The 72,089-nt window shown below is 39.4% G+C and overlaps 2 protein-coding genes and 1 long non-coding RNA gene across 3 annotated transcripts; 2 read left to right on the top strand and 1 right to left on the bottom strand.

Moving 5' to 3' along the window:
• Positions 1-28,478: 28,478 nt before the first annotated feature.
• On the bottom strand, positions 28,479-39,361 carry LOC129016568 (uncharacterized). Its single transcript, XR_008494888.1, has 3 exons — positions 38,713-39,361; positions 34,377-34,478; positions 28,479-28,852 (listed from the first exon to the last, which is right to left on the bottom strand). It is a non-coding gene; the product is annotated as an uncharacterized LOC129016568 (long non-coding RNA).
• Positions 39,362-45,683: 6,322 nt separating this feature from the next.
• APCS (amyloid P component, serum) lies at positions 45,684-46,732 on the top strand. Its single transcript, XM_054494428.2, has 2 exons — positions 45,684-45,852; positions 45,968-46,732. Exons 1-2 carry the CDS (start codon positions 45,789-45,791, stop codon positions 46,573-46,575), a joined length of 672 nt encoding a protein of 223 aa, XP_054350403.1. The 5' UTR covers positions 45,684-45,788; the 3' UTR covers positions 46,576-46,732.
• Positions 46,733-47,901: 1,169 nt separating this feature from the next.
• Positions 47,902-57,822, top strand: LOC129039409 (putative olfactory receptor 10J6). Its single transcript, XM_054493185.1, is given in 4 exon segments — positions 47,902-48,035; positions 56,935-57,002; positions 57,005-57,189; positions 57,191-57,822. Coding segments are annotated over 4 exon segments (951 nt in total). The 3' UTR covers positions 57,755-57,822.
• The last annotated feature ends 14,267 nt before the right edge of the window (positions 57,823-72,089 follow it).

The raw sequence follows: 72,089 nt of genomic DNA, 5'->3' as shown, positions 1-72,089 counted from the left end.
GAGCATTTTTTCATGTGTCTTTTGGCTGCATAAATGTCTTCTTTTGAGAAGTGTCTGTTCATATCCGTTGCCCACTTTTTGATGGGGTTGTTTGTTTTTTTCTTGTAAATTTGTTGGAGTTCATTGTAGATTCTGGATATGAGCCCTTTGTCAGATGAGTAGATTGCAAAAATTTTCTCCCACTTTGGAGGTCTCCTGCTCACTCTGATGGTAGTTTCTTTTGCTGTGCAGAAGCTCTTGAGTTTAATTAGATCCCATTTGTCAATTTTGGCTTTTGTTGCCATTGCTTTTGGTGTTTTAGACATGAAGTCCTTGCCCATGCCTATGTCCTGAATGGTAATGCCTAGGTTTTCTTCTAGGGTTTTTATGGTTTTAGGTCAAACATTTAAGTCTTTAATCCATCTTGAATTAATTTTTGTGTAAGGTGTAAGGAAGATATCCAGTTTCACCTTTCTACATATGGCTAGCCAGTTTTCCCAGCACCATTTATTAAATAGGGAATCCTTTCCCCATTTCTTGTTTTTCTCAGGTTTGTCAAAGATCAGATAGTTGTACATATGTGGTGTTATTTCTGAGGGCTCTGTTCTGTTCCATTGATCTATATCTCTGTTTTGGTACCAGTACCATGCTGTTTTGGTTACTGTAGCCTTGTAGTATAGTTTGAAGTCAGGTAGCGTGATGCCTCCAGCTTTGTTCTTTTGGCTTAGGATTGACTTGGCAATGTGGACTCTTTTTTGGTTCCATATGAATTTTAAGGTAGTTATTTCCAATTCTGTGAAGAAAGTCATTGGTAGCTTGATGGGGATGGCATTGAATCTATAAATTACCTTGGGCAGTATGGCCATTTTCATGATATTGATTCTTCCTACCCATGAGCATGGAATGTTCTTCCATTTCTTTGTATCCTCTTTTATTTCCTTGAGCAGTGGTTTGTAGTTCTCCTTGAAGAGGTCCTTCACATCCCTTGTGAGTTGGATTCCTAGGTATTTTATTCTCTTTGAAGCAATTGTGAATGGGAGTTCACTCATGATTTGGCTCTCTGTTTGTCTGTTATTGGTGTATAAGAATGCTTGTGATTTTTGCACATTGATTTTGTATCCTGAGACTTTGCTGAAGTTGCTTATCAGCTTAAGGAGATTTTGGGCTGAGACAATGGGGTTTTCTAGATATACAATCATGTCATCTGCAAACAGGGACAATTTGACTTCCTCTTTTCCTAATTGAATACACTTTATTTCCTTCTCCTGCCTAATTGCCCTGGCCAGAACTTCCAACACTATGTTGAATAGGAGTGGTGAGAGAGTGCATACCTGTCTTGTGCCACCGAGACTAGGAAGAAACTGCATCAACTAACAAGCAAAATAAACAGTTAACATCATAATGACAGGATCAAATTCATACATAACAATATTAACTTTAAATGTAAATGGACTAAATGCTCCAATTAAAAGACACAGACTGGCAAATTGGATAAAGACTCAAGACCCATCAGTGTGCTGTATTCAGGAAACCCATCTCATGTGCAGAGACACACGTAGGCTCAAAATAAAAGGATGGAGGAAGATCTACCAAGCAAATGGAAAACAAAAAAAGGCAAGGGTTGCAATCCTAGTCTCTGATAAAACAGACTTTAAACCGACAAAGATCAAAAGAGACAAAAAAGGCCATTACATAATGGTAAAGGGATCAATTCAACAAGAAGATGTAACTATCCTAAATATATATGCACCCAATACAGGAGCACCCAGATTCATAAAGCAAGTCTTGAGTGACCTACAAAGAGATTTAGACTCCCACACAATAATAATGGGAGACTTTAACACCCCACTGTCAACATTAGACAGATCAACAAGACAGAAGGTTAACAAGGATACCCAGGAATTGAACTCAGCTCTGCACCAAGTGGACCTAATAGACATCTACAGAACTCTCCTGTCTGTACAATTTCTGAATTCACAATGACCTACTTAAGACTAGGGTACCAAATCTTCTAGCCAGAATAATAAAACATATTCCCATTCTAAAATTTATATGAATTTGCGGAAGACCAAGAATGCTAAAACAATTTTAGGAAAGAAATACAAAGTTAAAGAACTTACACTATTTCATTTGAAGACTATGGTAATCAACATAGTATGGTATTGATGCAAGAGCAGGCAATAGAAAAAAATGGAGAGTCCAAAAGTAGACCCACATATATATAGCCATAGATTTTTGAAAAAGTGCTAAGGTATCTCAGTGACAGTATTTTCAACAAATGTTGCTAGAAAAAATGAAGGTCCATGTGGGAAAAATAAACCTCAAACCTTATGTCATGTCACACATACACACACACACACACACACACAAATTCAGAATGAATCATAGGTATGTATATAAAAGATAAAGCTATACAAATTCCAGACAAAAATAAGAAATAAAATCTTCAATACCTTGAAATGAGCAAAGATTTCCTAGATGTAAAACAAAAAGCAGCGGTTGGAGCCATGATGACCAAATAGGAACACCTCCAGTCTACAGCTCCCAGCATGAGTGATGCAGAAGACGAATGATTTCTGCATTTTCAACTGAGGTATTGGGTTCATCTCACTGGGGATTGTCGGACAGTGAGTTCAGGACAATGGGTGCAGTGCACTGAGCGTGAGCTTAAGCAGGGTGAGGCAAAGTGCAAGAGGTCAGGGAATTCCCTTTCCTAGCCAAGGAAAAGGGTGACAGACAGCACCGGGAAAATTGGGTGACTCCCACCATAACACCGCGCTTTTCCGACAGTCTTAGCAAATGGCACACCAGGAGATTATATCCTGCGCCTGGCTCAGAGGGTCCTACACCCACAGAGCCTTGCTCATTGCTAGCACAGCAGTCTGAGATCAAACTGCAAGGCGGCAGCGAGGCTAGGGGAGGGTCGCCTGCCATTGCTGAGGCTTGAGTAGATAAACAAAGCAGCCTGGAAGCTCGAACTGGGTGGAGCCCACCGCGGCTCAAGGAGGCCTGCCTGCCTCTGTAGACTCCACCTCTGGGTGCAGGGCATAGCCAAACAAAAGGCAGCAGAAACCTCTTCAGACTTAGATGTACCTGTCTGACAGCTTTGAAGAGAGTAGTGGTTCTCCCAGCATGCAGCTGGAGATCTGAGAATGGACAGACTGCCTCCTTAAGTGGGTCCCTGACCCCTGAGTAGCCTAACTGGGAGGCACCCCTCAGTAGGGGCAAACTGACACCTCACAGGGCCAGGTACTCCTCTGAGAGAAAACTTCCAGAGGAACGATCAGGCAGCAACTTTTACTGTTCACAAATATTCACTGTTCTGCAGCCTCCACTGCTGATACCCAGGCAAACAGGGTCTGGAGTGGACCTCCAGCAAACTCCAACAGACCTGCAGCTGAGGGTCCTGTCTGTTAGAAGAAAAACTAACAAACAGAAAAGACATCCACACCAAAACTCCATCTGTAAATCACCATCATCAAAGACCAAAGGTAGATAAAACCACAAAGATGGGGAAAAAACAGAGCAGAAAAACTGAAAATTCTAAAAATCAGAGCACCTCTTCTCCTCCAAAGGAACACAGCTCCTCACCAGCAACGGAACAAAGCTGGATGGAGAATGACTTTGACGAGCTGAGAGAAGAAGGCTTCAGATGATCAAACTTCTCCGAGCTAAAGGAGGAAGTTCGAACAAATGGCAAAGAAGTTAAAAACCTTGAAAAAAGATTAGACGAATGGCTAACTAGAATAACCAATGCAGAGAAGTCCTTAAAGGACCTGATGGAGTGGAAAACCATGGCACAAGAACTATGTGACAAATGCACAAGCCTCAGTAGCTGATTCGATCAACTGGAAGAAAGGGTATCAGTGATAGAAGATCAAATGAATGAAATGAAGCGGGAAGAGAAGTTTAGAGAAAAAAGAATGAAAAGAAATGAACAAAGCCTCCAAGAAATGTGGGACTATGTGAAAAGACCAAATCTACATATGATTGGTGTACCTGAAAGTGACAGGGAGAATGGAATCAAGTTGGAAAACACTCTACAGGATATTATCTAGGAGAACTTCCCCAATCTAGCAAGGCAGGTGAACATTCAAATTCAGGAAATACAGAGAACGCCACAAAGATACTCCTCAAGAAGAGCAACTCCAAGACACATAATTGTCAGATTCACCAAAGGTGAAATGAAGGAAAAAATGTTAAGGGCAGCCAGAGAGAAAGGTCAGGTGACTCATAAAGAGAAGCCCATCAGACTAAAAGCTGATCTCTCAGCAGAAACTCTACAAGCCAGAAGAGAGTGGGGGCCAATATTCAACATTCTTAAAGAAAAGACTTTTCAACCCAGAATTTCATATCCAGCCAAACTAAGCTTCATAAGTGAAGGAGAAATAAAATACTTTACAGACAAGAAAATGCTGAGAGACTTTGTCACCACCAGGCCTGCCCTAACAGAGCTCCTGCAGGAAGCACTAAACATGGAAAGGAACAACCAGTACCAGCCACTGCAAAAACATGCCAAATTGTAAAGACCGTCAAGGCTAGGAAGAAACTTCATCAACTAACGAGCAAAATAGCCAGCTGACATTATAATGACAGGATCAAATTCACACATAACGATATTAACTTTGAATGTAAATGGGCTAAATCCTCCAATTAAAAGACACAGACTGGCAAATTGGATAAAGAGTCAAGACCCATCAGTGTGCTGTATTCAGGAAACCCATGTCACATGCAGAGACACACATAGTCTCATAATAAAGGAATGGAGGAAGATCTACCAAGCAAATGGAAAACAGAAAAAGGCAGGGGTTGCAATCCTAGTCTCTGATAAAACAGACTTTAAACTAACAAAGATCAAAAGAGACAAAGAAGGCCATTATGTAATGGTAAAGGGATTAATTCAACAAGAAGAGCTAACTATCCGAAATATATATGCACCCAATACAGGAGCACCCAGATTCATAAAGCAAGTCCTGAGTGACCTACAAAGAGACTTAGACTCCCACACAATAATAATGGGAGACTTTAACACCCCACTGTCAACATTACACAGATCAATGAGACGGAAAGTTAACAAGGATACCCAGGAATTGAACTCAGCTGTGCACCAAGCGGACCTAATAGACATCTATAGAACTCTCCACCCCAAATCAACAGAATATACATTCTTTTCAGCACCACACCACACCTATTCCAAAATTGACCACATAGTTGGAAGTAAAGCACTCCTCAGCAAACGTAAAACAACAGAAATGATAACAAACTGTCTCTCAGACCACAGTGCAATCAAACTAGAACTCAGGATTAAGAAACTCACTCAAAACTACATGGAAACTGAACAACCTGCTCCTGAATGACTACTGGGTACACAATGAAATGAAGGCAGAAATAAAGATGTTCTTTGAAACCAACGAGAACAAAGACATACATACCAGAATTTCTGGGACACATTCAAAGCAGTGTGTAGAGGGAAATTTATAGCACTAAATGCCCACAAGAGAAAGCAGGAAAAATCTCAAATTGACACCCTAATATCACAATTAAAAGAACTAGAGAAGCAAGAGCAAACACATTCAAAAGCTAGCAGAAGGCAAGAAATAACTAAGATCAGAGCAGAACTGAAGGAAATACAGACACAAAAAAACCTTCAAAATATCAATGAATCCAGAGTTGGGTTTTTTGAAAAGATCAACAAAATTGATAGACCGCTAGCAGACTAATAAAGAAGGAAAGAGAGAAGAATCAAATAGACGCAATAAAAAATGATAAAGGGGATATCACCACCGATCCCACAGAAATACAAACTACCATCAGAGAATACTATAAACACATCTACGCAAATAAAATAGAAAATCTGGAAGAAATGGATAAATTCCTCAACACATACACCCTCCCAAGACCAAACCAGGAAGAAGTTGAATCTCCGAATAGACCAATAACAGGAGCTGAAATTGTGGCAATAATCAATAGCTTACCAACCAAAAAGAGTCCAGGACCAGATGGATTCACAGCCAAATTCTACCAGAGGCACAAGGAGGAGCTGGTACCAATCCTTCTGAAACTATTCCAATCAACAGAAAAAGAGAGAATCCTCCCTAACTCATTTTATGAGGCCAGCATCATCCTGATACCAAAGCCTGGCAGAGACACAACAAAAAGAATTTTAGACCAATATCCCTGATGAACATCAATGCAAAAATCCCCAGTAAAATACTGGCAAACTGAATCAAGCAGCACATCAAAAAGCTTATCCACCATGATCAAGTGGGCTTCATCCCTTGGATGCAAGGCTGGTTCAACATACGAAAATCAATAAACGTAATCCAGCATATAAACAAAACAAAAAGACAAAAACCACATGATTACCTCAATAGATGCAGAAAAAGGCCTTTGACAAAACTCAACAACCTTCATGCTAAAAACTCTCAATAAATTAGGTATTGATGGGACAAATCTCAAAATAATAAGAGCTATCTATGACAAATCCACAGCCAATATACTGAATGGGCAAACACTGGAAGCATTCCCTTTGAAAACTGGCACAGGACAGGGATGCCCTCTCTCACCACTCCTATTCAACATAGTGTTGGAAGTTCTGGCCAGGGCAACTAGGCAGGAGAAGGAAATCAAGGGTATTCAATTAGGAAAAGAAGAAGTCAAATTGTCCCTGTTTGCAGATGACATGATTGTATATCTAGAAAACCCCATTGTCTCAGCCCAAAATTTCCTTAAGCTGATAAGCAACTTCAGCAAAGTCTCAGGATACAAAATCAATGTGCAAAAATCACAAGCATTCTTATACACAAATAACAGACAAACAGAGAGCCAAATCATGAGTGAACTCCCATTCACAATTGCTTCAAAGAGAATAAAATACCTAGGAATCCAACTCACAAGGGATGTGAAGGACCTCTTCAAGGAGAACTACAAACCACTGCTCAAGGAAATAAAAGAGGATACAAAGAAATGGAAGAACATTCCATGCTCATGGGTAGGAAGAATCAATATCATGAAAATGGCCATACTGCCCAAGGTAATTTATAGATTCAATGCCATCCCCATCAAACTACCAATGACTTTCTTCACAGAATTGGAAAAAACTACTTTAAAGTTCATATGGAACCAAAAAAGAGCCCGCATCGCCAAGTCAATCCTAAGCCAAAAGAACAAAGCTGGAGGCATCATGCCACATGACTTCAAACTGTACTACAAGGCTACGGTAACCAAAACAGCATGGTACTGGTATCAATACAGACATATAGACCAATGGAACAGAACAGAGCCCTCAGAAATAATGCCACATATCTACAACTATCTGATCTTTGACAAACCTGAGAAAAACAAGAAATGGGGAAAGGATTCCCTATTTAATAAATGGTGCTGGGAAAACTGGCTAGCCATATGTAGAAAGCTGAAACTGGATCCCTTCCTTACACCTTATACAAAAATGAATTCAAGATGGATTAAAGACTTAAATGTTAGACCTAAAGCCATAAAAACCCTAGAAGAAAACCTAGGCAATACCGTTCAGGACATAGGCATGCGCAAGGACTTCATGTCCAAAACACCAAAAGCAATGGCAACAAAAGCCAAAATTGACAAATGGGATCTAAGTAAACTAAAGAGCTTCTGGATAGCAAAAGAAACTACCATCAGAGTGAACAGGCAACCTACAGAATGGGAGAAAATTTTTGCAATCTACTCATCTGACAAAGGGCTAATATCCAGAATCTACAATGAACTCAAACAAATTTACAAGAAAAAAACAAACAACCCCATCAAAAAGTGGGCAAAGGACATGAACAGACCCTCCTTAAAAGAAGACATTTATGCAGCCAAAATCACATGAAAAAATGCTCATCATCACTGGCCATCAGAGAAATGCAAATCAAAACCACAATGAGATACCATCTCACACCAGTTAGAATGGCAATCATTAAAAAGTCAGAAAACAACAGGTGCTGGAGAGGATGTGCAGAAATAGGAACACTTTGACACTGTTGGTGGGACTGTAAACTAGTTCAACCATTGTGGAAGTCAGTGTGGCGATTCCTCAGGGATCTAGAACTAGAAATACCATTTGACCCAGCCATCCCATTACTGGGTATATACCCAAAGGACTATAAATCATGCTGCTATAAAGACACATGCACACATATGTTTATTGCGGCACTATTCACAACAGCAAAGACTTGGAACCAACCCAAATGTCCAACAATGATAGACTGGATTAAAAAATGTGGCACATATACACCATGGAATACTATGCAGCCATAAAAAATGAAGAGTTCATATCCTTTGTAGGGACATGGATGAAGTTGGAAACCATCATTCTTAGCAAACTATCGCAAGGACCAAAAAACCAAACACCGCATGTTCTCACTCATAGGTGGGAATTGAACGATGAGAACACATGGACACAGAAAGGGGACCATCACACACTGGAGCCTGTTGTGGGGTGCAGGTAGGGGTGAGGGATAGCATTTGGAGATATACCTAATGTTAAACAACGAGTTAATCGGTGCAGCACACCAATATGGCACATGTATACATATGTAACAAACCTGCACATTGTGCACATGTACCCTAAAACTTAAAGTATAGTAAAAAAAAAAAAAAAAACCATAACCCATAAAAGAACAAAATCACAAATCAAAATCTTCTAACCTTCAAAAGACATCGTTAGAAAAATTGAAAGGCTTGGGCAGGTGCAGTGGCTCATACCTGTAATCCCAGCACTTTGGGAGGCCAAGACAATCTAACCACTTGAGGCCATGAGTTCGACACCAGCCTGGGCAACATGGCAAAACCTCATCTCTACTAAAAATACAAAAATTAGCTCATCTGGTGGCACACACCTGTAATCCCAGCTACTCAGGAGGCTGAGGTATGAGAATCACTTGAACCTAGGAGGTGGACGTTGCAGTGAGCCAAGATTGTGCCACTGCACTCCAGCCTGGGTGACAAAGTGAGACCATATCAAAAAGAAAAAAGAAAAGAAAGAAAGAAAAATAAATGAAAAGGAAAACCACAAGTAGGAGTAAATATTTACAATACATATGCCTAAAATTGTAACCAGCATATATAAAGAATTATTATAATTCAATAATAAGACACTTTTTTCATGGACAAAATATTTGAAGAGACATTTCACAAAAATAAGATATACAAATGTTCAGTAAGCACAAGAAAGAATGCTCAACATCATTAGCCATTAAAAACTTGTAAAATAAAACCACAATGAGATACCACTGCATGCCCATTTGAATGGATGACATTTAAAAGCCTAACAACAAAGAAATTTGGCAAGTAAGTAAAGAAGTTGAAGCTTAAACATTGCTGGTGGAAATGTAAAATAGAATCACCAAGTTGGAGAAAAATTTGGCAGTTTTTTATAAAGTTAAATATGTATTTGCTCGTGACTCAGTTAATTTTTTCTACATGTTGACACAATAGGAATGAAAACATGTGTCCACATAGAGACAGGTATGTGTAAATGGCCCTATCAGCTTTCTTCCTAAATGTCAAAAAACTGCGAATAACCCAAATGTCCAAGAAATAATGCATCCATATAATGAAAAACTGCTCAGCAATAAGAGGAACAAATTTCTAATACTAACAGCAACATGGCTGAATCTTTAAAACAGTATGCTGAATCAAGTCAGAAACAAAAGAGTTAATACTGTATGATTCTATTTATATGATACTCTAGAAATACAAATCTAATTTATACTGACAAAAAAAGTGGTTGCCAGAATTGCTGGGGAATTGCCAAAAAAAGAACACAAGGGAACTTATTGGGGTAAAAGAAATGTTATTGATTGTGAAGGTGGTAATACAGGTGCATAAAATTGTCAAAACTCACAAAAATGTATACCAAAAACATTGGTAAACTTTGTTATGTTATGTTTTAATTGTATTGCATTGTATTATATTATGTCATGTAATATTATTATATTGTATCATACTGCATTATACTTCATCAAAGTTAATTCATTTGGGCATGAATAAGATTTTATCCCTAGGAATCTGTTGCTACTAGACTTACCATCCTTTCGGTGGGCTTATTATGATGGAAGAAACATTGGTATTGACTGGGACTTGGGAAATCTGGAACACGATCTGGAGTCTGTCAATGTCAAAACATGTGGTCTGGGGCAAATATGTCTCCATGGCCTCAAATGCAAAATAAGGAGCTTAAACAAGATTGTCTCTAAGTTCTAATATACTAATCATATATCATTTCTCTGGTCTGGTAAGTACACCTCTGCTGGGCTGATAAGGCCCTGCACTATCAGACTATTCTTACACAGCCAATCTGCCATCTTCACCATCTCCTCCACTGCAAAAAAAAAGCCAACCTTCCCAGGGTCTAGGAACATTCCAATACTCATTGTCAAAGCTGTGCCTGTGTTCATATTTTTCTTCTTGCCTGGGCTGACCTCCACTCCCTGTTGCCCACCCAGATTCCAAGTCCTCTGTGCTTGGAAGCACATCCTCATCACTCCCAGTACATTCTTAACATAAAACCCTCAAATTAAATTATATTCTTATTCTTTGCTTAAATACAGAATTTTTAAACGACCAAATTAGATCTATTTTTAATGTTTAAAAATTGTTTCTTAGGAGTATTTCAAGACTCAGCTCATTGCCTAGCATCTTCATGAAATCATCTCACAACAACCCTGCTTTTCACTTCTCTTTCTTTCATAAAGCCTATCCCCAATGGTGTGCTGGAGGAAGCTTGCACCAGCTCACCAGGGAAGATTGCTAACATTCTTTCTCAGCTCCATATTCTGTAGTATCATCTGGCTAGATTAAGATCTGCTATAGAGAAATAGTGGTAACTCAGAAATGGACAATCAGTATCAGGACTATTATTTTTCCTGGAAAGCTGATTGTTAAATATCTACCAACACACCACTGCTTTCATCCTTGTACGATATGCTGTGGCCCAGTCCATGTTATCTTGCGTTGTTGTCTGTTTTCTCCCATGTGTCAGTCTACCCAAATTAGATTGTAAACACTTTGAAAGAATGTGCCAGGGCTGTTAAATCTTCTCAGTCCTTCACACAATTCACTCAGAGAATCCTTCAATACGTACTAGGTGATTGAAGAGTATGAAGAATCTAGAATTATTATTGCATTATAATTGGAGCTCAATTTGCCAAAGAGACAGCATTAGCTACCCATGAAAATAGTGAGACTCAAACAATAAGGGATGCTTTTGTGTAGCATCTTGGCATAAATCTCAGTGTTTTTCTTCTAATACTTCTTCACATTTTCCCACATGGAATCAGATGATAATGAAAAACTAGAGCAACCATGGGAAGAGACAAAAAAATGTTGCATGGGAAAGAGAAGGGTCAGTTTTGACTTATTGGCCAGTGATGTTAGAGCCTAGGAGGGATGAGTTTCTGAGTTGTCAATAGGTGTCAAGTCTTTATTAGTTGACCTTGCCACCTCCTTATCTCTGCTAGTTGGTGAATGTGTCCACCATCCACGTTGAGAGATTAGAGTAAGGAATAGTGTTAACAAAGTATCCCTATGCACCAACATTACCACCATTCCTGGATCCTTTCTTTTTCTTATTATTGTGTAAATTTAAAGTTCATTAATTCTTGAATCAATCCCCAGCTCTACCACCTAACTATGAAGACTTGAGCAACTTGTTAGCCTCCCCAACCCTCATTCTCATCTGTAAATAGGGTAACAAAAGTACTGACCTCAGAGTAATATTGTGAGAATTAAATTATACAATTCGTTCAAAGTCCTTAGCACAAGGTAGATGTTCAACAGTTGATATCTCTTAAAATTATCTTTGGTATCGCTCTGTAATAGGAAGAAGGTATTCAAGAACTTTTAAAAAATCAACAAAAACAAAGAGAACAAAACAGTATGAGACAATAAAAGACGAGAGCATGAGAAAGACAAGGAGAGATTGTTGTGTAGATGATCCTCTTGGGAAAATAAGAGCACTGCAATAGACTGATAAAATAGCACAGCAAATGTTTTAGTCATGAAGATTATATGCCAAATAAAAAAGAAAAGAGGGACTAGAAAATTCTGAAGATGTGATAAGATAGAAAGAAGCTGTTACAGAATTCACTGATACCTATAAAAAGGTATGTGTCTTTTATTTAAATCTGAATGAACCTATGAGAGAAAAGAATTTAAAATCTTCCATTTATTTCCTGGAAATTGATGTTTCATGTAAACAACTACTAAAGAAAACAAACAAATAAACAAAACCCTATGGCTTCTTCTCCAGACACCTTGAAATACAAGCAAATTATAAGATGCCAGGCATGGATAAAGTGACCTCTTTAAACATCTGTGATTATAATAGCTATTTGAAGAAACCAAAGGAATAAAAATCCTTGTTCATAAGATGAATGTGAGAAAGACTCTGTAAGGCTGTGCTTTTAGAACTTGAGTCCAGTTGGCATATATGTGATATTTTCCACCCAGAATTCTAGATCCTAGCCCAGGATGGGTACAGGAACAAGTAGGACTGGAACCTGCTCGAGCTAAGAAGGACACAAAGGTATCCCCATCACCTCTCAAATCTGTTCTGAGTGTCTATAAAAAATAAACAAATAATAAAGCAAAAAACCTAGTTCCTCTTCAGAGATATATACTCTTACAATTACTTACTCCTCCAAATAGATTGTAGCTTAGAGAAAGAATGGCATGTGACATTTCATGGATCTCCCAGGCTCTGAAAGCTATGTCTATAGGAGGAGAAAAAGAAGTTCCTATAAACTCAGAGATCAGGAGGAAAATCTCAGAGGAAAAGCCATGTTGTCTACACCTTCTCTCCTGGGTCTCTTTTTCTCAATACTTTCTGAGTACCTCAACGGAAGCAATAGAATTAGACTCCAGACAGATACCAAGGAGACTTATTAAAAATGGGAATTTTTAATTTTCCCAGTAGTTGGTACTTTGAGATTTCTGGAGCAATTCTCTTAGACGGTTTATCTTCCCCTATTTTTGACTACATCGAGGGAGATTTTATACATATGGTGCAAGAATTTTTGTCTTCAAACATTGATGGACTCCTGTTTGACAGAGCATTGGAAGTTCTGGCCAGGGCAATCAGGCAAAAGCAAGAAATAAAGGTATTCAAATAGGAAAAGAGGAACTCAAACTGCCTCTGTTTGCAGATGACATGATCCTATATCTAGAAAACCCTTTATCTCAGCCCAAAAGCTACTTAAGCTGATAAGCAACTTCAACAAAGTCTCAGGATGCAAAATCAATGTGCAAAAATCACAAGCATTCCTATACACCAAAAATAGACAAGCATAAAGCCAAATAATGAATGAACTCCCATTCACAATTACTAGAAAGAGAATAAAATACCTAGGAATACAGCTAACAAGGGAAGTGAAGGACCTCTTCAAGGAGAACTACAAACCACTGTTCAATGAAATCAGAGAGGACACAAACAGATGGAAAAACATTCCATGCTCCTGAATAGGAAGAATAAATATCGTAAAAATGGCCATACTGCCCAAAGTAATTTATAGATTCAATACTATCCCCATTAAACTACCATTGACGTTCTTCACAGAACTAGAAAAAACTGCTTTAAAATTCATATGGAGGCCGGGAGCGGTGGCTCACACCTGTAATCCCAGCACTTTGGGAGGCCAAGGCGGGTGGATCACGAGGTCAGGAGATCGAGACTATCCTAGCTAACACGGTGAAACCCCGTCTCTACTAAAAATACAAAAAAAAAAAAAATTAGCTGGGCATGGTGGTGGGCACCTGTAGTCTCAGCTACTTGGGAGGCTGAGGCAGAAGAATGGCGTGAACCTGGGAGGCAGAGCTTGCAGTGAGCTGAGACCACGCCACTTCACTCCAGCCTGGGAAACAGAGTGAGACTCCGTCTCAAACAAACAAAAATTCATATGGAACCAAAAAAAGAGCTTGTATAACCAAGACAATCCTAAGCAAAAGAACAAAGCTGGAGGCACCACACTACCTGGCTTCAAACTACACTACAAGGCTACAGTAACAAAAACAGCATGGTACTGGTACAAAAACAGACACATAGACCAATGGAACAGAATAGAGATTTCAGAAACAAGACTGAACATCTACAACCATCTGATCTTTGACAAACCTGACAAAAACAAGCAATGGGGAAAGCGTTCCCTATTTAATAAATGGTGCTGGGAAAACTGGCTAGCCATATGTAGAAAATTGAAACTAGACTCCTTCCTTACACCTTATACAAAAATTAACTCAAGGTGGATTAAAGACTTAAATGTAAAACCCAAAACTATAAAAACCCTAGAAGAAAAGTTAGGTGATACCATTCAACACACAGGCACAGGCAAAGATTTTATGACAAAAATGCTAAAAGCAATTGCAACAAAAGCAAAAATTGACAAATGGGATCTAATTAAACTAAAGAGCTTCTGCACAGCAAAAGAAACTATCATCAGAGTGAACAGACAACCTACAGAATGGGAAAAAAATTTTGAAATCTATCCATATGACCAAGGTCTAATATCCAGAATCTACAGGGAACTTAAACAAATTTACAAGAAAAAAAAGAAAAACAAACAATCCCATTAAAAAGGGGACAAAGGATATGAACAGACACTTCTTAAAAGAAGACATTAATGCAGCCAGCAAACATACGAAAAAAAGCTCAACATCACTGATCACTAGAGAAATGCAAATCAAAACCACAATGACCTACCATCTCATGCCAGTCAGGATGGTGATTATTAAAAAGTCAAGAAACAACAGAAGCTGGTGAGGTTGTGGAGAATTAGAAACACTTTTACACTGATGGTGGGAATGTGAATTAGTTCAACCATTATGGAAAATGGTGTGGTGATTCCTCAAAGACCTAGAACCAGAAATACCATTTGACCCAGCAATCCCATTACTGGGTATATACCCAAAGGAATATACCTCATACTGAAGAAATATAAGTCAAATGAAAGAGATGTTCATTGCAGGTATGTTTATTGCAGCACTATTCACAATAGTAAAGACATGAGATCAGCCCAAATGCCCATTAATGATAGACTGGATAAAGAAAGTGTGGCACATATACACCATGGAATACTAAGCAGCTATAAAAAAGAATAAGATCATGTCCTTTGCAGGGACATGGATGGAGCTGGAAGCCATTTTGTTCAGCAAAGTAACACAGGAACAGAAAACCAAACACTACATGTTCTTACTTATAAGTGGGAGCTGAACTATGGGAGCACATGCACACAGGGAGGGGAACATCACACACTAGGGCCTGTTGGGGGATGGGGGGAGGAAGAGCATCAGGATAAATAGCTAATGAATGTGGGTTTAATACCTAGGTGATGGGTTGATAGGTGCTGCAAACCACCATGGCACACATTTACCTATATAACAAACCTGGACATCCAGCCCATGTATCCTGGAAATTAAAATTTAATTAAATTAAATTTTCTAAAAGACTGTGGATTAGCCTCTGTAGTGTTTCCAAGGCAGAGGGCACTATGTGAGTAGGTAACGTTTGGTATTTTCCAAAGACATCAATTTGTTAACTAATTCCATTTCAGCAGTATAGATTTTCTGAGAAAATCACAGCCTGAGTATTGGCAGTTAGACTCTTTCTGGGAGACTTTTCACTGGGCATGTCAAGTTCCTGGCATCCAGGGTTCCCTATATTTGCACAATGCCAACTCCTCTTGCCTGATGCAAATTCCTGTCTCCTGCATATCACTCAAAGTTCTTCTGAGACAGTTGCAAGTGATGTTTTAATTTTTTCATTTGACTTCTGTTTATTTTTCTCTTTACTACATGGAAGTTATGGAATGGTGTGAAGACTTGTAATTGCTTTTTGTTCCGTAAGACCATTCTATCAGCTTAGAATTGTGCATTTTTGATTTAGTGCACATACACACCAGGGTCGTAATCAAGTAGTCATATCAACTGTGGCACCTGCTTCCATCCAGTACAGTTAAATGTCCTTAAACCTCCACAGCATTTCAATAAAAATCAGAATAATGAATTCTTGAGTTGTCCCCAAATCCTGTTCTACTTCATGCTTTCAATCCAGTAACCCCTTAACTCAGTCTGTCCTCAAGTTTATAGTGACCTTGATATCTTGCATAACCCTTAGGACCTTAGAAGTTACCTGAAGTATATTCATAAATCCCTTAGTTAATCCTCAGTTATCTCCATGATCTCTGCCTTTCACCTGTCCTATGTTTGTTTCAGCTCTTCTGACAGAAGCAATGTCATCATTAATTCTTCCTCCCCCAACGTTGTTTTTACATGTGTACTTTTTTAATTTCAAACTTATGAAAAAGTTGCAAGTATAATACAAGTAACTCCTGCATAACCTGTTCCTAGATACACCAATTGTTTACTTTTTGCCTTATTTGCTTCATCATTTCTATCTCTAAATTACATGAGAGTAAGTTGGAGTCATCATGCCCCTTTACTCTTAAATACGTTAGTGAGTGTTTCCTAGGAAAAAGGAAATTCTCTAAGGTGATCAAATTACAAAGACACGAAATCAAGAACCACTGTCATTCCTAAACAGTGTCATAAAACATAAATTAAGACATAAAGTTCAGTTTTCCACATCACAATTCCAATACATCCCCTTCTGATTTCTGCTTACCCTTTATTGCTTTCCTCCAAGGCCTTGAGGGAAACAATGACTTATTCCAGAAAAGAAAGAGTAGAACAGTTAGAGCCTCGTCACCTCACCTTTTCTTACCTCTTATTGCCTCTCCTTCTCCCACCTAATCAAGAACATTGTTTCTGAGAAGGGTAGTCTCCTCACAGTGACTGATCACCCAACAGGAGTGTTCATTTAGAAACTGCGAAAATGCTCATCCTCATTTTTTTCCGTGACCTAAATAGTTTCTCTTACTTTCTCCTTGACCATGGCTCATGTATCTTCCCAGGCAAGATTGAGTGCTATTTTTTCTCTTCAAATTTTCCTTTTTTATTTTTCTCAAACTTAAAGACAACTTGAAAGTACAGTAACTCCGTTTTTAAACATTAGAGGGTAAGTTGCTGACACAAAGGTCATCACTCTCAAATATTTTAGTATTTCCAACAAACAAGGACATTCTCCTCTGTAACCACAAAGCAATCATCAAATCAGAAAATTAACATTTATTAATTATTACTATGTAATTCTCAGATTCCCAGTCAATGTTTTTCCAGGTGTGTCAAACACTTTCTTTATAACAAAAATGTCAAGCTCAAAAATCAAAGTTTTCATTTATTGTTATTAACTTCCTTAAAACTAGAAAAGTTCCTCAGTGTTTCTCTACCTTTCATTACCTGGACACTTCCAGAGATTATAGGCTGGTTATTGTGTTGAATGTTCCTAAATTTTTATTGTTCAGATATTTTCTTATGACTAGATTTATGTTATGAGTTGTTGGCATGACAGAAGGAATGCTGTGTTTTTTTCATTGCATGTTATCAAGAGGCATGTGATTCTGAATTATCCTATTTCTAATGATGTTTGCTTAATAACTTGATTAAGGTTATATAAATCAAGATTCTCTCTTTTGAAGTCACTCTTTTTCGCTTTTAAATTAGTAAATATTTTTTAGGGAGGTAGTTTGAAACTAAATATCTTGTTCTTCAAACTTTTAAATAATTTTTTATCTATATCATTTTGAATTCATGGCTTACTATTTTATTTAATGATTTATAATTACCTTAATTACTTATATTAGTGTTCAAATTATTGCCAGTGTGGTCAGTGGGATCTCCTTTAAGCTAGCTTTCCTGTCCTTTCGACTGGTCTCCATTATCATTAATCATCAGGAAGGTGCAGATCAAAACCAAAATCAGCTATCACCTCACATCTGTTAGAATGACTATTTTTTAAAAAAAGATAACAAGTATTACCAAGGATGTGAGAAAGTTAAAACCCTTGTACGCTGTTGGTGGAAATGTAAAATGGTGCAGTTGTTTTGAAAAATATAGGTTTGTTAAATGGAAGATTTTCAGAAAATTAAAATGGAACTTCTACATGATCCAGCAATCCCACTTCTGGGTATATATCCAAAGAATCTAGATCAGCATCTCGAAGAGATATCTGCACTCAATGTTCATTGTAGCATTATTCACAATAACCAAGACATGGAAACAATTCAAAACCTGTAAGACATTATGCTAAATAAAGTAAGGCTGTCATGATCTCACCTACATGAGGAATCTAAAATAGTTAAAGTCATAGAAACAGAGGAAAATGGTGGTTGCCAGTGACTGGGGAGAGACAGAAATGGAGAGATGCTTTTTCACAGGTACATAGTTCCAGTTATATGATATGAGCAAGTTCTGGAGATCTGTTGTATATCATTGTGCCTATAGTTAACAATACCATATTGTGCATTTAGAAATTTGTCAGAAGAGTAGATATTATGTTAAGTGTTCTCACCAAAATTATAAAAAAAATCTTTAATCTATGGGAAAGCATGTTGTAAAGGTCTTGACTCAGAGGGAGTATCTTCCTTTCTTTTCCCTTAATTATCTTGTCACTTAAAAAAATCTATACAGATTTGTATTACTGCTTATTTAATTCAACAAAATATTTACTAAGTCCCTACTAAGTATAAAACAAAGGGCTAGCTGGTGGATGGAATGAAGAGAAGGACAAACTACTGTAAGGATCTTCCCATCTCTAAGGATGTTTAGATGGCACCCTGTTACATATATAAATACCTATAATATAAAGCAGAATATTGTAATTACCAGAGAAATTTCATAATAACAACAATGATGTTGAAGCACTTCCTATGCTTCAAAGCACTGTGCTAAGTACTTAGTGTGCATTACTAGCCACTCAAACCCCATGAATGTGGGGGTATTCCTGTTTCACATATGAGGAACTATAGGTTCAAAAAGTTTGAATGCTTCCCTAAGTGTCCACATTTATAAAATGAGAAAGCTAGATTTGAAATCCAGGTTTGTCTAATTCCAAACCCTTTGCACTTCATCACTATGGTATTCAGAAGATGAAAACATCCTAATTTATTTGATCAGGAGAGAATTCATGGAGATGGCGTATGAAATAGAATTTTAAGAAGCACTGGAGTTTTAGAAGCAGAGAGATATGTCTGAAAGCTACTTCAGTTATAAAGAAGAGAATGGATCAAAGTATTTAAAAGGAGAGACCCAGGGCATGTAATAGGATTTATAAGTAGATGAGTTTGACCACACAACAGGACTTGTGGAGGAAGCAAGGTGAGACCAATAGATTGGGAAAGAATTATGAATCGCTTCAGATCCCAGGATAATGATCCTGCATTTCATTCAAGACACAAGTGGTAGCTTAAGCAAACTCCAACTGTAAACCTCACTCAGACTTTCAGGGAAATGACAAAATGGGGAACTGCTTTGAGAAAGTGACAAGATGTGACCCACTCTGAAGATTAGAACAGGAGAAAAAATGGTTATGGATGGGAGTTACTGAATCAGGAAAATCCATCCAACAATGTTGAGAGGAAAGATGAAGTAGAGTGGATGAAGTGCTGGCAAAAAAAAAAAAAAGAAAGAAAAGAAAAGAAAAAGAGGAGTGTTCAGGAGTAGAGTAATCACAATAAGGTGTAGAGCTGATTAATAGAATTTAAAATGTAGAATAAATGGAATAATAAATACCTGGGGTTAAGAAATTTCAATTTGATATTTGGGGAGAAAAGCAAGGTTGAGTTATTATAACTCCATTCATGACCATTTAACCCCAAGAGACATGAGGGTCTCTGTTAAAGCCCAGCAAGAAAGTCAAGAAAATAAAATCTACATAATGCATGGCACACAATAGACATTCACAGAAGGTGTGTTTAATGAATGCATGCATGCATGTGTGCATGTTAAGAGAGTATCAAGGATTGTAAATCATTCTACTACAAAGACACATACACATGTTATGTTTATTACAGCACTATTCACAATAGCAAAGACTTGGAACCAACCCAAATGCCCATCAATTATAGACTGAATAAAGAGAGTGTAGCACATATAAACCATGGAATGCTATGCAGCCATAGAAAAGGATGAGTTCATGTCCTTTGCAGGGACATGGATGAAGCTGGAAACCATCATTATCAGCAAACTAACACAAGAACAGAAAATCAAACACCACATGTTCTCACTCATAAATGGGAGTTGAACAATGAGAACACATGGACACAGGGAGGGGAATATCACACACTGGGGCTTGTCAGAGGCTGGGGGGCTGGGGGAGGGACAGCATTAGGAGACATACCTAATGTAGATGATGGGTTGATGGGTGCAGCAAACAACCATGACACATATATAACTATGTAACAAAACTGCATATTCTGCACATGTACCCCAGAACTTAAAGTATAATAAAAATAAATAAATAAATAGATAAGAAGATATAGAGGACAGGTTTTCATATTACCTAATGCAATGAAGCTAGAAGTAATAATAAGTATGGTGGGTGGCAAAAATCAATCTCAAAAAAAATCTTAAGCACTGGGAGCAACATAATGAATTTAATAAAATGTTATCTTACTGAAAAAAAAGAGAGAGTATCACCATATATGGTTTTTAAACTTCCCCTTAAATGGCTGGGGTCAGAAGATAACAAAACTGTCAGTCAACCTCTGACCTCTCAGAGAACAGTTACTAAGTATCTGGGAAGGCAAGTCATAATATGAAAAGGGAAAGGGAGAGAGGCAGGTGAGAGATGATCAGAACAATTCCTCAGAAACTGGAGGGGATATCCTCCAATTTTCTGAATCTCCTTAACAAAATGCTGGCATATTATGCTAAATTAATGGGGGGAGGGGATAGATTTTCAGTGTTTACATCAGAAAGCAGAATCCCAGAATGTTCTACAAACAGACGACTACTTCACAGAACAAAAAAGAAAGAAGAGGCCTTGTTTCCACAGCCCATTAGAGGCCCAAGCTCAGGGAGACCCTCCACGTGGCTCAGGAGCTCATGGAAGAACACAGGGTCCTCAGACAGAGTGGAGAGTAGCATGATGCCCTCTTGACATGGCCAGCCCAGCCCCTCATCTCATCCATAACACTGCAGCTCTGTAACCACTGTCTTTCCAGCAGCAAAATCTGGGTCACAGGACTCGGAGCTCTAGCAGTCACTTGTGTCTAAGAAATAACTCCCATTGATTTTCCAGCCCAGGGTCTCACCCTTCCTTCCCCATCAGCAGCTCTGATTGCTGACACCCAGGGAGCAGGGCTGGAAAATTATTCACACATTATTGGTGTTCTTCCTCCCCCATCCTCACCCAAGGTGCATATAAACCCTGAATAGCCTGCGGCCTAAGAATGTGAATCTCTACATAACTAAGTTAGAAGCTGGGTGGGCACAACCATTGTGCTATCTGATACTCTCATCCCGGTCACTGCTGCTGCTGTAAGAGCCCAAGCTAAGAACATGTACAAGCTACTGTTTGGGTTTCTGTCCTCACCAGCCTCCTGGAAGCCATTGCTCAGACAAGTAGGGAGGTCAAAGGTATATGACTATGTGGAGTAGGGTAGGTGGGGGTGTCAGGGATAGATGGTAGGAAGAAAAGACAAGAGGTTACCGAATATAAAATTGAATTTGTGATTTTTTTCCTGTTCACATTTCAGGTGAAGATTATATCTTTTTTTTTCTCTCACAGACATGATTGGGAAGGTGTTTATTTTTCCTAAAGAATCTAATAGTGCTCACATGAGCTTGATCACACAGCTGGAGAAACCTCTACAGAACTTCACTGCATGTCTTCATGCTTATACCGACCTCTCCTGTGGCTATAGCCTCTTCTCCTACAGCATCCAGACCAAAAGCAATGAGATGGTCATTTTTAAGTCTCAAATTGGAGAGTACAATCTTATCATTGGGGGTGACAAGGTTTTCTTCAAGGTCTGTGAGAATTTCCCCACCCTGGTGCACATCTATGCCAGCTGGGAGTCCTCCTCAGGCATTGCTGAGTTCTGGGTCAGTGAGAAGCCTTAGGTGAGGATGGGGCTAAGGCAGGGTTTCTCTGTGGGAGCTTACCCCAAGATTGCCCTGGGTAGCAGCAGTATTCCTATGGAGGCAAGTTTGGTAAGAGCTAGTCCATTGTGGGAGAGATTGGAGATGTGTACATGTGGGACTCTGTGCCGTCCCCGGAAGAAATCTGGTTTGTGTATCAAGGTATCTATATCAAACCCAATATTCTGGACCGGCGGGCATTGAACTATACAATGCAAGGTTATGTGGTCACCCAGCCCCATAAATAAAGTTGAAGTTCTGCTTCAACAGGACAAAGTTACTGGGAAGGAAATCCCCAACATGAAAGACCAGCTCTGAAGACAATCCTACTTCATGCCTTATGGCTATTTCTCTGTTTTTTTCTGAATTTCCTATCTATTGAACTGCTTAATTTACAATAAAAGTACAATGCCTCCTAGCATTTGTTCAGTATTTTTTCATGGCCCAAAACATCTCTCATTTGGAAGTCACGTTTTTAGGTGTTGCCATTATTCAAAAAATGGGGAACAACCAGGATACAATGAAAAAAAAACTTGGAATAAGAAGGAAAAAGTAAAAGGTTTAACACTTGATTAGTACTAGAAACTTTTAGACTTTTCATTTAATGAAGTTTATTCTTATTTTACTCACAACTGACAATTACTTAATTAATCACAATTGTTTATGTGGAATTCAATTGAAGGATGCCAGATTGGATTTCCAGGGCACAGCTAATAGAAATAGAAAGTTAGAACAGTTCTGGGGTTGCTCTACCCATGAAGAGCTCTTGCTCCTTTCTTTATGGCACATCCCTAGACCTGTTCCAGTAAAACACATGCATGTAAACCAGGGCAGCAGGACTATTGGGACCATATGGGCCAAGGTGAATCTTCCTCATAGCCAATAGCCCCAGAAGTGCTGTATATAATTAAAGATCATACAGTGTCCCACAGTCATCAAGAAAATATGTTCTGAACAGTATTCATGTCACCTTTGCTTAAAATCCCCTATAAGATTCCCAGACACTTGCATAATAGAGTTTTCATCTGAGCCTGCAAAGGTTTCCTAAATGCTAAGGAAGAGCTGCTACATGTATTTCTTACAAGTCCCATTAACTGGTAAGAGAATGGTAAGTAGACCAGGATAGGCAGGTGTTTTGTTGATATGAGAAATGTTTTACTTTCCTCTGCCATCTCCTGACTTAACCACATATTTTCTGTTTATAATACATGTATTAATCTGTTTTCACACTGCTATAAAGATACTACCTGAGACTGGATAATTTATAAAGAAAAGAGACTTAATTGGTTCACAGCTCCACATGGCTAGGGAGGCCTCAGGAAACTTACAATCATGGCAGAAGGTGAAGGGGAAGCAAGGCACGTCTTATATGGTGGTGAGAAAGAGTAAGCAAAAAAAGGGGAAGTGCTACACTGTAAAACCATCAGCTCTCATAGGAACTCACTCACTGTCACAAAACAGCATGGGGGAAATGGCCCCCCGATCCAATCACTTCCCACCAGGACCCTCCCTCGATATGCGGGAATTACAATTTGAGATGAGATTTGGGTGGGGACACAGAGCCAAATCATATCAATACATTTTTTCATAATTTTGTATCTTTCATACTGGAAAGAACAAACAAAATCCTACCTTTTCTATTTGATGAATATAATGGCAAAAATCTTTTGCCGGCATTAATTTAATGCATTTTAGTTTTTCCTTTAAAATATCTCTCCCATGCAGCCTTTCATCCCTAGGACTAAGGTATGTGATATATTGTTCCCAGGTAGGCATAATTTAGTAAGACAAAAAAGTATTTAAGTGTGAGTGTGAGATCTCCACATGTGAGGAAGTGTGGAAAAGTCCACATGTGGGAAAGTCCACAAAACCCATTCTGGTGCAGCTGCAAGCTGGTGGTGCCTCTGTCAGCCAGGATCCCTGAGTGATGGTATACAGCAGAGCATCTCACAGTGCACAGTGTACAGTGGATACGTACTACATTATATCAAGCCACTGAGAGTCCGGCTTCTATTTGTTGCTGAAACATAGTCCTGTCCAATCTAAGATACCTACTGAATGATAGATAAGGGAAAAAGAAGGAAATAAATCACAGGAAAATGTGTTCCTTCTGTCCCTTAAGGATTGTGTGAAGGAAAAGGCAGACTGAAGAGAAAGGGAATCAATTAGATTTGTGTGTCCTCATCCCTCATCTCTGGGCTGTCTATGCTAATCCAGGAATCAGCCCATCAAAGTGAATATGGTGGTTCAACTCAGTTTGGGAGAGGGGCCTAGAAATCTAGCTTAACTTGTGATCTCTGTTTCCAAATGGGCAATATGTTTCCTCAGACCCTGAGAGAAGTTCAGAAAGCAGGTGGTATGAAAGTCAATAGGGTTTATACGGGACTCACATGGGAGAAAGAACATTCCCTTTTCTATACCCAGTCACCATCTTTGGGAAGTGCAGGGAAGAGCATGGAAATGGGAGACATTGATCAATTATTCCAGAAGACTACCATCTAATTGGATTACTTAAATTATCAGTCCAGGCATGCTACCACCACCACATTGTCTACTGAGTAGTGGTTCATGAAGAAGACCAGAGAGTTACCATGTGAGTAAAATACTCAGCCTCACTACACAGATAGACCCATTGGGAACTTGTGGAAATGAGACTGTTCTTCTGTGAAACATGGAGAAGTTCTGAGGACTGGCTTATAGAACTTTGATATCACATAACCACTTTATTCCTTCATTCACTTGTCTAATAAGCTAATATTTATTTCACGTCTACTATGTGCCAGGCCCTGTGCTAAGCACAGGAGATACAGGACAGAGCAAAACAGATGGAATCTCTGCCCAAGGAGTTTTGTCACTGGAACAAATTTCTCCAACTCAACAATTAACTAATGTTGTGAACATTGGCTTCTGAATATTGACATTTCGCCAACCTCCAGTTAATGTTATACCTTTCCTCCCAATCTCTTCTTCAAGAGAAGAAATAAACCTTTTTCAGAAGTGTTAATTCCCACTGGTAATGTCTACAAGTTACAATAGTCAGTTAGTTGTGTTAATTGAATTGGAACTCTGGTAACCTTCCCTTGGTACCTTTTGTAACTGTCAGATACATTGGCAGTGATAGCAAAGGAGAAAAAAAATCCCAACTTGGGAAACACTTGTGCCATTCATAACCCACCAGGGAAAAAAATTATCTGCACAGCACAGAGGCCCAGAAACATAACTGAAGAAAGAAACCAGAGTCAGAGATCGTGATCATTTCTGACCCTTCCAGTTGTCATAGAGCCAACGAAGCCCTGGAGAACAACGTATATATGGGTGTCCTAGGATAAATACCCAGTGGGCAGAGCAGTCACTAATATCCATGTCCCTTTTTGATCCTTTACCATATTCATGGGTGAGTCTATTACCTATGGTGGGGATGAGGCAAGGAGTCTACAGTAAGCTCTTCCCATGCAATTTACTAAGGAATTTTCCAGGAAAAAAAGCACATGATATGGTTTGGCTAATACAGCACATGTGGCAATACTCTTCTCCATACCATTATACCCCACAATTTACTTAGGGCAATTCAGTGTAGATACTTGAGATTACAGTAAATAATAGTCTACTTAAGACTACAATAAAATTTAGCTACAGATTGAGTTGAGATGACAAAAAGTGAAAGATTTGACCTAGAAGTGTTCATCGCTAGTTCCTTTTGAAATGTGAGACTGAACTTTTCAGATGACCCAGAGAGATGTCCCAATGCTGACATGAAAAGAGGAATCAGACATGGATCACTTTGACCTGATATAGATAATAGCTCTTTGAGTTATAAATTAACTTCATTTGGGCTTCAGAGTTTTCCATTATCCTCCATGACTAAGCATCATCTTAAGTTGCACCACATAAATTTAATACTATTTTAGCAGTCAAAATGGTCAAATATCAGCAATTTCATTTATGTGTTTCAACCTAATAGATACCCAGAGAAACAACCTCAGAGTTGGGATAGTATGGTGTTTACATCTGGAATAATACAACTGTAGGAGTCAGGGTTGACTGGAGTATTGCAGCTGATGTATTGCATGAGGCCTGATGGCTCCAAATGGCCCACTCAGCTATGTCTCTAGGAGATAAATGACCTCCAATGGAAACAAAAATGTGCTGCAGTGATGTATTCCTTCAGTGCAACCTCTTGGGTACCATCTCCCCACCTCACAAGCATGGACAGACAGATGAAAGAGTTGTTAGAGAAAGAGAGGGAGAAGGAACAGAGAAAAGAGAAGAAAGAAAAGGAGGGAGTAGCTAGATAGAGAAAAGATGTTGTAGCCATTTGGAATGCTTTCAACTGCCAATACTCCAACTCCTTCTGGACTAACAGTGGCTTAAACTAACAAAGATACATACTTTTTCTGTGTCTCATACCAAGAGGCTCAAAGCAAGTGGTCCAGAGTGGTGCATTTTTAATGTCTCCTTCCAGATCATGTTGATTCTAGCAATGTAGGTCACAAAATGGCTTCAGCAGTTCCAGATATCACATTCACATTCAAAGTAAGAAGAAAGAGAAAGAGGCAAGAACCAGAAATATCCATCCTATTTTTTAGAAAAGCCAAAGTTTTCTGGGAGCCCTCCGCCCCATCCCACTCCATGCAGAAATCTGCTGTGTCTCATTGGCTGAAACTATGTTACATGCAAGATGCTGAATTACTGGGTATTTAGTGCCAGCAAGGTTGTAGCAATGTTGTTTTTCTGAAGCAGCATTCCAGCATCTAGAGGCTAGCTTCGTGGGTTTCAAGAGGCAGTTGTGGTAGTAGTGGCGGGAAAAACAAAACAAAACAAATCTGTGATCCAGTGTCTGGCCACTAGCTACCTTGCTGCCGACAGGCATTAGCTTCAGCATCAGTGGCTTTCTGAACCCTGGATCACTATTGCAGTGGGGAGTTTGTGAATGCTGCAGGCCTGGGAGTGACCGCCTGATCCCTCACCTTCCTGACTTTTGCAGAGACTGAAGCACCCCTGGTGGGCTAGCTCAATAATCTTGTTCTGAGAGTCATTCCTAAAGACACAGCTTAGAGCCTGCTTCTACAGTCCTTCGTGATTTTGTAAACACTTAATTACATCGTTTCAACATCTTTCTGTTTATAATAGCTTGCATGGTTTCTGCTTCCTGCAACAGGACTCTGATGCACCAGCCTACTTACTGTTTTGCCACAGGTAGTGAAGTGAAAAGCAGGCTTTGCAGGGCCTCAGCCTCTGCCCAGGCCTGTCAAGAAGAATCTAACAAGAACTAATTTCCTCAGCCTCCCAGAGTCTCCCTAAGAGAACACATATTTACCTTTCAGGCACAGTCTTAATCACAAAGACCTGAATCTTTGTAAATGTCCATGGTTCTGACATTATTTCTTTCTTGAACAAATGACACTTCATTTGCATCCTCAGATTTTGGTTTCCGGTTCTTTTTATTTTTCTTTTTTTTTTTCTATTGTATAAAATGACCTTAGGACTAACATACTGATACATGAATACCTCTCGGGATATTCACCCTCCAGAATGTATAATCATTTTTGGAAGTTGTTTCTCTAAAGAACAACTTGTTTGAAATTCATTAATGAATTTCTTCTCTCACAGAGTCACCTTTAGCGAATACAGTTTGTGGAGATGGAGAGTTGTACAAAGATCTTTGCTGCAACTGTGAGTTGACGAGGGTCAGTTGTGGCTGGGCCATGACAAGGACCTGACCTGAATGAACCTCAAAACCACCAGAATATAACTTGTCCAGAGTGAGGGGATGTGTGTACTTACCACTATGTGCTCAGCACCTAGAACAGTGCCTGACACATAGTGAGTGCTCAATAAATATCTGTTGAATGAAAGGATATATAGTGGTACCTCAGAGTCCACACTTCACTAAGCCTCCAACATCATTTAGTCACCAAGGCAAAGTCATTGGAAAGGATGCTATCCTCACTTTCCTGTCTCTATGCTGCCTTTCTTCATCCTCTTACTTAATGTATATCGAGTACTAGATTCCCTGGGTTCCCTCTGAATAATAATACAAGGACTGAAGAAAGAAAACATGAGGCCTACCCCAGGGTTCTTAGGGACTCATTTGCTTGCTCTAGGGTTCACTATTCCCAAGGCTAGTCTCTAGCCTTGGTGAAAAAGCCTTAAATCCCACTGCTAAAATAGTGTTCTATCACTCTTCTACCCCAAAGAGAGGCACATTAAGGGATGGATTACCCAGTCAAATAGATCTGATTGCCAACTCTACCAGTTAAGTGGCACTAAAATGTAATGAGATGGGCAAAATTATAATATTTAAGAAATTAAATTTGAGTAAATATTTTGGAAATCACAGAGGGATGTGTGTGTGTGTGTGTGTGTCTGTGTGATGTGATGGTGTGATGTGCAGTAGAGTAAGACTGCTAACGAATATACTTAAGTCATCATAGATATATTTTGAATAGCTGGATTAGACAGTAGTTTAAAACACAAACATTTATTATCTCACACAGTGTCTGAGAGTCTGAGAGTCAGAAATCCAGGAGCAGCTTAGCTATGTGGTTCTGCCCAGGGTATCTCGTGAGGTTGCAAACATGTCAGCCAGCATGCAGTCATCTCAAGGCCAGCACTAGTGGATCCACCTGAAGATAGCCCACTGACAGCTAATGACAGACAGCTACATTTCCTACTGGGTCTTGGCAGAAAGCTTCAGTTTCTCACTAGTTCCTGGGTGTCCTCATCTGAGTGATCCAAAAGCAGGTGAGATTGCAAGCAAGAAGCTGCAGTGCTTTATATGACCGCATTTCTGAAATCACATTTTCATTTTTCTTTCTACTCATCAGAAGTGACTCACTAAGTCCAGTTCACACTCAGATAGAAGGGGAAGCTCCATGTCCTGAAGGGAAGAGTATCAAAGAATTTGTGGACATTTAAAACCACTGTGGTCTCCGAAGGAAGGTGGATCTGGTTAAGTACATGGTGTTTGCTAAATTCACTATACAATTTTAGGATGAAATACTCAGAGTATTGAAAGGTGTTCCCTCTTCTGTCCTCCCCAACAGTATCTAAGTTTTCTTCTAAACAAATATTTGACAACTATTTAAAAAATACTTCCCAGATTGTGAAAGAAAGCATATAAAGAATGAAGGATAAGGCAATTGGACAGTTTTAGCCCCCTCTGGCCTTCCTGCCTTATATAAGGGGAGGAGGGAAAAAAAAATAAGAAACTCTTCTGAAGGTCACAGCCCAAGGACTCTGGCCCACTTGAAAAGACCAAAAATAAAAAATAAAAGCTCCAGCCTGGCCAACATGGCAAAACCCTGTCTCCACTAAAAATATAAAAATTAGCTGGGCATGTTGGTGTGTACCTGTAATCCCAGCTGCTCAGGAAACTAAAGCAGGAGAATTGCTTGAACCCAGGAGGCAGAGGTTGCAGTGAGCTGAGAATGCACCACTGCACTCCAGCCTGGGCAGCAGAGCGAGACTTCATCTCAAAGAAGAAAAAAAAGCAAAACAGAGATTTAATCATAAGATGATTGGACACTTATCCTCTCCAATACCTTACCACCACATCTACAGAGCTCCAGCATAACAGTGGATTACAAGTGACAGAGCAGCAAGACACAGATTCTATTTAAGAAGGAGTCTCCAGAAACACCCAAGGAAAACAGGCAGACAAAAATGAGAACACTAGAGGAATCTGACAACCACAGCTACAGTAAACAGTAAACACAGCCTCACTCTTCTTAGCCAGATAAATGTATCTAAAACCTCACACTAAAGCCTATTTACCTCAGTTCTTATTGCCTAATACATCATGTATAAATTATTAAAAATTACAAGACATCCCAAAAAGCAGGAGGAAAAGTCAGAAGAGACAAGTAAGCATCAGAACCACATACAGATAGAGCATAGATCTTGGAATGATTAGAAGCTTGGGAATTTAAAATAACTATGATTAATATGCTAAGAGTTCTAATGAAAAAAGCTTGTGGATTCTTTCCTTGACCATATCCGGTCTACTGACAAATCCATCAAAGGTATTCTTAATTTCTGTTACAAATTTTTTTATTTCTAACATTTTCTTTTGGTTCTTTTCTAGTTTCCTTTGCTCTGCTTACATTATTCATCTGTTCCTGCATATTGTCCATTTTTCCCATGACAGCATCTAGCATACTTTGTAGTTGGTTTTGAGGGAATTGCCTAACAAGAGAGGGCCAAAAACACATGAGGCAAAAACTGATAGAAATAGGAGAAATTGACAAACTCACTATTATAATCATAGTCTTCAACACCACGCCACACTGTCAGTAATTGGCAGATCCAGCCAGCAGAAAATTAGAGAAGATATAGTTGAAATGAATAGCAACAGAATTTAATTGACATTTATGGAATCCACTGTTCAACAACAGCAGAATACACATTCTTCTCAAGCTCACATGGAACTTTTACCAAGATAGATCACATTCTGGCCATGAAACACAACTTAACAAAATAATAAACATCACCCAAAGCATGCTCTCAGACCCCAATAAATACTATTAAACTAGAAAAAAAAAAAAGAAGATAGCTGGAATGTTCCAAAATATGCAGATTAAACAATACATTTCTAAATAAAATGTAGGTCGTAGAAGACATTTCAAAAGACATTTTAAAATGTTTGAACTAAATGAAATACAACTTGTCAAAATTTGTGAAATGCAGAAAAAGCAGTGCTCAGAGGGAAATTTGTAGTATTGAATGCATATATTAGCAAAGAAGAAACATTTAAAATCAATAACCTAAAATTTCACTTTTGTAAGCTAGAGAAAAAACAGCTGTACAAACCTAAAGCAAACAGAAGAAAAGAACTAATAAAAATTGAAACAGATATCAATGAAATTAAAAGCAGGAAAAAATTGAAAGAGAAAATCATTGAAGTTAAAAGCCAGTTCTTTGAAAAAAAATTAATAAAATTGATAAGCCTCTAGCCAGGCTAACCAAGAAAAAAAAAAAGAAAGAAGTTACAAACTGCTAATATCAGAAATTACTACAAATCCTATGGATATTAAAAGGATAATAAATGAATATAACATGTCTCTATGCTCTCAAATTTGCTTACTTACTTAGAAGAAATGGAAAAATTATTTGAAAGACATAATTTACCAAAACTCACACACAGAGAAATATATCATCTGAATAGCTCAATATCTATTAAAGAAATTAAATTGATAATTAATAATCCTCCAAAAATAAAAACACCAGGAACAGATGGTTTCACTGGTGAATTTAAGAAGCAAATATTTAAGAAGAAAGTGTGTTAATTATCCATAATCTCTTTCAGAAAATAGGAGTGGGAACACCCAACTTGAAAAAGAGCATCTTTTGCCAAATCCACAGATATGACCATACTTGATAAGGAACTAGATGCTTTTCTCCTAAGATTGGGAAGATGTCCCCCCTCATCATTCCTATTAACATTGTATCGAAAAAGTCTTAATGCAATAAAACAAGGAAGTAAAAGGTATATACACTGTAAAAGAAGAACCAAAACTGTATTTGTTGGCAGATGACATGATTATCTATTGTTGACTGGGAAAAAATAAAAAGCCCTCCTGGAACTAATAAGCGATTATAGCAAGTCTGCAAGATAATAAACAAAAGTGTGCTGTTGGTTAATCTACAAAAGTCAGTTGCTTTCCTGCAAACCAGCAATGAACAATTGGAATTTGAAACTAGAAACACATCATTTACATTAGCACCAAAAAAATGAAATACTTAGGTAGAAATTTAAAAAATATATGCAAGATTTATATGAGGAAAACTATAAAATTGATTTTAAAAATCAAAGATCTTAATAAACAGAGATGTATTGGTTTTCCCAACTTGATCTATAGATTTAAGGCAATCACAATCAAATTTTTAGTAAATTATTTGTGTATATTAACAAACTGATTTTGAAGTTTATATGGAAAGAAGAAGACCCTGAATAGCCAACCCAATCCTGAAGGGGAACAAGAAAATCCTAGAGTTAACACTATTCAAGACTTTAACAAAAAATGATGCGGTACTAGAAAAAGAACAGACAAGTGGATCAATGGAATGGAATAAGAGTCCAGAAATAGACCTACACAAATAAACTGATCTTTAACAAAGGGGCACAGGTAAGTCAATGGAGAAAGGTTCATCGAAATATGGAGCTAAAACAACTTGTTAACTACATAAGACTACATGGATCTAGACACAAAACACATACCTTTCACAAAAAAATTAACTAAAGTGAGTTATAAATCTAAATGTAAAACACAAAACCATAAAATTTATAGACGATAATAAAGGAGAAGTTTAGGTGACTTTGGGCTTGAGAGTGATTTTTTAGATAAAACACCAAAAGTATAATCCAAGAAAAAATTGATGTTAGACTTTATTAAAATTATAAACAGTTGCTCTGTAAAACACTTTGTTGAGAAAGTGAAAAGACAAGCCGTGGACTGGTAGAGAATATTTACAAAACACATATCTCATAAAGGACTTCTATTAAAAATATACAAAGAACTCTTAAAATTCAACAATAAGAAAATAAACAACCCAATTAAAAATGGGCAAAAGATCTGAATAAACACTTCACCAAAGAAGTATTCACATGGCAAATAAGAATATAAAAAATATACTCAACAATGTGTCTCTTTAGATAATTGAAAATTAAAACAATGAGATACTACTACACACCTATTAAAATTGCTACAATAAAAAAACCTGACAATACCAAATGCTGGCAGGGTTGAAGGAGCAACAGGAATGATCAGTCATTGCAAGTGGAAATGCCAAGTGGTAATAGCTACTTTAGCATACATTTTTATAGCTTATTAAAAAATACAACATAGTCTTACCATAGGACCCAGCAATCACACCAGGTGTTTACAATGAATTGAAAATTTATATCTATACAAATATCTGCACACAAATGTTTACAGCAGCTCTATCTATAATTCCAAAAACTAGAAGCAACCAAGATATCTCTCAATAGGTAAATGGATAAACAAACTGTGGTACGTCTATACAATGGAATATTACTCCGTAATAAAAAGAAAATGAGCTATTAAGCCATAAAGAGACATGAAGAAACCTCAAATGCATATTTCTATGTAAAAGAAACCAGTCTTAAAACACTACAAACTGTATGATTCCAGCTACATGACATTGTAGATAAGGCAAAACTATAGAGACAGAAAGATCAGTGGTTGCTAGGGGAGGCAGTATAAATAGGTAAAGCAGAGGGGATTTTTAAGTAGGGAAACTATTTTGTAAGACATTGTAATGGTAGACACATAAAACACATTTGTCAAAACCCAAAGAAATGTACAGCACAAAGGGTGAACTCTAATGTTATGCACATTAGTGAATAATGATGTATCAGTATTGGTTTATCAATTGTAATAAATGCACCACATGAATGCAAGGTATTAATAAAGGAAACTGTGGCCGGGTGCGGTGGCTCATGCCTGTAATCTCAGCATTTTTGGAGGCCTAGGTGGGCAGGTCACGAAGTCAACAGACTGAGACCATCCTGGCCAACATAGTGAAACCCCGTCTCTACTAAAAATACAAAAATTAGCTGGGCGTGGTGATGTGCACCTGTAGTCCCAGCTACTCGGGAGGTTGACGCAGGAGAATCACTTGAACCTGGGAGGCAGAGGTTGCAGTGAGCTGAGATCGGGCCACTGCACTCCAACCTAGTGACAGAGCGAGACTCCGTCTCAAAAAAAAAAAAAAAAAAAGAAAAAAAGAAAAGGAAACTGTACAGGGGAACTCTGTACTATCTACTCAATTTATCCATAAACCTAAAACTGTTCTAAGAAATAAATTCTATTCATTTAAAAAATATTTATGATCATATAATTGATTTTAAAGGCACTTAATAATAGCATTCATTCATGTTTTAAAACTCATAGACTAAGAGTTCTTCCTTCCATTAACTTTTAAATTTGTTCTCTATTTATACTTTTTTTTTAGCAGCCTTTTTTTTCAACAAAACTGATAGGTAAAGGAGAGGAATATAAATAATAAAGATAACTAACATTATAAAAGTATTTACTATGTGCTAGCCACTGTACTAGATCCTTCATGCAAAATTAATATATTAAAACACCACAGAAACCCAGTGAGGTAGGTACTGTCATTATTCCCATTATCGCAGATGGGCACCTAAGACACTGGGAGGTAACTCGTAGAGTTCTCTCAGAAAGAGGCAGACAGGATTGGGAGGAAGCCAGCGTCTGGGGTAGGAGTCCATGATCTTTCTCTCTACACTATACTTCCTAGACTGCAAATATGAAACTTAATCTCTTGTGTCCAGAAACAATTTTTTTGCCTCATTACTAAACAAACTCTTCTCTCTTGAAACTCGTTCCATGCCATTTTTTCCTCTCCCCAACACCAACCTTTATCATCGTAAGTCCCAGAAGTCTCTCCTGCTTTCTTCAAGAGCTACATCATCTTGGGGTTAGAATCTTCCTTCTGTATACCTCTGTTGGACACACTCACTGAAACACACATAAGACACTGTCCTGAGGACACAGAGTACATGGGATCCTCAAACTTGTAAACATAGAACAACATTCTTAAGATGTTTACTCCTGCAACTCTGGGCCCATGCAAATGGATGTCCAAAGGAAGGAGGCACAAGCTGGGTGGACCGCAGCCCTGCCAAACGCCAGTTTAATTTTAAGTGTGGTTGTGCAGCAATCCCTTTATCTATTTATCCCATCTCCAGCCCTCCATCACATTACCCAAAGATCTGCTTCAATCTTTCTATTTTCTTTATCTTCAAGCTTCCATCTCACTCAGCAATCATGGCAGACAATCTACTTTTGAGTTTCCAGAAGGTCAGTTTGTCTAAGTTGGGTTTCCAATGTCTCTTCTCTCCTTCTACTGAAAAAACTCTGTCTCTCCCTCTCTACCTCACTCATTTCTAACAACAACTGTCCCTCCTCCTGACAAAAACACTAATCTGCCCATATGACCAGCAGAAACATTTAGGAACAAGATGATTTTTAGCTTCCAGAAGTGCTTCCGAATGAAACAGTAACAACCACAGAAGTTTTAAAAAATAAAACTAAGGAAGAAAATTTTACTTCATATGGTAGATGTGTTTAATAAAATTTCTCTAAACATTAATTTTAAGAATAAAATCATTATGGACCTACTTAAAACTCAGTACAGAAAACTCACTTAGTTGTACTCTAAAAACGATAGGATTCTATGGCAGAAGTTCTTGCCAAGGAATGCATGCCGAAGTGGCATGTACCACTTCCAGACCATCATGGTAAAGAAGCAGGTGAGGCTTTTTCATTGTACTTCTCCTGTTGTCACCTGAGGGTAGAACATCCATCACAGGACTTCTTTTCTTAGAAGCCCTAAGAAAAGTAGAGCCATATGACATGGTGTCCTTGAATTGAGAATTAGAGGAGAACTTCTTGCCAATCAGGAGCATGTAGTTATATTTTACATGAGCCAGAATTAATATTTAATTATTTAAATATTATTTCTTAATTATTAAATTATTTCTTAATTAATTCTTAATATTAAGAATTAATATTAAGCCATAGGATTTTGTAGTAAGTCTGTTACCACAGCAAGTATTACCCTTACCTAATATGGGTGTTGTCTGTTCTCAACTTTTTAAGTCTTGCTTCTTTCTTTACTTCTTGCAAAGCAAAATTCAAAGATGCCTTAAACAGGCCGGGCGCAGTGGCTCACGCCTGTAATCCCAGTACTTTGGGAGGCTAAGGCGGGTGGATCACGAGGTCAGGAGATTGAGACCATCCTGGCTAACACGGTGAAACCCCGTCTCTACTAAAAACACAAAAAATTAGCCAGGCGTGGTGGCGGGCACCTGCAGTCCCAGCTACTCGGGAGGCTGAGACCGGAGAATGGCGTGAACCCGGGAGGTGAAGCTTGTAGTGAGCCGAGATTGCACCACTGCACTCCAGCCTGGGCGACAGAGCAAGACTCCATCTCAAAAAAAAAAAAAAAAAAAGCCTAAAACAGAGACTTTTTGCCCAAAGTGGGTGATCAATAAATGTGTTAAGATAACATTGATTTTTTTGGAGTTCTGAATCCTATTCCTTCTTTAAAACCTTTGTTTTAATTTAAAGATATATTCAACTGAAACATATGGAAATGTAGGACAAACCTATGAAAAGTGCTCATTACAAAAAAAAAAAAAAAGCCAAGTACTTTGAAAAGCACTGCTCTTCCTCCTTTCTTCCTCTTCCCATACTACCAGACCTCCTTAAGCTTCTGCCATGAGACTCTGCCTTTGAGAAAGTCATGGTGGTTATCTCCTAAGGAAACTTCTGCTTCTTAAATCATCTAAAATGTCTTGCTATTTTTATTAATAAACATTTCAACTTAAGTTTCACTTTTTCAGAGAGGCTGTTTCTTACCACCCATTGATCACCTGGTTGCCCAAAACAGAAACCTGAGATTTACCATCCCTGTACTTCACTTACAGGTTTTGACAAAGAAAGTGGAATGTGAAGGGTACAAAGGTGTGAGTGGTCATGGTATGTCCTAGAAACAAGCACTTGAGCAAAGAATGTATGAGATAATTTGGGGTGGATTGAAATCTTGTAAGTTGTAATACAGCCTCTTATTTAGTGCATTTGACTTGTCTTATTCCTGTCACAGTTGTTTATTTTATGTGTACTTCTCATCACTTCTCTCCTCTGTCTAAAACCCTTCGAAAACATGCTCACAGCAACAAGAATAAAATCCAAAGCGTTCATATACTTTAAAATATTCTATAATTTCTGCATTTTCTAAACAGCTCTGAACACAACTGGCTTGCACATTGGCTTCCTGAACTCTCCAACTGTCTGCAATGCTCCTTTTTTCCTTGTCACAAAGCAGACTTTTACTCGTCACAAAGCAGACTTTTACTCATCTTTTCAGATCCCAATCAAATGTTGCCTCCTGCACAAAGCCCACCTGTAGCCAGCTCTCCACCTCCATAGTGATAGTTAGGATCCTTCATTAACTGTGTTTGCAGCTCCCTGTAATGTAACCTTTACTGCTCCTATTTTGCTGCCACGTGAGGGAGAGTAATTACATTGTTACCGTCCAAAACCGACTAAGTAGGATTTATCTCTGCATCCTTAGTGCTGGATCCAGTACTTGATACTTCAAGAGTGGCTAAATGTATTTATTGAAAGAAATTATAATGGTAAAAAGGATAATAGCGAAATCACAAAATGAAAACACAAAAACTCAGGGAATAGTAACATGAGGAGCTCAGCAAAAACCTTCTTTTGAACAGACATCTTTTCAACTCGTCAGAATTATCGAAGCAATCATTTAAAGTCTCTGGAGATTGACTGAAAGGCTTGTAACACCTACCACCTTACCACCATCACCTACCTAGTTGTGCACCTAACCCAACATCTGCATTTTTTTTTTACATGTTAGTTGCTCTCTTGAGACCCTGAGCTTCTTAAAGGTAAAGGCCTTATCTGGCTTAGGCAAGTGACTGGTACATTATCAATACTCGGCGTTTATATTTTGAGTGAAAATATGACAACATTTTCTATTGAAAAAAAAGATGTGTTTTTAAAACTGGAAATAACACCATAATAAGAACTAAAATATTAAAGGTATTTGCAAAGTTCTATGAAAGAAGAGATGAAAAAGCAATCAATCTTGTTTGGATGGAGAGAAGAGCAGAGAGTAGAGTAGCCAATGATGATGATGATGATGATGGTGGTGGCCCCTACCATTATTACCACTGATGGAGCCCAGCCTCTTCAAATACATTTTCTATCATTCTCTCCTCTAGTCCCACCTCTTTATCTCACAGCACTCCTTATCATTTCTCAAACATTCCAGGATTTGACATAAGCTTTTGTGTTGTTTTACGATAATTTTGATTAAGATATATTTATATGTGTATTCATGTAGACATAAACTGTTGCAATACAAAACCTCTTACTGTAATTTTTTGTCAAAATAGTTTTACAAAACTCTATTCTAGAACAATAGATTTTTACCTGTGGTAGATCAGAGACTTCTTTGAAAATCTGGTGAAAAAATACATTCGCAATATTTTGCACACAATTTCAGAGAGTTTACAAACCCACTGAAACTCATTCAAGAACTCCCTAGGGACCTAGGGACTTCAGCTTCAGAATCACCCCTGAAGGCGCAAAATGTGCTGATTATCACTGAGGCATTGATTTCACCTATTAACACACACAGTTCCGCCAAATGAGAGAAAAGGGCACCCACTATACCTGGGACCCTTGACCTCCAGCAGTCTGTTGGAGGGAGAGAAGATCACAAGTGACCAAAAATGTGCCTCAGGCCTGCTTCTGTGGTTACAAAAATATATACAGCAAAAGTGTAAGACAGAAAATGGAAAGAGTTTACCTTGGGCTGAAGTAATAATGAGTCACTTATTCCCAAAATATGGCAGTGTTATGAAACAGATACCACTATACCTGGGCTTTGGGAGCGTACCTTGTAGCTCTGTCTCACAGTGGATATATGTGATAATTTTCTTAATTACACACATAACTACTCACCAAGGAAAAAGTGTAAGATATGAGCAGAGAAGAGCACTTCAGAAGAAAAATTCTACTGGGAAACACAAAAATAAACTTTAAGCCCCTTATCCCATTACCTCTCACCCACCCAGAAGAAGGGAAAATTAGTACTTGGAGTTCTAAATGATTGAAAATTGTGGTCCACGCTTAGAGAAGAACAACCAAATCCACTTACCCAAAATAAGCCACCACCAATCAACAGTTACCATGCAGCCACTGTGGAATTAACAATTCCTAAAAGCCTTCAAGGAACAAGAAGATAAATGTTTAAGAAGAGGAAATCCAGACGAAGGCAACATTCTTTGAGAAGAGCCACCCATCTGTTCTCTTTCTTCTCAGCTTCTGGGGCTGCAGCAATAATGTGGTTTTAAAAAGTCTTTGTTTCCTCCTACAGAAGTAAAGGGTACTTCACCTAAACACACACTATTTAAGTGACCAGTGGGGACAAATTCATGGAAAGAAGGACCTCTCTTTGCTAAACTATTTATTTTTCAATCAGCACATGGTAAGGAAAGCCTTTTTGAAATGTCAATTAAGGGTCATAAAGCTGAAATCATGGAGCTGCAGAAAGTCTCAGGTAGACCCTGGGATTCTTTAACTGAAGTCACTGCTGCCATTATCATCAGTAGTTCTGCTCCACTCAAAGACAAAAGTCAAGCACCAAATGGCCAGGTGAAGTGGGAGCTAGGAGGATTTTCAATCAACTCACTCATACATAAAAATAAGTCATCAAAATGCTCCTGGAGTGCCACTCGCCTCTGCAGTAATGTGCACCCTGAGCAGAAATCCTAGATTCTGCCTTCTTTCTAGAAGTAGAAAAGCAGCCTAAGTGTTTGAACCAATTCGCAACAGAACTTTCTATTTGGTCTTCTTGTGAGATGTAAAATGTTTATGAGCAGGAAAAACATTGCCCTGGACTAAAGGTCTCCTGATGAAATGAGTCAATCTGTTAAGAAATATTTCTGTCCACAGCTCTGTACATGGTATCCTTGGCCTCCATGTACCTCAGAGTGTAAACAACAGTGTCCAGAGGCAGAATGAATGATGATAATGTAGGTCTCTTATAGAAAACCTGTTTTCTGTTGAGTTCATTAGCTTGTGCTTGAGGTAAGCAGTATAAGCACAGACATATAGACAATGACCGTGATGAGGTGGGGGTTGGGGGACACAGGTGGCAAAGACCTTAGATTAGGAAATTCTAAGCATGATGGAGGTAGCAAGGATGTCAATATAGGGAATGCAAACTAAACCCATGGACATCTGCACACATGTGTGGTGAATAAAATACTGTTTATTTCATAGATAGTATTGTCAATCCAGGAGAGTTTCATGACAAGAAGGGTGTCAAACAAGAAGAGGTCTAAATAGCATATGTGCTCCTTTTTTACCTCTGTGACACTGTGGTTATTTAGACCACTGTCATGATCAGGCCAATGCAAAAGGCACCACACACCAGCTGGGCACATGCCCTCTTATTCATAAAGACTGTGCACTCCAGGAATTCCCAGACAAATACACAGCAGTCAATGGTGGTCAAGATGGCAAAGATCATTATTTGTAATTCAAAAGATAAATGCTTGAGGGGATAAATACCCCATTCTCTATGATATGCTTATTTCACAGTGCATGCCCATAAATATATACACCTACTACGTACTCATAAAAATTGTTTTAAATCTTAAATAAATTTTCTTTAAAAAGAAAGAAAGAATCCAAAAATTAAAAAAAGACGACAAAGACCAAGAAAATCTCCTGGTTCTGAGCTATGAGACTAGAAAGTATTGTAGAATAGGGACTAGTGTATAAAGTCGCTGAACTAACCAACACTCTCAGGAAAACATACATGACCAAAGTGGGTGAGAGTCAAGATGATGGCATTCCCTGCTGAAGTTAAGATGTGGATGACATCACTCACAGAAGCTGGAGACAACCAGCAAGGTGAACTTTGTCAGCTTCTGTGAGGTTCTTTCTTTGTATTTTGAAGTTTTAGGGATAACAATAAAATAGATCAGCATAAGAAAACTCTTGTGCTGCCATGTTTCTGTCATGAGCAGAAACATGGCATAGTTGACAAGATGACAAGAGTAGCGCAAGACAGCTCTAGCCAAGACCTCTTGTAGCTGTACAAGCAAGGAATCTGCTTCTGCATCTTCAATGCATGTATTGTCTATCACTGTGGACTGGAAAATATATTCCTAGACACAGAGAAGGGAACTTTCAAACATACTCAAGATATAGAGTTACACTGAGTCCCTGCTGTTATATTTTTCTTCTTTGCACATCTCCTCTCAGAAGACCCAGGTATTATGAAGGGATTGTGAACAGCATGAAGATGGTTGTGGCCAGTGGAAGCCAGTGAATGGTAAATTGTATTTAAAAATTTATATTTAAAAAATGAATAAACACTAATCTCAGCAATGAAATCTATATTTTATAAAACTATAAAGATGGGTTGTTCAAAAAGAAGTGTAAGAGTGAAGGGATGTCAAGAAAGATAAAGACTAAGATAGAGATATGGTGACATTCCAGAGAGCAGTTTCAGGTGAATTCTGAACTTAAAAGTGAGATTTCAGTGAGGTAATATGGTCGAGGTGTCTCACTAAACCTAAAAGTAGAAGATGAAAAAACTTAGCAGAGATTTTCTTTTATAAATGAACCCTGAAATTAGGAACAGAGAAATGAGATCAAGAAAAGACTCTGGTGTATCAGCATGACCTGGAAAGTGACTGACAAATTTGTGAAGCTGCCAGAATTGCGAAGGGGAGGTAGGAGTTCACAGCAGCCTGAGCCTGGCATTTAGAGTCTGAAAGAGCTACTTTGGTAGAAAGGTCAGTTATAATCTCAGGTGGACACTGATTTTTCTCTGTTGTTGGCTGAAATGTTATTAGGTGGGCAACAAAGACATGATAGCCACTCTATCAAGAAGAGACAATCTATAAACTGTGTGGGAAATATGCATTGAATCCCAAGTCTCCTGTGGAGAATCTTGTTTCTCTCCTTTTGTTCTTTGTCAGAATTACTGAACCTTAGGAAACAAACTCCCTTCCTTTTTCTTCCTCCATCATTCCCTGAAACTTGGCTTCTGACATGCTCACTTTATGAAAATTGCTCTTTCAAAGGTTACCAATGAAGTTTTTATTGCTAAATCCAGCATGCATTCAACTTAGCTCTCTCTGATGCATTTAATACCACTGGACACTGCTTCCTGGACACTTACACTGACTTGGTTTCCATGACACCACACGCTATCCTCTCTGCCAAACATAATTTTTTGTCTCCCACATCCCTCCCCACCTGCCATTCTTATCTTGCTTCTAACACCATGAAAGTGAATGTTTCCTCAAGTCAGTGCTTGACTCCCTGACCTTTCCTCTCTTCTCTCTTCCACTGAAAGACAAAATTCATTTTTGTTTCATTATCATTTATACATTGATTCCTCTGAAACCTGTATTTCTAATTCCAAGTGGCTGTCACATATTGCAAATTCTCCAAGACCTTTCTTATACGTAAGTCATACTATCATTTCAAATTTAGCATTTGAGGAACTAAGTTTACCACCTACCCTCCACCTCCTCCAAGTGAACATCCTCTCAATTGTCCTATCTGTACTGGCAGCACCATATTTTTCCACATGATTTGCAGTAAGAAATATGGTTCCATATTCTATATATATTTTTTAAATTCTCATCTTTGTCCTTTTTTGCCTTTACAATAAGACCCTGCCATCAGTCTAACTTGTGTATCTTTGGTTTTCTCCAACCATATATCAGAGTGATAATCAGTTACTCTTGATGCATGCCTCCATTGCCTCTTTCCATCTAAATGCTCTCAAATTCCCTTACAACTAACAGAACACACAGCAAATAATTCTTTACTGAACACAAATCTTGTTCTACCCTGTGTTCTACTCAGTCTCTTCCTATCCAGTCTTTCCCATTGGTTACTGTGACTTAATGTCTTCTACAAACACCTGAGGTCTCAGAAAGCATCTTTAGGGTATTCTTTAATCCCTCAGGTGATCTCCAGTTATATCTCATACTTCTGCCTTTTTGAAGCTCCGAGTCAGATCCTTTTTCTGCTACTGCCGATGCCTTCTTCCACTATGCTCTCTGAGGGTAAACTTTGTTGCACGCCAATTAATGTAGCCAAGACAACTCTGTTTGGGGCACACAGGTGGACCTGTTTCTCTTCAGCATATGTATCTTTTCTTCCCCCACCCTCAACTCTTCCACAGCCACCCAGACAGGACCCGCCACCTTGACCTGAACTTTCACTGGCAGGAAGGCACCCAGGAGGATCCAGCAACAGTGAGGATTGGCTCCCTGTGAGGATTGCACCCAGTTCTGAAGACCCAGGATTCATTTTCCTACATCCTGACATCAGAACTTTTCCTTTCTGCAATAGAAATAATTCTCAGTTTCCTCTTTGACAACGCTTGAAGTGCAGGCTGTTCGCTTCCAATGCCTGAGAAGCATATTCCAGGGAAGGAAACTAGACAACAGAATCAGACTCCACTTTTTCTCCCTTTTCCAATTATACTACAGACCCTACCTTCCAACCAAGCTTTCCTCTTCACAGTGTATAACACAACATTTTCATATTCAACTGCAAACCCTTGCACTTGGCCCCAACAGCTATCTAAAGCCGTTATCTCCAAGCTCTCCCACCATGAGTCTAAGGCTCACTTATCCCCAAGACCTGTTCCCTAGGCTCATCTCCCATTAGAGAAGACTCTCTTCTACATTAATTTGCAAATCATTTTTTGTTAAGAGAATGATTATTTATTTATTTATGAAGAAAACTAGAAGCATCTGGTGAGCCCTGTGTTCTCTGAGTTTTATGGCACTTATTAATTAACATCTGGAATTGTTAGGGAATTGCATAGTCCCTGGGTTCTCAAGAAAGGTTACCTTCCTGCTCCTACTTCCAGCATTACCTGATCATATTATTCAATTGTATTCTACTTTTTGTTGCTAATAAACTGTTTCTTGTAAAAAAAAAAATCCTCATTCAAAGTTGAGTCATTTGATTCCACAATATATAACAGTTTCTTTTCATGTGTAAGAAAAATTGTTAGATAAAATCAATGATCTAAATATGAATAAGTCCTAATACCCAGATTCAATCTAGAAGGGATCCAAGATAAATACAATAATATCTATAATATGAGACAGATAGTGGTAACAGCCATAAAGGCTCTAAAATGATGGTAATAATAACCATCCAGATACTGTTCCATGTACTTTATGTATATCATAGTATCTCATTTATCTTCAGAAAAACACTGTGAGGTAGATAGTTTTATCTTTGCTTCACAGAGAAGGAAACTAAGGTTCAGAGGGGTTTAGTGACTTGCAGAATAGTCAGCCACTAGTAAATGGCAACTTTGGTATTCTATCCCAAAGTCTTTGATCTTAACCTTACAGGAAGTACGAAAGAGGGGAAATAAAGTATAGTTGGGACATTAGAAAAGTCTTCATGAAGCAGATTGTTTTTTATTTTTTATATTTTTGTATAAATTCAAGGCATACAAGTTTAGTTTTATTACATAGACAGCAATAACATAATAGTGAAATCTGAGCTTTTAGTATAACCATCACCTAAATAAGCTTGAGATTAATGTTGAAGAATGGCTGGAATTCCAAGAAACAGAAAAAAAATAAGAGAGAAATTCGAGACAGTATGAAGGCAATGAATAGAAGTAATGAAATCAAGAAAGCCAGGAAGGTATAAAGAACAACAATTAGAGGTGTTTGACTGGAGAATAGGATTAGATTCTGAGATAATAGCCAGGTTAGAGCCAAATTGCAAATGGCATTGGCTTCCAAGCAAATGATCTGTATTTAATTCAGGAGTCAACAGACGCATAATCCCAACTTTATCACTAACCCATACTGTGCAACAAGCCAGATAAGGCTTCACAACCTGGGATTCCATTTAGAGAGAAAAAGTAGAGAATGGAAACTCCCCAGGGATGAGAATAGGAAGGATACTTTGAACAATGATAGAGGAAGTGTATTCTTGGTGGCAGTGATTGTGTCGTTGAAAAGGCTGATTAGGTCTGGGATGAGCTAACAGAAGAGAGAGTGAACAAGAGGCTAAACAGTAGAATGAGAAACAAGATGCCATATAATTTAGGGATGAGAGAGAAAGAAATAATGTGGCTAGAAAGAAGAACATCAGTTTGATATCTCAGAGGCAGAGAAGGTTTGAGTGGTGGTTAAGAAACTGTACAGAGAGAGAATGAAGGAGACGTAGAAAGAATGAAGGTGGAGATCTCTGGGGCTGTGCAAGAGTCAGTGACCACTGAATCGCCAGCACCTAGTGTAGTACCTGAGAACTAGTGAATAAATGTATTAGTGGGGTCATCACCAAAGATGGATTAGATATATACTCAAAGACCAAGGACTCAAAGAAGAGGAGAGAAAAACTTGGGGAGATGCTGACATCTCTGCAGGTAGTATGAAGTAACCAGAAAACAAGTCATAATGAGAAATGGAAAGATCTAGGATAAGGAAGCACCATGATATGCAAAAGAAAAAAAGCGCTGAGTAGAAGTAGCAGAAAAATACTAAGCTTCATGGGGACAGAAAGTTTATTCTCCAAGTCCCTCTTTCCCCTTAGCTTTGCCTGGATGTATTACTCGATGTTGAATTAGTCAAAGTTGAAGGCACTTTTTAGGGTCTTCAGCAGAAAGCAGAATCCTAGAATATCCTACAAATACAAGACAACTTGAGAATTATAAAAGAAAGAAAAGGCCTTGTTCCCATAGCCCACGAGAGGGCTGAGCTCAGCAGTACACTCCACGTGGCTCAGAAGCTTCTGGCAGAGCACAGAGCCATCAGAGAGAGGGACCCAGAGAGCAGAGAGAGGCTCTGCGGACATGGCCAGCCCAGTGCCTCATCCCATCCATAACCCTGCTGCCCTACAATGACTCTCTTCCCAGCAATAAAATCTGGGTCACAGGAGTTGGAGCTCTAGCCATCACTTGTCTCTAATAAATAACTCCCATTGATTTTCCAGCTCAGGGACTCACCACTCCTTCTCCGTAAGTGCCAGCAGGCAGACCTGGAAAATCACTCACACATTATTGGTGCTCTTCCTCCCCCATCCTCACCCAAGGTGCATATAAACCCTGACTAGCCTGAAGTCTAACGGCATGAATATCAGACGCTAGGGGGACAGCCACTGTGTTGTCTGCTACCCTCATCCTGGTCACTGCTTCTGCTATAACAGCCCTAGGCCAAGAATATGAACAAGCTGCTGCTTTGGGTCTCTGTCCTCACCAGCCTCCTGGAAGCCTTTGCTCACACAGGTAAGGAGGTCAAGGAATGGTCAAGAATCATACAGTGAGAAAATAGTTTGGAGCTAAGACGTCTTTTCCCTGCATTTATGCTGAAGGTCATTATCTTTCTTTCTTTGTCCCGCAGACCTCAGTGGGAAGGTGTTTGTATTTCCTAGAGAATCTGTTACTGATCACGTAAACTTGATCACACCACTGGAGAAGCCTCTACAGAACTTTACCTTGTGTTTTCGAGCCTATACTGATCTCTCTCGTGCCTACAGCCTCTTCTCCTACAATACCCAGGGCAAGGATAATGAGCTACTAATTTATAAAGAAAGAGTTGGAGAGTATAGTCTATACATTGGAAGACAAAAAGTTACATCCAAAGTTATCGAAAAGTTCCCAGCTCCAGTGCACATCTGTGCTAGCTGGGAGTCCTCATCAGGTATTGCTGAATTTTGGATCAATGGGACACCTTTGGTGAAAAAGGGTCTGCGACAGGGTTACTCTGTGGAAGCTCAGCCCAAGATTGTCCTGGGGCAGGAGCAGGATTCCTATGGGGGCAAGTTTGATAAGAGCCAGTCCTTTGTGGGAGAGATTGGGGATTTGTACATGTGGGACTCTGTGCTGCCCCCAGAAGAGATCCTGTCTGCCTATCAGGGTACTCCTCTCCCTGCCAATATCCTGGACTGGCGGGCTCTGAACTATGAAATCAGAGGATATGTCATCATCAAACCCTTGGTGTGGGTCTGAGGTCTTGACTCAACAAGAGCACTTGAAAATGAAATGACCGTCTAAGAGATCTGCTCAAAGCAACTGGATACTAGATCTTACACCTGCAGCTCTTTCTTCTTTGAATTTCCTATCTGTATGTCTGCCTAATTAAAAAAATATATATTGTATTATGCTACCTGCATTTGTTTAGTGCTTGTCATAGTCCCATATCTTTATCTTATATCTACTACTTATCTATCTACTACTTATTTGGTAATTGGTGTTTCATTATCCCGAAAACTCCAATTGCCAAGTATGGGGAGGAAAATCTATAAGTAACTAGAAAGATATATCACAAAGCCAGAGCACTCAATGAGCAGGACAGTGGCAATACTTAAAAGCTACTAACAATCATTTTAATGATGATTCAAAATATGTGTGGAATTGCAATCACAATTCTCCTATTTGTTTTTCCAGCTACAAATCAATCAAAAAGAGGTCTGAGGTTGCATCAGGGAGACAACTATAATGATATAAGTAAGCAATAGTTGAGAACCTGACAGCAAGTAATAAGACAGGAAGAATAAAACTAGAAGTCAGAATGAAAACCAGAAAAGTATGAGACTGGGATCATTTTGTATGAAGACAAACGTAACTTTATGTCTCAAAAACCTCAGTAGGACTGTACAATGCTTGATTTTCATAATGTTCTCCTGATGTCATCAAAAAATATTATACTCTGAATATTGCTCACATGAATATGCTGTCTAAAATTCTTCCATGGATTCACACTTCTTACACGACATGATTTAAACCTCTAAATATGACATTGCCCTCCATAACCTGGTCCCACTTACTCTCTCTGAAATGTACACAGAGAGTACACACAGAATACTCTCCGAAATGGACTTTCCATGTACATTTCAGATACAACTCTTAGCAGTGACATCCTAACTATCACGCTGCAAAATAATTTTCAGATGCTATTACTAGTAGTTATTTTTATGGTTATGAAAAGCATGGTACACAGTGCCTGGCCCATCGTCAACAGATACAAGTTGCATTCCCAGAGAAGCAAGGATCCCAGAGGGAGTTTGAGCTACATATATGGGAAATAAGACAGGCTTTTCTCACTGATAATAAGTAGAGCATGAAGTCAGTGGAATCAGAAAGATAGCATCCAGAAGCTTCAGGATGGTAACCAATGTCATGATTTCAAACTCATGAGGCCATCTGGCCAGAATGAACAGAGGCGGTCACCAGATATGAAGAAGTAGGATCGAATCTGGAAACTCCATAATGAGGCAATGGGGTGGAAGCAGAGAGGAGAAGAAAGAACCTGGGAAGATTTGCTGAAGTACTTAAATGGAGCAGCAGCGGCTTCATAAGAACATTTCAACCTCATTTCTGGTGAGGTGGTATGATGGTTTGGATATGGTTTGTTTGCTGCCACCAAACATCATCTTGAAATTTTATTCCCAATATGGTGTTGTTGGAAGGTGAGTCTTAGTGAAAGGCATTTGGGCTATGGGGGTAGGTCCCTCATGAATGTTTTGGTGCTGTTCTCAAGGTAATGAGTGAGTTCTCACTCTTACAAGAGTGCATTAACTCTTGTGGGATCAGATTAGTTCTTGCCAGATGTAGCTGTTATAAAGCCAGGATGTCCCTTAGATTTTGTTCTCTTCACACATGTTCACTTCCCCTTTGACTTTCTCCACCACGTTTTGCCACAACACAAAAGCCCCACCAGAAGCCAGAGGCATGATCTTTAACTTCTCAGCCTGCAGAACGATGAGCCAGATAAACCTCGTTTCTTTATATATCACTGAGTCTCAGGTATTCTTTTCTAGCAACACAAAATGGACTAAGACAAGTAGAACTTACTTAGAACATTGAGTTGGTTAGGTAGACAGGGATTTTAGCAATATAAGAAATTATTAATTTCTGATTGACAGCTCATGAGTTAAGGCTTGCTTTATGCTTTCTTAATATTAACCACCTTTCCATAAGCTTGTACTGTGAGTACTAGAAAAGTCTATCTATTCTTGCATAACAGATATTTCTATCATGTTCAGTAACATTGTGTTTTGGTTTAACAACCCCTTTTCCTAGGGACCCAAAACAATTTTAGAAATGAAACCAGTGTGCTTCCAAGTGATATAATCCATTCATTCAACTATTTATTGAGCAACTTCTCAAAAATACGCCAGGCAATGCCAGGTACTGAAAATATAATATTGAATAAAACAATCATGGTGCTTGCTATTTTAGAATTTACATTCTAATAAATCTGTGTTAACTACATGTGGGTTTCTCCTAACAATAATCAGCCTGTATTGTAATCCATCTCTCACATGTTTGAGCTTTCTTCTATCTCAGGTTGATATCATAGTCCTCCTCTCACTTTCCCGTAAGTTAAAGGTATTATTTATTCTTGGTGATCATTTGCAACTACTTGCATAGATCTCAGGATAGAGTGTTTGTGATGGGTTTCTTGTTCTTGTGAACCCTCTGCCTCTTAAAATGGCTCTTTTGAACAGAATCCAAAATGACTGCATGTAAGTTCTTTCTTGTATGTTGTCTGTATTTCAGCCAAAAGAAGCACTTATACATCTCTTGTCCCTATAAATTCTAGAAGTCTCAGATGGTCTTAATATAGACAACACTTTCCTGTTTACACAGTGGTTGCAGCTTTCTCAAGTCCTTTGAGTCTCCTAATAGCAAGAGGGATATTTCAAGCTTCCTCAGTGATTCCACAGAAGCCCCCACATTAGGCTTGAGGTAAAGAAGTAAAAAATAATAATCATCTCAAGATGCAAATAACATAACCTAATACTCCCTCAAAGCAGCAACAACAGCAAAACAGCAGCTCTCTGCAAAGAAGTTCTTTGGAGAAGTTCCTTCCTATCCCCACATTCTGTCTTCTCTGGGCACCTTGTTCTAACCAAAAGATAGAAGAGTTGTAGAGATGGTTCTTAATCATTTCCTTCATGAATTCTTTATTTGAGTGAATCTGTGTATATTATTTTTATCATTAATATCTATCATATTGATGGCTCATTCAAAACTGAAGAGAGTCCATTTTAACATCATTTATAATAGAATTGGTGATATGGTTTGGCTGTGTCCTGACCCAAATCTCATCTTAAATTGTAGTTACCATACTCCCCACGTGTCGTGGGAGGGACCCAGTGGGAGGTGATTGAATCATGGGGGTGGTTACCCTCATGCTGTTCTCATGATAGTGAGTGAGTTCTCACAAGATCTGATAGTTTTATATGGGACTTTTCCCCCCTTGCTCCACAGTCCTTCTTCCTGCCACCATGTGAAGAAAGACATGTTTGCTTCCCTTTCTGCCATAATTGTAAGTTTCCTGAAGGCTCCCCAGCACTGTGGAACTGTAAGTCAATTAAATCTCTTTCCTTTATATATTACCCTGTCTTGGGCAGTTCTTTATAGCAGCATGAGAACAGACTAATAAAGATGGAATTTCTGGCAACGTCATCTCGGCATTTTTCTCAGATACAGTTGTTGTCACAACAAAGAAAGCAGCAAAAGTCACAGAAGAAACTACTTGAATATTTCAGAATCTGTAAAGAAAATGGAAGGATTTGGAGGCACAATAACCCAGGAACATAGTTGTGTAGTGATTTAATAATTACTGAGATAATCACCCCCTTTCACATACTTGCCACTAAGGCTGTTAGATACTAGGGAACAAGTAGTACACAAGATGTACAATGAGTTGCTAAAACCAGGAGTCATCTCTAATAAAAGCAATTTTTGAGTCTCTATCTTATACAAGTAACGATCTGATTCTTATTTTTGACTTCAGAAAAACAGGTAAGAGCATTTAGCCACATAGCTTCAGGACTGGTTTTAACAGAAGTCCATAAATAATTTTCCTGGATGAGAAGGCCTGCAGGTAGTTTTCTGTGAGTTTTGTGTGGGAGACTCTGGGTGGAGCTCTGAGATTAAAGCAATGAGGCCTCTTAGTTTGGGATATGCCTTAGCTAAGACTTGAGTTGAAGTGGAAATTTAAAAAAATATTTTGTCTGCACTGGGTAGGATCAATGTATAGTCACATTTGGAATGCAATGTGGAGACTTTTTAGGTATTCATGAGACTTTGCATTGCTTAGAAAGAATAGGTGTCCAAGACCATTCAAATGACAGAAGAAAAAATGAAACATGACCTGAATTGTCTTTAATCCTTATCTTGTCAAGACTAAATAGCTAATTATCATATAAACTAAACTCCATTTGTATTCCAGAATTTTCTATCTCGTTTTTGTCTGGCTATGGCCACTTTTCTGAATTTAACATGGGAGATACCTCAAGAGACCACGGTTGAGTTTGGGCACTGGTAAAGGCATCTGCATCATGTCACATTCAACCACAGGATCCAGAAGCAAAGCTAATCTAATGTTATTGACATATTTCACTGAAGCCCATAATCTATGAGGGGTTCACACAGCTGTGCCTGGGGTGAGATGTCAAAGACAAATACTTCATCTAGAGCTCCAGCTGTTGCAACAGCTTCTCTCAGTATCCTTATGGGGATCCTGTGAGGATTCGGTATGACAATGCATACAAAACACCTACTCAGTCCCTGTTCTGGCACAGTGCAAGTGCTCAGTAATTGTTAGCTGTAATGATGAGGAGGATGATGATCTAAAATTTAATCACCTGCCCTAACTTCTTTTTATATTCTGACAAATCAAAATGAGCACTCATGCTCCATTTTCAGTTCCTACCCCCAAAACTAATTCTTACCTAACCAAACCAATGCATGGCCTCTGCTAGCAGGAGAAATGATGTAAGCTCTTTCTATATACAAAGAAAGACACCATATCTGACTTTTACATGAGTGTATTCTCACTGACAGTAACTAACCAAGGACCAAACACTAACAGGGATTCAAAAGAAGAAAAGATGGTGTCACGTGACAACATGTCTTCAACTGAGTTGAGCTATTTTTTTCCCGGAAGAAAAATAAGTAGCAGTCCATGTGAGACCAAAGCTTGCTCAATATTCCTAGTGTGATCTGCTTGTAATGAGATCCCCCAGCTCATTTCTGGATTCTGACTGTGCAGACCCATGGGAGACATGGTAAGTCTCTTGACAAATTGATGCAGGAGACTAGAGCTAGACAGAAGAGCTTCTCCTCTGAGAGTCTCTTCCTAATCACAGAGTTTAAGGGGGCAGCTCTTCTGGAGCCAAAGCAAAACGGGCCAAAGGGACTCAGTGAATGTCACCCTGTGCTTTAGCCAGAGTCCAGTGAAATGTAAGTGACCCAATAATCTAATAAGGCTGAGAATCAAATAAGGCTAAACTTTTAAAGACATCAAGAGTCCGTCAATTATTTTTCCAGACAGATGATAATCAGATTTCCTAGAATGGTAATGATCTTTTGTAAATTAGTCACAAATATTCTAAAACTGAACACAGACAGATTCCACAGACTGCAGAAGGTGGATGGACACTTTTGGGTCTGAGAAGGCTTCTATGCAAAAGAAAAGTTATTATTCTCTTATTTATTCAAATAGCTCTTGTAATCATCAGTTTCTTAAGTCGTTGACTCCTCCTTCCCTGGCTCCTTAGATCTATTTTGTTTAAAAAAGAAAGGAAAGGGAAGGAAAATAAGGCAAAGAAAGGGAGGGGATGGAAACTCTACCAAAAAGGCAGGTCACTATTTTTTTTAACTGTGCAATTCCTTTACACACAAAATATATTTATAGAAGTTTTGCCTACCTGCATATTTTAATTTTTTTAACACAGATTCCGTTTCCACCAACAAATTTTGTTTATAAAGATCAAAATATTTGGGGGCATCTATGGCTGTTGTAATAATTTCTTCCCCTTGCAAATGGCATTTCCTTTACACTTTCAAACTGTGTTTTCCCCTCCACTTTATTTTTCTTTTTCCTCTGGTAGGAATATTGACTTCATGACTAACATTTTGATGCATGAGCACATTTCAGTATTTTTACTCTCCCACAGGGTTTTTATCCTTCTGGAATGTATAAATCATTTTGAAAGCTTCTTTCTGTTCTATACTGTGCTTTTGAGATTATCCACTGGCCTGTTCCCTCTACAGAAACACCCTTAGGGTTCAGTCAGAGAAGGTCCAGATTTGGGTGGTAGAAGGGCTGCTGCTACTCTGCTCAGCTGCACTCACTTCTGGCTGGGTGGAGACTCAAAAAAAGCAACCAGTAGGAAAAAAAGAGAGAGAGAGAGAGAGGTAGCCATCTGGTGCTAACATAGCCCTTAAGTTCACTGAGACACATTCTAACCACTGAGAACTCACCCTGGCAAACCTCGCAGGTGAGACCAACCCACCCATTCCATATATTTCTTTGGCTCCATGGTACCCTCTGTGACCTCTTCTCCCTTCCCAAGCTAAACGTTGGTGCTCATTGCTGCCTGATTTTGTGTGTGTAAGGCTCTAAGAAGACCAAGGAGAACTAACAATGTGATTTCCTCCTGTGTCCCAGATTTCCTTATCTCTCTCACCAGGGCCTTCCTCACTTCCAGGGACAGTAACAGCTGTGTATTTGACATTTGAGCCATAATTTCTCACAGTAATAATTTTAGATTGCTTCTGCACCTCAGAAAAGTGACAGGTTAAAAAATGAGACAACCAGGCAATTGCCCTTAATCTCAAAGGGACTCTAAAACATCACTGGATAGGTAGCAAAATGAAGTGAAACACATAAGAGAACTCCTTTCATGGACAGTGATGTGGTTGGGAAGAACACTTGGAAAAATCAGGGCAAGCAATGGCACCTGCTCTAGGAGGTATGGATGGCCACTTAGTGCACTCTGTGCAGGACAAAGCACAATCACTGTAGGGCTTGTTTGTTTGTTTGTTTGGGCCAAGCCTAGTGTTGGGAGATCCCTTGTAGCTGAGCTGCACATGCAGGAGAAATGATAGCTTCCCCTATGGCAGGGCTTTAGCTTTCCCTCACACACCACATACCTTTCCTCCAAATAAATACTAAACAATATGGAAAGAACATTGGTTTGAAGGGGCTATTCTTGCTCCCACATCTTATTCTGACCTTTCATTTTTGCATTTGTTTCCCCAAGTTTTATGAATATCTTGTCTTAAGATATTATTTTGTTGCCCATTCAATCCAATTCAAATGTATATCATAGGTAATAAACTTCTTTTCCTGGGCTTACGTACCTGACCCAGTTTCCCTGCATCTAGTGGGTCCTTAGCCATCTTGTCTATAGCTTCACAATTTATTCCAAGAAAGTAAATTTATATTTACATGAAACATATTTACAACAAAATTGGTGGCTGATTTGGGGTGAAAGCAGCACTTTTCAGCTCCTAAATTAAAGATACCAGAGGATTTTTCCTCCTCCTGATTTAATTCAGTTTTGTACTTTCCTTCCTTCCCTACTCCAAATATGTTTATAGTTTTCCTGGCTCAACATAGCCTTAACTATATTTTGTCACTCATTGCAATAGGCTCATGAGGAAAGGGAAAAGGCACATGAGATCTGTTGTTCTCATCTAACATATTAACAAAATTCTTCTTTATTTACTCCACATAATCAGGCTTTCCAGCCCAAGACTCTACTTGAGCTGTGGCAATAACGTCATTGGTAGCCTCCTTCTTAATCAATTGAATATATGTTTTCAGTTGTCATCCTCCTTGACTTCTCCAAGTTCTTTATGAGTTATAATTTTATGCTTCAAATGTTTTAACATGAGCCATTATCATCACTGTAAAAATGATAAAAGTCAAAGTTCCCTACAGCACCCCCAGCACAATATAACAGTTAATTCATGATAATATCAAGTTCATATTCTTTCAGGCTTTTTTCCCCCACATATGCAAATATTTATGAACATCCACAAACACACACACACACACACACACACATGCAAATATTCCTAACCATATGGCAGCATATCATAGTATTGTTCTCTAAATAGCTTGTTTTGTGGTTGTTATTTAATGTATTCCACACATCTGTTCATGGTAGGACATCATAACAGCACAGTCCAGCATAACTTTTACCAACAAAAGAAAATGTTTGATAGCTGAGCTATCCAATACGGTAGCCACTAGTCACATGTAGCTTTTTATCACTAGAAATGTGGCTAGTATGACTGACTAACTGAATTTTTAATTCTCTTTTATTTTAGTTAATTTAAATTTACATAGCCATAGCTCCATCCTATCCTTTCTAAAAAGCTGCTTGGAGTTCCACTGTCACTCTCTTTAATCTTTGCCTATCCAACTGGTATCTCAGTGGTCTTTTAAGGCAAATTCCTTTAATTTCAGTGACACACTCATTTCTACTAGAAACATTTGCCTCATTTTCCATGATGGACTATTTTCTAAAACACCCACAATGTTTCCTAGATTCCTAGTGGCAGTTCCCTAAGTGTGCCAAAATCCCCCAGCCTGTTAGTGTTACTTGTTATTTAAGCAAAATGGTTCAAATCATCATTTGATATATGACGGAAATCCCAGACTCACTCACCAACATTCTTTTTTTTTTTTTTTAGATTATAAGTCAATTTTTATTTTTTATTTTTTTTAATTATTATTATACTTTAAGTTTTAGGGTACATGTGCACAATGTGCAGGTTAGTTACATATGTATACATGTGCCATGCTGGTGTGCTGCACCCATTAACTCGTCATTTAGCATTACGTATATCTCCTAAAGCTATCCCTCCGCCCTCCCCCCACCCCACAACAGTCCCCAGAGTGTGATGTTCCCCTTCCTGTGTCCATGTGTTCTCATTGTTCAGTTCCCACCTATGAGTGAGAATATGCGGTGTTTGGTTTTTTGTTCTTGCGATAGTTTACTGAGAATGATGATTTCCAATTTCATCCATGTCCCTACAAAGGACATGAACTCATCATTTTTTATGGCTGCATAGTATTCCATGGTGTATATGTGCCACATTTTCTTAATCCAGTCATCTATCACTGTTGGACATTTGGGTTGGTTCCAAGTCTTTGCTATTGTGAATAGTGCCACAATAAACATACGTGTGCATGTGTCTTTATAGCAGAATGATTTATAGTCCTTTGGGTATATACCCAGTAATGGGATGGCTGGGTCAAATGGTATTTCTAGCTCTAGATCCCTGAGGAATCGCCACACTGACTTCCACAAGGGTTGAACTAGTTTACAGTCCCACCAACAGTGTCAAAGTGTTCCTATTTCTCCACATCCTCTCCAGCACCTGTTGTTTCCTGACTTTTTAATGATTGCCATTCTAACTGGTGTGAGATGGTATCTCATTGTGGTTTTGATTTGCATTTCTCTGATTGCCAGTGATGGTGTCACTCACCAAATTGCTAGCAAATATTGTGTGTGCTTGTAAGGGGGATGGGAGGGCAGGAGAGGGCCTTGTATTTCTTCTAGTCATTACAGCTAGTGGTTTTTCTTCCTCAGTCTGGATTTTACTCCTTGCACATGATATCTTTTTGTGCACTGTGCCATCATCCACTTCTCTTTACTTCCTAACTACCACTAACTGAAAATTGTACATATAAAAGCTTTAAACAAAGGCTCTTGAGGCTCTCAAGGGAGTTTACATTACAGTACAGTTCAGCAAACAATTTTAAATCGAATAGTACACCTCTTTATTCTTAGAATTCCCTCTGCCAAAAAAGAAATCAGCTATTTTTTTTTTTAAATTCAAGGTCCAACTTTCTGTTGTGTTGCTGATTCTCTTCTCTCTTTTTCCAACGACTTCCACTTCTCTCTCTAGTTTACATGTCCCCAAATCTTAAGCCTCTGTTAATACTTTCACAATAAATCAATTTTGCCAAGGTTTGCCTCCCCTAGACCATCTAGGCTGGGCCCAGAACACCTCATCTTCACTCCCACTGAAGTGTTCCAGAAGGTCAGCTCTCACTGACCTTGATTCTGCTCCCCTACACTGTCACCAGAAGCTATCCACCTATGGTTCTAATTCAGTAAGTCCAACTCTCTCACCCCCATTTTGTTGTCTCAGCTGTGTGGGCTTTCCCAGGGTGGCATGGGATGGGACCCCTGTGCCATGCATACTGTAAAGGAAAATGCCTCCTTCCATGAGCTACAAAACAGCACATTTATGATGGCACTTTGAAAAGATATGGGCTGTGGTGTCACATATTGACAATTCCTTGGCCAGAGGCTTAACAGTGCCAGCAGTGCCAGAAGATTAAGAAGACAGCAAAAACAGAAAAGGGAGAAGATGGTGAAGTAGCTATATAACATGAACGAGAATGCTCCTGATTACAAAGCAGAGAAATTGACTTTTTTTCTTAGTGTTTTCTATAGTCATTGGTCTATCCCTGTTCTAGAATTCATGTCATGATAAGAATTTCTTCACGTTGACTTCTTACATTGCTTTCAGACATTGCAATTAAAGAAAGAACCTCACAGAGTTAACAGAGTTTGTTTTCCTGGGATTCTCCAGATTCCACAAACATCAGATCACTCTGTGGTTTTTCTCATCCTGTATACATTAACCGTGGCTGGCAATGCCATCATCACGACCATCATCTGCACTGACCGTTACCTCCACACCCCCATGTACTTCTTCCTGAGCATGCTGGCTAGCTCAGAGACAGTGTACACACTGGTCATCATTCCACAGATGCTCTCCAGCCTCGTAACCCAGACCCACCCAGCCAATCTCCCTAGCAGGTTGTACTACCCAAATGTTCTTCTTTGTTACCTTGGCCATCAACAATTGCTTCTTGCTCACAGTGATGGGCTATGACCACTACGTGGCCATCTGCAATCCCTTGAGATACATTGTCATTATGAGCAAGAGGGTGTGTGTCCAGCTGGTGTGTGGAGCCTTCAGCATTCGCCTGGCCATGGCAGCTGTCCAGGTAACATCCATATTTACCTTACATTTTTGTCACAGGATGGTTAGTCATTTCTTCTGTGACATCCTCCCTGTCATGAAACTCTCCTGTATTAATACCACTATCAATGAGATAATCAATTTTGTTGTCAGTTTATTTGTCATCCTGGTCCCCATGGGTCTGGTCTTCATCTCCCATGTCCTCATCTCCACTGTCCTCAAGATTGTCTTAGCTGAGTGTCAGAAGAAGACCTTTGCCACCTGTGCCTCCCACCTCACTGTGGTCATTGTCCATTATGGCTGTGTCTCCATTACCTACCTCATGCCCAAGTCAGAAAACTCTATAGAACAAGACCTCCTTCTCTCAGTGACCTAAACCATTATCACTCCCCTGCTGAACCCTGTTGTTTACAGCCTAAGAAACAAGGAGGTCAAGGATGCCCTATGCAGGGCCATGGGCAGAAACATTTCTTAATGCATTATTGCTCTATATAACTAGACATTTAGTCATAGAAATGTGTGTCCTTACTTACATTAAACAACCTTATGACTCTGTCCCATGCAGTCTATGCTGCAATGGGATGGGCATGTGTTGCTTTGGTATATTTATTACAAAATCTTAGTTTTTGTTTCCATATATTTCAAAGTTTTGTCCAGGCATTTTCAACTAGGGATGTGAGAGGTCAAGGAGAATGGGCATGATTTTTAGGAAAGAATATCCAAATTTCTAGGATGAAGAAAGAGACTTCTTAAAAGTATATTAAATATGATTATATTGTGTTTAAAAAATAAAAAGCAATGTGTATCATTTTCATAATGCAATCTACAGAAAATAAAACTACAAAATCATCTCAGGAAGGTAGGGATAGTCAACAATGATGGATTCCCTTGAAAGAAAATAGTAACAGAATTGTCAGGGAAAAGTGAGATGAGCGTATTAAATTAAAAAAATAGGAAAGTTGGAAAACACTGGTTTAGTCCTTGAAAATTTAGTCTTTATTATTCAATTTATGCTAAAGCCTTTGCTTTTATCCAGTGTAGTCATCAGATGCTGGCCATGGCCACAGATCATACTTAACTCTCACCTTTCTTATCTAAATTCCCTAATTCAATTCTCTCTGGCTGCCGGTTCTCTCCATGGGATCAACTTCTCTCTAATCATTATGAAGAAAAATTGAGTTGGTCAAGAAGATCTGTGCCCTGTTAGAATGAGAACCATAAAAGCATTCCTCATTTGCACATACCATGGCACCTCCTGGTAGCATAAAGAAACAAAAATAGAACAAAACAAATAGTCCCAGCAGTCAGGAGTAGTTCAGAAGTATAATTGTTAAATCACTCAATTCACCAAAAAAGGCTAACAAGAAAAAAAAAAATCTTTTTCCTTAGTAGACTCCTTTGAGAAAAATATCCTTTTTCCCAGAGCTTTCTGGGAACTTTTTTGGTTTCATGCCTACACATACCTTCTATATGGTTATTTTGGGTGATGGGTGATGGTAGGGAGGGTTTAAGACTTTTGTTGAGTGCTTCCTTCTATTAAAATATTTTTTGTCAAGAATACTTCTCTGCTCATCCCCTAATGCCATTTTTCTTTTTTTCAAGAGAGTCATTTTTTTTCTTTTCCCTCCACTGAGAAAGAATCGATAACATCCTAAGGAGCTCATCTCGGGTAAAGAATATCTTTACAGATTTCTGAATTCTAGATTGGGGAGACCATAGTTCTTTTAAGTTCTGGCCAGTTCTTTCTGATTCCTGTCCTGTGTCTTTGCAATTTCTACATCATAGAAATAAGGCTTCCCACAGAAGCTGTTGGGGGCTCAAAGGTTGGGTCCAAGAGTCTTGGACATGCTGTGAGGTCTTTCTTGACAGTGCTCTCAGGGTCAGCCCACTACAGATCTAAACCTCTATACTCAACAAGAGTGAGGCAGCTTCCCTCCAGAATGAGAGTCTCTCCTGACAGTATGAAAGAACCCCTCCCACTGCCATCAAGGCCACCTATACTGCCAACTCTTAATTATAACCTGCCCTTCTCAATTCCCTCTGGACTAGCAACTACTTGTACATCCTCAGACCTGTCTTTTTGTGTGTAGAATGGAAGAGATGAGACAGAGAGAGCTGTTCTGAGCAGGAAAGTACAACGATGGAAGGTGGGTGGTGATCATACCTGCTCTATCCTGCTCCAGTGGCAGTGGCCACCTCCCACTGCCCATTACTCTCCTTTCTATTTCTGCACCCAGTCACTCTCCTTCATTAGTTCAGGAATCAAAGACAAAGGTTTCTCCAGTATTCTCTCTACATCTAAATGCTGCAACAGCAGACATACCACAGGCCACTCATACAATCAAAAGTTAAATGTCACAGTGGGGCCCACAAAGAGCTGGCAGAAAATATGAGTCATAAACCTTGAAGGCAAAATATCTTTGTCTCTAACTCTGTTACCCACAGTGGTTCAATCATATGTCCAATTTTTTTAAATAAACACGTGTGCTTCTAATTTCTTCTTGATAATAAGATGTTTTCTTACATGGTGGATAGAATAGAGGTCCCAGAGTCAGATGCATGCTGAGTTCACTTCCTCACTCAGCACCCATCAGAACCTTTTTATGAATATAATGTTTTTAATTCACCTCGCTTGTCATCAAAAGCATTTTTTAATCCCGTTACCCATTTGTTTTGCACAGGCTGGTATCCAGTGACAAACACTACTTCACATTGTTTTCTGCAGTATCATTTACCTCACTCCCACCCAGCAGTTAGTTGTTCTCTCTTAAGTGTTCCTAAAGTTATTTGTGGGAAATTACATTAGTCTAACATTTTTTTCATTGTGCTTTTCTTGCTTGTTTCTATCACTGGATCACAGGCATATTGGGATCAGGAACTGCTTTCCTCATTATGATACCCCTGCATGGAACAGCACCTGGAGAGTAGGTGTTCAATAAATCCTCACTTAGAGGTTGAGTACCTACTATGTACAAGCACCATGCTTGGACTTCTTGGCGTGTCTTGCTGAACTAGACACATCTGCTGTCTTTGTTTGTTCAAGCTGCTTTAACAAAAGACCAAAGAATGGGTAATTTACAAACAACAGAAATTTCGAGCTCACAGTCCTGGGGTCTGGGAGGTTAATGACCAAGGCACTAACAGGTTCAGTGTTTGGTGAGGGCCTAGTCTCTACTTCCAAGATGGCACCATGTTGCTGCATTTTCCAGAGGGGATGAACACTGCTTCTCATATGGGAAGAGATGGAAGGGCAAAAATGGACCTATCTATTTACTCCCAGCCCTTTTATAAGGTCACTAACCCATTTATAAGGTTATATGGTTTCGAAGTCCCACCCAAATCTCATATTGAAATGTAATCCCCAGTGTTGGAGGTGGGGCCTGGTGGGTGGTGACTGGATCATGGGGATGGGTTTCTCATGAATGGTTTAGTACCATCCTCTTGGTACTGTCCCTGAGATAGTCAGTTCTCACAAAATCTGGTCCTTTAAAAGCATATGGCCCCTCCCACCTCACTGTCTTGCTCCTGCTCCCACCATGTGAGACACCTGCTCCCCCGTGACCTCCCACCATGATTGTAAGCTTCCTGAGGCCTACCCAGAAATAGATGCCTGTGTTATGCTTCCTGTACAGTGTGCAGAACCATGAGCTAATTAAACATCTTTTCTTTATAAATTACTCAGTCTCTGGTGTTTCTTTATAGCAATGCAAGAACAGACTAATACATAAGGGCTCTGCCTTCATGACTTAATCACCTCCTAAATGTCCCACTTCTTAATGATATCACGTTGGGGTTTAAGTTTCAACATGAATTTTTGAGGGGACACAAACATTCATACCAAAGCACCTGCTATCCTTTTTCTGTGTCCTTTGCAGTGGGCCCTCCCCTAAATACAAACATAGAGTCATAAGCTCGTCCACTGTGGCAGAGTCACTTGGGTCTGCCTGTTCTTCCTCTTTCCCTGGCCTTTCTATGAGCCAATTCTCAGTTGCTTTAAGACCTCTCTCAGCCCCAATGTTAACTTAGTTATCTGCACTGATTAATTGCTTAGCAACACAGAAGCAGAAACAGTCAAGATTTTCACAAAAGGGCGTACAGTTACCAAGAAAATCATTCTTACTCATATGAGGATGTAACCTTTGAAATGTATTTAAAGAGAAACAACTTTCTAAATACAGAGTGATGTGCCATATACAATTAAGAATCAGGACATCTTCTAATTATACTTTTGGCACATGACAAACAAATTTATTATGAGGCTAGAAAATCATCCCACAATTTTACATTTTGAATTATAATGGAACAAAAGCTTAGCTTCCTTTGTTGCTGGAGACCAAATCCTCAAGTTTCTGACCTCCTAATTTCCCAACTCCTATTTCCTCTGCAATGAAGACAGTGACTAGATGAGATAACAGACATGAAAATACCAACCACCCGCAATAAAAAGCCTTACTGAGGGAAGCAACTAGCTCTGGGAAATGACAGAGGAGAGAAGGAAACAAGGAGATGACTCTGAGGGTAGATACCAGATGAATATCACTTTTCAGAAACTCATTTCTGAAGGAAACAGGAATTCCAAAGCAGCAAGGCAATGTGACATAAAGCAGAAGACAATTACCACTTATTGAGGGTTTACTGCAGAGCAGATATCATGTGAAATGGTAGTTGTGTACGTTATTTCACTTAAAACTTCAATTTTATAGTACTTGGCACTTCACAAGAGTCTTCAAATATAATGTCCTATTTGATCCTTATAGTAACCTTATGAAATATGCATTTTTATTGTTTTATTGTTTCATTGTTATAAAATGTGCATTGTTTCTACCATTAACTTTTTAGGTTCATGGTAGAAACATTCCCTGACTTGCTTCAAGTCACACAGTTGGTAACTGACAGAACTAGAACTGATATCAACATTCACCAACCAATTTCAAAAGGTATGTGTTTTCTACTACGTCACCACCATCTTTCATCTTTAATCTTTTTGAAAGATAGAATATGCTTCCCAACTTTTAGTCACTCTGGTCTCATCATGGACATCACTTCCACAAAAAGTCTTCCCTAAATAATTTATTAGATGTTCCCTTCATAAGCACCCACACCATTCTAAGATTGTCTCCTCCCTGGCCATGTATCAAAATTGCTTATTTCCTAGTCTGCCTCCCTTACCACACAGTCAACCCCTCAACAGAACTGCTTTCTGTATCCTCAATGCTAGGACAGTTCTTGGCATAAGATACACCTCCATACGTTACTTAAGTACAAAATTGAAATGTACACATCTGTAGCTTCTTCTTGATGGTTGAGTGTACCTACAATGACCATCCATTGTTCTCCAGTGCTGTGAGGCATCCAGGTTCTCAGGATGATGGGGCTTTCTCTTGCTTTGAAGAGCTCACGGTATCCTTTCTTATCTGCTATTTCCAAATTGTGAGAGAGGAGAAAAAGCAGATGAACAGTATATACAATTACCTGTAAAGTAGCACCCTTGGGGATAGCACTGCCTAGAGATGAAGGATTTCCAATCAGATTTTCTAATTTTGCCTCTGCCACTCACTAGATGTTCTAACCTCTTTATGTATCTATTTCCAGATTTTTTAATGGGGTAGTGATAGCACCTAGAAAGGTAGCTATCATTATTTCCATTCTTATACATGGAGTTTGGCAGGGTTAAGTAAACTGCCAGGTAGTTTGAAGTAGCAAAGCTGTCTGCCTGATGTCAAATTCTGTACCCCACTCTCCCACTATTTCACAGGACTTGTCAAAAACAGATAGATAATAAATCTCCACATGAATATTTGGGTCTATGCAAAAATCTACATACTATCATAAACCCATTTATCAAAGTTATATTGCATGCAGACACCTTGCTAGACACTGGGGCTAGAGTAATGCTTAAGCTATCACAACCCATGCCTTCATGTGCTAATAGAGAAACAGGGGAGGCCAAAAATTAAGCAAGTAGTTACGATAAAGTGTGATAAATTCTATGACAGGAGAAATATGAAATGCTATGGGAACACACATTGGTAGATTCTAACCAAATAAAGGGGTCAAGGAAGAGCTACAAGAGGAAGTAAGAGTTTAAGCTTAAAATCTGAAGATTCAGTAGGAATCTCCAGCTGGATGAAATCTTGGCAGAAGGGTCTGGGAAAGAAAGATCAAAAGTATATTCCAGTCAGAAGAATTAGCAATGCAAACGCATGTAAACAAATTAATTATAAAAAGTTTAATAGAGCTGGGGTATAGCATTCGTGGGGTATTAATAGAAAAGCAAAGAAGAAAGACAGTAGTAGTCACATGATAAAGAACTTCAAACCCATACTACAGAGTGTGTACCCTAAAGATAATGAAGAACATTTATGTGACTTTAACTAAAGCAATGGTATGATTTAATGTGTAATTCAGAAATCTCACCCTGCTCACAGAGGGGAGAAATGGATTATAAAGGGGCAAGACTGGCTGGAAGACTGATTGGGAATCTACAGTAGGAATACAAAGATAGGTGTTGGTAGGCTGGGCCAGGTGGAAGCTGTGCTGATGAAGAGAAATTGACAAATTTAAGAAATCTGTGAGTGGCAAGATTGACATTTCCTGGTGATGGATTCAGTGTGAGAGGTAATGGAACCAAAGATGATCCTGATTATTTCTGGCTTAGGCAATGGGGTGAACGGCAGTGTCCAACCAATACAAGGAACACTAGAAGAGAAGCAAGTCAGAGTGTAAAAAAAAGACAATGAATTTAATTTTTGGACTTTTGAGGTTGAGATATCTGTGAGGAATTCAAGTGGGGATATCCAGGAAGCAGCTAGATACGTGGACCTAGAATTCAGGAGAGTGGTCTGAGCTAGAGACGTAGCTGTAGGAATCAGAAGTATACAAAGGGTCATTTTCGAAATGAGAATGAATGGGTTCACCCAGGGAGGATGTGGAGAAGGAGAGAAGTCCACCTAGGGTTAATGCTGAAGAGCGGCTGATGAGGTGGAATACTGCACAGGAATGTGAGGGTAGCCCTGACAATGAAAAAAACTGTCAGGAAAGCAAGGTATGGGGAGGAGGAGAATTCTCTGCATCAGGTTCCAAGGTCTTCAGTGACTGATAATCTCTAATGTCCATTGGAATATAGGAGTGGGGGCAGGAGACAATTAAGACTCTCAGATTTACCTTGAGTTGGATCTGGGATCCAGCAACTATTGTGCAGAAGACAAAAATAGTCCACTCTTCTTCCAACCCTCTTCCTCCATCTTTTTCATACCATGGTGCCACACAGAAGTCAGGTCAATGTAGCTAGAGGTCTCTGTCCATCACACATGTACTGTCCAAGTGCATGAGTGGGAGTCCAGCCTTGTCTCACACCAACACCACCACCACCACTATCCTCACAGTGCTTGTTCCCTCCAAAGTGGAAGATACAAATGAAAGGGAACAGAAGAACAGCAGGATGTTCTAGGTAAGCTGCCAGGCAGAAAACCTCATGTCAACATTCATGGGGCGGGAGCAGATGGCAGAACCTATTCATCCCATTATGCTGTGGCCAGGAAATTAAAATACTATCCTCACAGTCCTGTCACAGTATCTTGGATGTTTCAGCACAGAAATTTAAACATGAATCTTTCTAAACTTCTATTCCCATCCCTGTGAATAGGCTGGAATGTGGTTAAAAGGGTATGAAAAAGCAGTGATACCTTAATCCTTAAGATGACAAAGGAAGCTTGGAAGCTCCTCAGGACCAGGGGCCCCTCCCATCCTGGGCCCAGTTGCCTTTGGAGGTGTCTTGCCAGAAGGAGGCCAGACCTTCAAGGAACACGTGCGACAGAATTTTCAGTTGGGTTCTTCTTGTTATCTTAGAATTAAAGCCCTATCTGAAAAGAAGACACACTTAAAAGATGGTCACTAACATTTAGGGCCTGACACCACCTTCAGACTTTGTTAAAGGACACCAGAGCCAGCCTTATTACTACTCTCAATCAAAACCACAGCCTTGTTTTCTGTATTAGTCCATTTTCACACTGCTGATAAAGACATACCTGAGACTGGGTAATTTATAAAGAAAAGGAGATTTAATGGACTCACAGTTCCACGTGGCTGGGGAGGCCTCACAATCATGGTGGAAGGCAAAAGGCACGTCGTACACATGGCAGCAGGTAAGAGAGAATAAGAGCCAAGCAAAAGGGGAAACTCCTTATAAAACCATCAGATCTCGTGAGACTTATTCACTACCACGAGAACAGTATGAGGGAACTGCCCCTTTGATTCAATTACCTCCCACCAGTCCCTCTCACAATACATGGGAATTATGGGAGCTATAATTCAAGGTGAGATTTGGGTGGTGACAGAACCAAACCATATCATCTTCCTTCTAGCCCCTCCCCCCAGTGAAATAAGAGGTGAAATTAGAGGATGCTGGAAGCAGCCTTGGAGTACAATTTTGCGGTCATAGGAGATTTCTACCCACCCCATCCTTTCATTTCCCTAAAAAGAAACATTATTTACAAAAAGGGGGCAATGCTGCAAAACACTTACTGGCATCTCACTTCCTTGTTAGATGTCTTCCTGGGCAGCAAACTCAATGATCTTATCCTGGACCCAAAAGGCAAGTAGGAAGGGAGTCAGGGAAAGACATCCGGGTGTACTTTAGGGCCTGAAATTCCACGTGATGTCTTGATGTCTTTGAGCCTCACAAGCTCCAAAGGCTCAACCCTGAGTCCCCTGGCTCTTGCCAGATACATCTCCCACCCAGCAGGAAAGGTTCCCCATCCAGCTTGTTCCTCTGTTAGCTGGACTGGCTACACCCCCCACAGTCCCCACCTTAAATCTTCTGCCAGGTTTAAAATTATTCAAACAGGGAAATCTATCTTCCTATGGGAACCAACGGTCACCTCACCCCCTTGCAAATACAAAGCCTTCCTCCCATAGCCCCTTCTGGTTCACTCTGTTCCTGGGTACAGTTCCATGTGGTCCTGCAGAGCATGTGATGTTCTTCTTCCCCAGGCTGTGAATCTGTATGACTAATAAACTGCAAGTCTCATCTGCCCAGTGCCAAATGTTGTGCTTGGCCATCTTGTACTATCAAGGGTTAGGATCTTTCTTTCACCAACAAGGTGAAGAGGTGGTGATCAGAACAAAGTAGAGGTTATTACAAGAACATATGAGTTTCTTAGGATCTGCTAAGTGTGTTGGCTTGAGATAACTTGCAGGTTGTCCACCCAAGGGCAGCCTGCAAGGGGGTCTACCAGCAAGAGATTGCATGTGTCTCCTGGAGGTGGGGTAGTAGAAGGGGACAGGGGCAGGCAACTCTACATGACCATTTCAAGGGGCTCTCTGGGAGGCCTTTGTGGGGCCCTCCACAAAACCCGTGCATGTGCCAGAGCTGACATTTAGGTCTGCCCCACACAGAAACCTGTTAATGACAGCCAGAGAAGCCATATTACCACTCCTAGGAGACTGCAAACAAGGTTGTTAATTGAATCAACAGACAGTTTTCTCTGTCCATCTCCTTACTCACCTCAACACCTCCAGGAAGTACGTCATGATGCAGTGGAGAAATTTCAAAGCCAGTCTAGCACTTCCCTCAATCACACTTTCAAAAGCTGCTTAAGTAGGAGAGGAAGATAGACAAATAGTAGACCCCACCTTTCTCATCCCTGCCCCCAGTACCAATAGCTGGCATAGGAAGAAAATCAAAAGAACGAGCCATTATTCCCACTGGTTTTCCTCTCCTGCAAGCTACAAATCTAGCCATTGACAAGGCCAGCAGAGAGAGTTAGGAGAGGGAAATCTCAACTTGTAATAATTGAAAGAGAAGGAAACATTATGGGATCTGCCCAAAATGGCAGTAAGAGGCAGAAAATAGAAATTTTACAGAGCATGGTTGGAAACAGAAGCTGAACAAAAAAAAAAAATCAAACTGTTTATATTCATCCAACTGTGTAAGTGATCAATAAACTGCTTACATATAAATAGGATTTTGTAAAATTGTTTAGATCTCAACGGAGCCCATCTAGTAACATGTAAGAATTTTATTCAATCTTCAGAAGTAAGACCTCTGCACACATTTTAAAAATTGTATTAGGCATGTATGCAGGGGAGTATACTTGCCATTTAACAGGCATTCGATAAACGTTTGTGGCATTAGCGGAACTGTAAGGATGAGGTTAGGCCTTGGCTACAAAGATTAAGGGCATGCTATGAATGAGGCCTAGGTTTCAACTGGCCTAAAACAAAGCTTTGCTATGTATGCAAGAAGACTTTGCTCTAATTTAGGCAGAAAAGACTTTCTCAACCAGGTTTGTAGGAAAAAGGGTGCAAGGAAAAAACATTAGATTCCTCTGATTATTTAGTCATGTTGCTTTTCAGATACCTATGTGCCTAGGAGAAAAATAAATCACTTACCCACGTTTCTTATCTGGCATACCCTTCCCATTCTCTTAATTGTGCCCTTCATCCATCCCCAAGCCCTCTCAGGTACCTTGAGACATCTAGTAACAACCACAACCCTCGTACCTCTGAAAAACCTTTGAGAACCTAATGCCAAAAGCCAGCAGATAAAGAATGAAGCACCCACCAAGGCAGAGGGCCTGATGTAAGCACTGGACCTGTCACACCAAGAGCAAGACACAGCTTTCCTCTGTCATCACTGAAGCCCACACCTTCCCGGCCCCCAGTTTAGAGGCTGCCCCATGGGGCTTTTAAAGGGAGTGAGAGAGTGGTTTGATAGCTTTCTTTGATGTTTAATTAACATTCACAGTAAGAAGCAAAAACTTGGATTTCTAAATTTAATTCATAGGCATCACAGGATAGTCCTTATGTAGCTGAAGTAGTGAGATCTAGAGGCCTCAAACCCAGGGAAGGTATTAATTTCTGATTCATGTCAAATTACTATCTGACCAGTCTTTACTTGAAGATCTATGTTATTACTGATTTATGGGAGTTAATGTTCCTTGGGCCTGGTTCTTTAATCATTCCTTTTCAAGCCTCCTTCCCCTAGGAGAAGAGGAGTATAGTAAAGAAAAGAAGAACATAAAGATACATAAAATATGACAATATACAATTACTTATCTACACATACATATATTTAGTCTTATTTTTTATTTTCTGTGATGAAGGGACTGACCTATAAGAACTGAAAACATGGTTCCAGGCAAGATGGCCGAATAGGAACAGGTCTGGTCTGCAGCTCCCAGTGAGACCAATACAGAAGGCAAGAGATTTCTGCATTTCCAACTGAGGTATCCAGTTCATCTCATTGGGACTGGTTAGACAGTGGGTGCAGCCCACAAAGAGCAAGCAGAAGTAGGATGGGGCTTCTCCTCATATGTGAAATGCAAGGGGTAGGGGAACTCCCTCCCCTAGCCCAGGGAAGCCATGAGGGACTGTGCCATGAGGGACGGTGCTATCTGGCCCAGACACTATGCTTTTCTTATGGTTTTGGCAACTTGCAGACCAGGAGATTCCCTTGGGTGCCTACACCACCAAGGCCCTGGGTTTCAAGCGCAAAACTGGGTGGACATTTAGGCAGTCACCAGTCTAGATGCAGGACGTTTTTTTCATATCCCCATGTTGCCTGGAACCCCAGAGAGAGAGAACCATTCACTCCCCTGGAAAGGGGGCTGAAACCAGGGGGCCAAGAGGTCTTGCTCAGCATGTCCTACACCCATGGAGCCCAGCAAGCTAAGATAAACTGGCTGGAAATTCTCGCTGAAAGCAGAGCAGTCTGAAGTCAACCTGGAAAGCTTGAGCTTGGTGGGGGGAGGGGCATCTACCATTACTGAGACTCGAGTAAGTGGTTTTCCCCTCACAGTGTTAAGATAGATGGCAAGTTCAGACTGGGCAGAGCCCATTGCAGCCTGGCAAAGCCGCTGTAGCCAGACTGCCTCTCTAGATTCCTCCTCTCTAGGCAGGGCATCTATGAAATAAAGACAGCAGCCCCAGTCAGGGGCTCATAGATAAAACCCCCATCTCCCTGGGACAGAGCACCTGAAGGAAGGGGCAACTGTGGGCATACCTCCATCAGACTTAAACGTCCCTGCCTGCTGGCTTGGAAAAGAGCAGCAGATCTCCCAGCACGGCGATCAAGCTCTGCTAGGGGACAGACAACCTCCTCAAGTGGGTCCCTGACCCGGGTGCCTCCTGACTGGGAAACACCTCCCAGCAGAGGTTAACAGACACCTCATGCAGGAGAGCTCTGGCTGGCATCTGGCAGGTGTCGCTCTGGGACAAAGCTTCCAGAGGAAGGAACAGATAGATAGTAATCTTTGCTGCTCTGCAGCCTCCACTGGTGATTCCCAGGCGAACAGGGCCTGGAGTGAACCTTCAGTAAACTCCAACAGATCTGCAGCAGAGGGGCCTGATTGTTAGAAGGAAAACTAACAAACACAAAGGAATAGCATCAACATCAACAAAAAGGACATTCACACAGAAACCCCATCCGAAGGTCACCAACATCAAAGACCAAAGGTAGATAAATCCGTGAAGATGCGGAAAACCCATCCCAAAAAGGCTGAAAATTCCAAAAACCAGAAAATCTCTTTTTCTCTGAAGGATCACAACTCCTCACCAGCAAGGGAACAAAACTGGACAAAGAATGGGTGTGAAAAATTGACAGAAGTAGGCTTCAGAAGGTGGGTAATAAAGTCCTCCAAGCTAAAGAATCATGTTCTAACCCAATGCAAGGAAGCTAAGAACCTTGAAAAAAGGTTAGAGGAATTGCTAACTAGAATAACCGGTTTAGAGAAGAACATAAATGACCTGATGGAGCTGAAAAACAAAGCACAAGAACTTTGTGAAGCATATATAAGAATCAATAGCTGAATCAACCAAGCAGAACAGAGGATATCAGAGATTGAAGATCAACTTAATGAAATAAAGTGTGAAGACAAGATTAGAGAAAAAGAATGAAAAGGAACAAACAAAGCCTCCAAGATATATGGGACTATGTGAAAAGACCAAACTTACGTTTGATTGCTGTACCTGAAAGTGACGGGGAGAATGGAAACAAGTTGGAAAACATTCTTCAGGATATCATCCAGAAGAACTTCCCCAATCTAGAAAGACAGGCCAACATTCAAATTCAGGAAATACAGAGAACTCCACAAAGCTACTTCTCAAGAAGAGCAACCCCAAGACACATAATCCTCAGATTCACCAAGGTTGAAATGAAGGAAAAAATGTTAAGGGCAGCCAGAGAGAAAGGTCGGGTTGCCCTCAAAGGGAAGCCCATCAGACTAACAGCAGATCTCTCAACAGAAACCCTATAAGCCAGAAGAGAGTGGGGGGCAATATTCAACATTCTCAAAGAAAGGAATTTTCAACCAGAATTTCATATCCAGCCAAACAAAGCTCCATAAGCGAAGGAGAAATAAAATCCTTTACAGGCAAGCAAATGCTAAGAGATTTTGTCACCACCAGGCCTGCCTTACAAGAGCTCCTGAGGAAGCACTAAACATGGAAAGGCACAACCGGTACCAGTCACTGCAAAAACATACCAAATTGTAAAGACCATCAACACTATGAAGAAACTGCATCAACTAACAGGAAAAATAAGCAGCTAGCATCATAATGACAGGATCAAATTCACACATAACAATATGAACCTTAAATGTAACTGGGCTAAATTCCCCAATTAAAAGACACAGACTGGCAAATTGGATATAGAGTCAAGACCCATTGGTGTGCTGTATTCAGGAGCCCCTTCTCATGTCCAAAGACACACATAGGCTCAGAATAAAGGGATGGAGGAAGATTTACCAAGCAGATGGAAAGCAAAAAAAAAAAAAAAAAAAAAAAAGCAGGGGTTGCCATCCTAATCTCTGATAAAACAGACTTTAAACCAACAAAGATCAAGAGACAAAGAAGGACATTACATAATAGTAAAGGAATCAATGCAACAAGAAGAGCTAACTATCCTAAATATATTTGCACCCAATACAGGAGCATCCAGATTCATAAAGCAAATGCTTAGAGACCTACAAACAGACTTAGACTCCCACACAATAATAGTGGGAGACTTTAACACATGACTGTCAATATTAGACAGATCAGTGAGACAGAAAACTAACAAGGATATTCAGGACTTGAATTTAGCTCTGGACCAAGCAGACCTAATAGACGTCTGCAGAACTCTCCACCACACAAATAAAGAGAATATACATTCTTCTCAGCACCACACCACACTTATTCTAAAATTGACTACATAATTGGAAGTAAAACACTCCAAATGTTCAAAGCAAATGCAAAAGAACAGAAATCATAACAAGCAGTCTCTCAGACCACAGTGCAATCAAATTAGAGCTCAGGATTAAGAAACTCACTCAAAACCACACGACTACATGGAAACTGAACAACCTGCTCCTGAATGACTACTGGGTACATAAGAAATATTCCCCTTTGAAACCAATGAAAACAAAGAAACAACATACCAGAATCTCTGGGACACAACTAAAGCAGTGCTTGGAGGGAAATTTATAGCACTACATGCTCGCAAAAGAAAGTAGAAAAGATTGAAAATCAACACTTCAACATTACAATTAAAAGAACTAGAGAAGCAAGAGCAAACAAATTCAAAAGCCAGAAGAAGACAAGAAATAACTAAGATCAGAGCAGACCTGAAGGATATAGAGACACAAAAAAACCTTCAAAAAAATCAATGAATCAAGGAGCTGTTTTTTTGAAAATATTAACAAAATAGGCTGCTAGCCAGACTAATAAAGAAG

The sequence above is a fragment of the Pongo pygmaeus genome, chromosome 1 (genome assembly GCF_028885625.2).
Source record: "Pongo pygmaeus isolate AG05252 chromosome 1, NHGRI_mPonPyg2-v2.0_pri, whole genome shotgun sequence".
Taxonomy (NCBI): domain Eukaryota; kingdom Metazoa; phylum Chordata; class Mammalia; order Primates; family Hominidae; genus Pongo; species Pongo pygmaeus.
Note: the sequence above shows the minus strand (reverse complement) of the source record. Positions and strands in the feature narration are given on the sequence as shown.

Coding starts and splice junctions, on each gene's coding strand:
- APCS (XM_054494428.2), top strand. CDS start 45,789: ATGAACAAGCTGCTGCTTTGGGTCTCTGTCCTCACCAGCCTCCTGGAA. Junction 45,853..45,967: donor GGAAGCCTTTGCTCACACAG/GTAAGGAGGTCA, acceptor TTTGTCCCGCAG/ACCTCAGTGGGAAGGTGTTT.